This window comes from Nelumbo nucifera, chromosome 7, assembly GCF_055504915.1.
Source record: "Nelumbo nucifera cultivar China Antique chromosome 7, China Antique-T2T, whole genome shotgun sequence".
NCBI lineage: Eukaryota > Viridiplantae > Streptophyta > Magnoliopsida > Proteales > Nelumbonaceae > Nelumbo > Nelumbo nucifera.
The window spans coordinates 22,816,528-22,888,010 of record NC_142655.1 but is presented as its reverse complement, the minus strand read 5'-3'; the positions used below and the strand labels follow the sequence as shown (position 1 = coordinate 22,888,010).

The 71,483-nt window shown below is 38.2% G+C and overlaps 4 protein-coding genes and 1 long non-coding RNA gene across 13 annotated transcripts; 3 read left to right on the top strand and 2 right to left on the bottom strand.

Annotated features, from left to right (window-relative positions):
• Positions 1-9,152: 9,152 nt before the first annotated feature.
• LOC130494225 (calmodulin) lies at positions 9,153-13,112 on the top strand. 2 transcript variants are annotated; one of them, XM_088890902.1, is made up of 3 exons: positions 9,197-9,409; positions 11,040-11,409; positions 12,744-13,112. In XM_088890902.1, exons 1-3 carry the CDS (start codon positions 9,334-9,336, stop codon positions 12,841-12,843), a joined length of 546 nt encoding a protein of 181 aa, XP_088747028.1. In that variant the 5' UTR covers positions 9,197-9,333; the 3' UTR covers positions 12,844-13,112. The 2 variants fall into 2 exon arrangements, with proteins under 2 accessions (NP_001409261.1, XP_088747028.1); NM_001422332.1 differs by lacking the exon at positions 12,744-13,112 and having other exon boundaries at positions 9,153-9,409; positions 11,040-11,773.
• Positions 13,113-13,431: 319 nt separating this feature from the next.
• Positions 13,432-19,367, bottom strand: UBC22 (ubiquitin-conjugating enzyme 22). 2 transcript variants are annotated; one of them, XM_010253441.2, is made up of 7 exons: positions 19,228-19,367; positions 15,986-16,139; positions 15,677-15,821; positions 15,507-15,584; positions 15,169-15,281; positions 14,827-14,930; positions 13,432-14,127 (listed from the first exon to the last, which is right to left on the bottom strand). In XM_010253441.2, exons 2-7 carry the CDS (start codon positions 15,986-15,988, stop codon positions 13,764-13,766), a joined length of 807 nt encoding a protein of 268 aa, XP_010251743.1. In that variant the 5' UTR covers positions 15,989-16,139; positions 19,228-19,367; the 3' UTR covers positions 13,432-13,763. The 2 variants fall into 2 exon arrangements, with proteins under 2 accessions (XP_010251743.1, XP_019052623.1); XM_019197078.2 differs by having other exon boundaries at positions 19,122-19,236.
• Positions 19,368-28,011: 8,644 nt separating this feature from the next.
• On the top strand, positions 28,012-32,537 carry LOC104593543 (dihydrofolate reductase). The gene is made up of 6 exons (NM_001422333.1): positions 28,012-28,177; positions 28,882-28,974; positions 29,281-29,379; positions 30,052-30,093; positions 30,761-30,992; positions 32,021-32,537. The coding sequence occupies exons 1-6, from the start codon at positions 28,055-28,057 to the stop codon at positions 32,302-32,304; spliced, it is 873 nt and encodes a 290-aa protein (NP_001409262.1). The 5' UTR covers positions 28,012-28,054; the 3' UTR covers positions 32,305-32,537.
• A 2,261-nt stretch (positions 32,538-34,798) lies between these two features.
• Positions 34,799-62,879, bottom strand: CIPK3 (CBL-interacting protein kinase 3). 7 transcript variants are annotated; one of them, XR_016078898.1, is made up of 17 exons: positions 62,369-62,877; positions 60,853-61,132; positions 58,460-58,522; positions 49,487-49,558; positions 49,086-49,193; positions 48,886-48,966; positions 48,360-48,413; positions 48,130-48,255; positions 47,959-48,048; positions 46,164-46,286; positions 45,924-46,037; positions 37,940-38,053; positions 37,778-37,834; positions 37,609-37,683; positions 36,712-36,925; positions 36,508-36,620; positions 34,923-35,281 (listed from the first exon to the last, which is right to left on the bottom strand). XR_016078898.1 is itself a non-coding variant. In XM_010253446.3 (15 exons), the coding sequence occupies exons 2-15, from the start codon at positions 61,021-61,023 to the stop codon at positions 35,201-35,203; spliced, it is 1,329 nt and encodes a 442-aa protein (XP_010251748.1). In that variant the 5' UTR covers positions 61,024-61,132; positions 62,369-62,879; the 3' UTR covers positions 34,799-35,200. The 7 variants fall into 7 exon arrangements, 2 of the variants coding, with proteins under 2 accessions (XP_010251748.1, XP_010251746.1); XR_016078897.1 differs by having other exon boundaries at positions 36,712-36,929; positions 60,853-61,028; positions 62,369-62,794; XM_010253446.3 differs by lacking the exons at positions 36,508-36,620; positions 36,712-36,925 and having other exon boundaries at positions 34,799-35,281; positions 62,369-62,879.
• LOC148790266 (uncharacterized) lies at positions 37,588-44,498 on the top strand. The gene is made up of 2 exons (XR_016078902.1): positions 37,588-37,703; positions 39,208-44,498. It is a non-coding gene; the product is annotated as an uncharacterized LOC148790266 (long non-coding RNA).
• Positions 62,880-71,483: the final 8,604 nt, after the last annotated feature.

Genomic DNA, 71,483 nt, shown 5'->3' with positions numbered 1-71,483 from the left:
GGGTAAGTGCAGTTACCCATGTTTTTTTTAATTTTCAGGTAAATAAGAAAATGCCTATTTTATCCATAAAAATCTATTATTAAAAGAAAAAAATTTGTCCCGTCCAAGTGTTGGCAACTTTCCCCTCTAGGTGGAAAACTTATTTTACCGACTTGAGAGATGGGTATTACTTACCATATCACTTACCCAGGTAATTAATACTTGGGGAAAATAAATTTTCTATGAACTCAACATAAATCTGAAAAAAGAATATGGGTATCTTGTTCAATGAGAATCAAAATCTCATCAACTAACTTTCCCCACTCTCAAAATCCAAAAAAAAAAAGAACGGGCCCTAAAAGGGAATGGTGAGCTTAAGAAGAAGAGAAAAACATTGATTCAATCAGAGGTACAAATGGATAGAACTGAATTCAAATTGGGATATATCCGAATCCATTCCATGTGAAATATAGTTGATTCAAATCCGTCAGAATTTTAGGCATTCTAATTTGATGTGTTATTAGATAATTTGTTCAAAATTGATTTGGTTTATATTAGTGGATCCAATTGAGGATATTAAAAATTGATTTGATAACCAATTGCATTGCATTTCTTTGATTTGATTTTCAATCCACTAAGCTATAAATGGATATTCAAATAAGGCACAATTGGAGGAAATTTGAATTCGAATCAGGTCGATCCAATTCATTTGCATCCCTAAATCCAATGAGAAGCCCCTACCATGAGCAAGCATCGTTTTGCCATCAATTGGAATTCACTTAACTATGATTCTTTTTTACCAGAATTTCTAACTAGTGCCATTGAATTGTCTACATTAACTCTATGTGAAGGAAAACAAAAGGGGAAAAAAAGGAGAAATAAAACATGAACTAAACTTGGTGATGTGTAGCTTAGCTTGATAGGTAATTAAAGTAGAGTTGTGCCAAAATGGTGGCAAAGAAGCCAAAATAATATAAAATTTAATCAATTTATACCCTAGATCTCACCATCAAATTAAGATTGTACAATTGCATCACAAAATTCCCAATTCGTACCATGTACTTTGGGCCTAATGCCACTTTGGTCCCTCAACTTTAAAATGTGACAATTCAGTATCCAAACATTCAAAACGTGTCAATCCAGTACCTGCCGTTAACCAGCTGTTAAGTGGCATTTGAAAAGATACAAAAGCCCTTCGAGTGTCATCTAATTCTCTTTATCAGCCATCCAAATGTTGACAGAAAATGAACAATCCCAAATATTTGCCTCTTCTATTCAAGAAAGTTGGGGTCACATCTCAATAGGCGTTCTGGTGACCCCAACTTTCTTGAATAGAAGAGGCAAGGATTTGAGACTGTTCATTTTTTTATCAATGTTTGGATGGTTGATAAAAAAATTTGATGACACTTGAAGGACATTTGTGTCTTTTCAAACACCACTTAATGGCTGATTAACAGCTGGTTAATGGTAGATACTAAACTGATACACTTTGAATGTTCGAATACTGAATTGTTGCATTTTAAAGTTAGGGGATCAAAGTGGCACTAGGCCCAAAGTACAGGATAATAATTGGGAATTTCCCTAATTTTTACTCAATATAATATTAACTTCTCCTATCATCTTGAGATATTAGTGGCATTTAATTAGACAATGAAGATATAAATACAAGTAGATCTTTCATATAACACTTTGACCAATATGCCAAAAGCCTTTAGAATGTTAGAGTGCATCAAATCAACCTATTTAACCTTTGTAATCTACAATCATGTTTCATAGACATCATATTGGTGGCTATGATAAATAGTCATTTTTGTGATGGCTCTTATTTTTGTGGCAAGTAGCTTTTTTCTTTTTGGCAACTTTCACTCTTTTGAAAGTACCCCTTTCCATGGTGGCTCTCACTCTAGTCTAAGTAATTTTTTTAGTGACATCTTTCGATATATTCTAGGAGTTCACATCTGTGCCTCACAAAGGGGCGCCCCACAATGCCCCATAGCACATCCCCACCTTGTATTGGGAACATCTCCCGATAACAAGTATTGGAGATGATGAGACATCACTAGGAGATGTTCCCAATACAAGGTGAGGATGTGCTGTGGGGCATTGTGGGGTGCGGGCGCAGATATGAACTCATATTCTAGGTAACCCTTCTCTTAAATAGGGGGCAGGCGGGTTAGGCTGAGTTTATGGTCAACCCAGGCCTGGCCCTAAAATTTGGGCTTAAGGCCCGAGCTCAAGGTCAAGGATGATTTTCCCAATTCGAGCTCAGTTCGCCCTGAAATTTGATGCATTCAGATTCGTCAATGAACCCACTCTAAAATTATAGATATATAAATGTATTTATATAAATATATATACATATATTTATATATGTATGTGTGTATATATATGAGTATAAATGTAAGTGTATTTATATATATATATATATGTGTGTGTGTGTGTGCAAAGATATATAAATGTATTTATACAAATATATACATATATTTATGCATGTATGTATGTATGTATAAATGTATATAACTAGGCTGAACTCGGGTCAAGTTTGATCTACCTAAGGGTTAGGCCCGAGCCTGGCCTGAAAAATAAAAAACCCCTCGAACCCAGCCCGAAGACCAAAAATCCAAGCCCAACCTGTATAAAATTCCGGATTGGGCCTGAGCTCAGGCTAAGCCCGCCCAAGTTGCACCCCTACTCTTAAATGGCCTTTCTTTTGTGATTTGAACTTAAAATTGGTGGTAGCATTTGGTGCCAATTGTTGCGTATTTGACCAATATGTCAGAAATCTTAATATTATTGGAATATGTCAAGTCATCAGAATTATACTAAATCATATATAAGAAACAAAAATAGGAAATTGTCTCTTGTAAATCCTTGATCATATGCATATCTTCATCTCAACAAGGATGCATATATAACCCAAACTAAACTTTATGGGTTGGAATAGGGAAAAATTGAATTGACCAATTCTACAAATTAAATTTTCTAGATTCTATTTCTTGGATGCTTGATATCATAAAATTCAAGAAACCTAGGAAAAAAAACCCATGAATATAACATTCTATTAGAATTCGGAATTTCATTTGCACATATCCTTTCCACTCCCAAGATCCAAATGCATCCTTAGAATATATTATCACCATTGTAAGCACAAAAAATAAAGCTAGATTTTCAATTATTTATAACCAATCTATATTTAATTCAGGGCCAGAATAAATTTCGTCGGAAATAATTTTCAATTGAACTCTCTTCTTGATTGCAGTGCACAGTAACGTGGACGGCCTATTTTGTCAACCTCAGCTGTCACCTTTGTTTTTGACAACCACTCCATTCTTGTCTTATTATTGGGTAGGGGAACTATTTTAACCATTGAGTCCATTAATTATAGAAGCCCTACACCTTGACTAAATACATTAATTAGACAGTTAGACGTGCCTTGGATTAACTATAGCAAATTCCATTTGCCAAGGCCTTTATCGAAGTATAGTACATATTGTTTTTTTTTTTTTTTTGTTGTTATCGAAAGACCATTCTCAATTTTAAATAATAATAAATCTAAACTAATGTTAAATTAATCTATGGTTAAAGGAACTCAATCCTTTGAACCATGCATGCTTAGAGAGTTAGAAACATGTACTTTAGAATGATATTTGGGTATGGGGTTAAATGATCCCTCCCAAAATTTCTAATATGATTTATATTATAAATCAAGGTTTTTAAAATTGGATTGAACAGGATCCGTTTCGGGTCTGGTTTCTAGGTCGAACGGTTCGACTATCTGGTTGGAATGGACAGCCCATTTTGACAAAAAATAAAAAAATAAAAAATTTAAAGAAACCCAAAAAACGGCCAAAAACCATTCTTTGAAGGGGGAGAGTAAAGAAAGAATAAGTGCCACAAGTAAACCCTAGAATCGACCTCAAAATTGCTAATGCCAGAATCGACCTTCACAAGATAGGTTCTGGTTCCAAAAGCCTGCCATGAAACCGAATTGAACCAACCCATGGTCACTCCTAATTTAAGGTTTTATGTACAAGAGTTTCAATTCTATAGTGTCAATAGGTCAGGTTCAACAGAGGCTGCCCCCAATTTACCAATTAACCCAGTCGACTGATGTCCCTATTTTGAATAGTGCTTAAGAGCATGTTTTATATTATGGCCATTTAAACCCGAACTTGCCCCTTTATGATCCTTTGGCCATGATTAATGATTGAAATCCAAGAACCGATGATATCTCAACAAAAACAAGGAGATGCAATAGCTCAATGGCAACTATTTTCCCAAGATATTTGTTCCTTGTAGTGAAAATTTTGGGTTTAAAGATTTTGCTTTTGGATCTTGTAACCATAGGATGGGTATTGGTTGGTTTGAACCATGCATGCTTAGAAACTTAGAAACATGTACTTTAGAATGATATTTGGGTATGGGGTTAAATGATTCCTCCCAAAATTTCCAATATGATTTATATTATACCAAGGTTTGTGTCTTTTTTAAATGTCACTTAACGGCTGGTTAACGATATATACCAGATTGATATGTTTTAAAAGTTCAAACACTAAATTATTGCATTTTAAAGTTTGGGGACCGAAGTGACACTAAGCCCAAAGTATACGGTATTAATCGGGAATTCCCCGCCCCACCCTCCCCCCTCCCAAAAAAAAAACCCACCATTTGGGGTTGTGATTATCCACACCGAATGCAAACATGTTCTTTCTATGGAGTTGAAAAAAAAAAGATTAAAAATGATTTTTAAAATAAAAGCTAAAAAGATTAAAATGCCAAATAAAAAAAAAATTGTTGTTTTAGGGTGAAAAAGCTCATCAATACTTATTGTAATTGCGACAAAGAATATTACTTGGAAACTGACATTACACATAAAGTACTTGTTGATAACCATATTTGGCCTAGTCAGTAGTCAATGTTTGATGAGGTCGGACCCACACAGTCGTTGTACATGAGACATGCGCCTAGTGGTTGAGATGCTCATATGGCGTGCACATTTCCCTTTTGTGGAGACATTGATTTTTTGAGCTCAAATTCAATACTAAGCTCAAGAGAATTGATAACCAATGTTGTCACACTCACACTCACACTCAACCAAACATAAAAGAAAGAAAATGCACACTAGGTCTGACCGGTTAGACCATTCTAACTTGTAAAAACCAATGTTTGAAACAAACGTTGAATAATTTGTTTTTACGGCTAAGTTTGGAAGAAGTACAAATGAAAATATATATAGTATAAATATAAATAAAATAACAAATTCAAGGTGTAAAAGTACACCGATGACGTTTAATGTGAAAGTGATCGTTGCTTTTTGAAAAATGCAATGGGTGAATAATGTAAAGTTTTACATCGATAAAATTGATATAGTATTTACATTGATAATCGATGTAAAACTTCACGTTTGATAGGTTTTACATCGACTATCGACGTAAAATTCCACTTCATCCAAACATACGCAAAATTGAACCGAATTGGAGTTTTACGTCGATAATGATTACACTCTCTTTCCAAACGCTGACAAAATTGAATCGATGTAAAACTTTACACCATTCTTTATTTACACCGATTCCAAACACAACCTTAAGGATTAATAGGTCAACGGTTCAACCACCGAAGTTGATGGATCAACCTATGGCATTGTGTTAAAAAAACAGTAACTAGTTGAATGCGTCAAATTGATCAACGGTTGAATAAAAATTGTTCAAAGTATTGATACATTCGATTCTCAATAATGTTTCATCGGATGAATACTTTTCTCAAAAATATTTTCAATTCTAAGTTGAAGTTTTTTACTTAAAACATATGTATACCCATTCTCAGAAAAAAAAATGAGAATAGTGTTAACTTTTTCAAATACGTGAGTACCTATCAAAACAACATACCCACTTCAAAAGACATGGGACCCATATTAATAATGTGTTTTGATTCAATTTCCTAATTCAAATAAAAGTTTCATATAAAACTTTCAATGGTGTGTCCTATTCTTTTAGATGAAATAGATAGTCAGATACACATTAAACATAATTTATTTACTTTTTCTAATTAAGTTTAACTAAGAAACTAAAATTAAATATCATATAAATAGTAAATCTCAAACACGTACAAAATGATACATGGGTGTAGTTGCCATGTACTTAATATAGAGGCCATTCATTAGTATTTATATTAAATGGGTAAATTGTAGATTGGTACCCTATACCTTGAAGGGTGGCCTCACTTTCGAGCTTGAACCTTTAAATGTAGCACTTTAGTATTTCAATTTACATAAATGTGCATTTAAGCACAATTCCATTAAACAAATGTTACTGAGGGGCAAAATTACAAAAGTGCCCATATTATGATTCTCATTTTCCACAATTCATCTTTCTTCTAACTTTGGCACTTCAGACACAAACTAACAATGGCAAAGTAAGCATCTAAAGATGTGAGACTACCCCCTATGAACAGATTAGGATGAAGTTATTTTGCCGTTGCTAGTTTGCATCTGAAGTGCAAAGGTGGGGGAAAGATGAACAGTAAAAAATGAGAGTTAGGACATGGACGTTTTTGTAATTTTACCCATAACTGTAATGTCAGTTTAATGGAGTTGGAATTATACGTATATTTCTGAAAATTCGAATACTAAAGTAACACATTTGAAACTTCAAGCCCTAAAGTGAGACTACCCCCAAAGTATAGTGTACCTTTATGTACTTTATTCATATTAAAACAAAGCCCTTACACTAGAAAACTTTTCCTTCACACAAGTGGCATTTTATTTTCTCAAGAAACAACATCTAAGAAACGGATTGCTCCTACTCTAAAAAGATGTGGGACCTATACTAATGTATTTGATTCAATTTTGTAGTTCAAATAAAAGATTCATTACAAAGATTTCCATTGGTGTGTCCCATTCTTTTAGATGAAATGAATTATCAATTACGAATTAAAAGCTCATTTACTTTTTTAGATAAGAACTCAAATTAAATGTACCATATAAATAATAAATCTCAAACACAAAATGATATATAAGTGTAATTGCTCTATATTTAGTACAAGGTCCCATTCTATGAATTAAAGGAAAGTCCTAAGATTAGAGAGTTTATCTTTCACACACGTGGCATTCTATTTTTTTAAGAAACATTATTAAGAAATGGGTATTCTCTATTCTCAAATAGAAGCTTTCTTCTTCAAACAACTGTCTATCCACCTTGAAAAAAAGTGAAATTTGTTAATTTCACTCTTAGAAAAAAGGTTCTAATTTTAGATACATGGCTACTTACATAAAAAAAATCCACTCTAAACTAACCTTGGACATATGGCTACCCATAAAAAGTGCCCACTCTAAAAAGTGCAAAACCCATATTAATCTTTGTAACTTAATTTCCTAATTGAAACAAAAGACCTTTAAATTATAAATTAAACCTGATTTAATTATTTTAATTTAATAATAAATTCAAATTAGATATAATTACCAAATAAATAGTGAATTTCAAACAAAATAATATTATTACAAAAAAAAAATAAAAACATAAACAAGCAAAATGATATATATATATATATAGATATAGATATAGATATAGATATAGATGTGTGTGTGTGTAGTTGCCCCATACTTGATAATTTGAACCTTGAGTTCAACAATCTAGGTTAATGAATCATTGGTTAAGACAAGTCGATGGGCTTTTGTAGGTGGCATTTAGCAAGTCTTTCCATGTGGTCTTTTGAGATTTGACAGGCTTGGAAGACTAAAAATTGATCATTTTCTGTTTGATAACCAAAAGCTAGTAAGACCAAAAGACGTGTGCACAAAAAGATGCAAAAGACCAAAAACATTGAATTTTTGAAAGTTTTAAATGGAAGCTTTCTGGCCTTTCCAGGTGATAAATAGCCTCTAAACATGTTTTTAAAAGCTTGGTAGACCGAGCCACTTTCCAAACAGTATTAGCCTTTAAAATCAAGACTCCAAAAAGCTCAATACATCTTTTAGCCATATTGACTATTAGAAGAACTTTTTAAAAAGACTTGCCAAACAATACTGTAATATAGAGGGTGTTTGGTTCTATGGGTGTTTATTCAATAAACACCACCACATAGGCGCCACTTCAGCAGTTCCCCTCCCTTGCTCTTATGTACGCATTGAGAATGGCAAAAGTGGACTTCGGTTTTTGTACACGCTTATCGTTTGGGGAAATTATCTTTTAAAGCTTTCACAAACGGTTAGTGGTCCCTAATGGCGCCTAGTTGTCATAAACAGTTGTAATTATTACCTTTCTTGGTTTTGCAAGCAAATAAAGTACAAACGTTGAATGAAAAACATAAACAAAACCAAACACATACATAATGAATTCGAGGTTGACCCAAAGGTCATCGGTCTGGCCAGCCTAGCCCACTAACCAAGAGTTGGAAAGCTAGGTAGGCCATCAGGTCACTGGTTCAACCATCTGGTGCAATCGAAGTCTAATAAAGCTATTATTGTGCCAATGGGTTGAGTGCCCGTTCAGGTCTCATTTGGGAGGATTGGAGGTTTAAACTGAACTGCTTTCATTAAGTCACTTTCGAGAAGCCACTAAACAAACTTCATGGGAAAGCCAATTTTTAGGATGAATCGCATCATGTTTAAGCTAGCTTTTGGGTGTTTCACCAGGGCCCACTTTTGTAAAGCCACAAAAGCTGCTTTGTGAAAGCCCTCCCAAATGGACTCTCAATTAAAAGCTTAAGCCCTCCCAAACAGACCCTAAACCTTGCAAGAAGCCAAGAAGAAGGGCTTCATGGAATCATGCTACAGCTGAAGTGGCTGAAAGCCATTCAATTCAACCACTTCAGCTGTTATGAAACGGCCCCGGAGTGTTGGGCGCTGCACCCTTCATCTGCTTCCGGGTTGCTCTCCCTTCCGCTCTTTTTTTTCAAACCTAAAAATTGGGTCCCTCTGAACTAAACAAAGCCTAAAATTAGAATATGGTTATCAAAATAGAGCTAAGATTAGTAGCTGATAATTATAGAAACCACTCATGGATCAAAGGCGGAGGCCATAAGGACATTATTGTCATTGTAACAAATTCAGTTATTCCAAAAATTGGGGAAATTATTATATATTAAAAGCGCCAGTTTCATAAAAGGAAAGGATAAATTAGTAACTTCACAATTTTATATTTGAGAAAGTGAATTCCCCGGATAGGTCGAGCATTCGATGCCCTTGATGCCTCCGCCCATATAAAACCCTAATTGTCCGGAGAGGAGACAGGCTGAGCCAGCGATTTGGTCTTCTCTCGCTCTGGTTTTTTTGTAGATCTCTCTCCCCGACTCCCCCCCTCTCTCTTTCCCCCTGTTTGATCACCTCTGCTCTTCAATCTCGAAACCGAAACCGAAACCATGGCGGATCAGCTCACAGACGATCAGATCTCCGAGTTCAAGGAGGCTTTCAGCTTGTTCGACAAGGATGGAGACGGTCAGATTCCTTCTATCTCCGCTGTTTCTTTTTTTTTTTTTTTTTTATTTTCCCTTCTCTTGATTCCTGCGGATGTTCTTTTACCGGTTTCGTGTTTTGCTCGGATGATTTGGACTGCTGGTTGGTTTTATCAGATCTGGGTGTCGGATTCGCAACCCCTGAATGTCCACAGGGTTCCTTTGCTCTTCATGGGTTTTGGGATTAACTGGGTTTTTTTCGTTCTTTTCTTGTTTTGCTGTGTTTTGAATTACTTTTGCTGATCCTGAAATGTTTCTGGAAGGAATTATTCGGATCAATTTGTTTGTATTCGTTTTTCCTGATCATGCTGACTGATTCTACTATGCCTTTGAATAATGTCGGAGTCTGGATCGCGATCAGATGCATCCCTTGATTTTGGTGGTGGTTCTATTTCTTCCCTGCTGTTATTATATGGTTGCCCTTAGTTCAGACTTGTTTGATTATTTTGAATTAAGTATCTTGCTGGATTGCCCTTTTTCTTTCTTTGATTCCATGAGGATTTCGATGCTTTGATTTGTTTTGTCAAAGCATGATTAAGTAATTCAGCTCTAACCTTTATTGTTTTCTGAAGTGAGACTCGTTGAAGGGTTATCTTCACATGCCAGCGTATCTGAAAAAAGAAAACAACCTCGTGGTTGAGGTTGGCTTTTGGTGCCCACCTGTGCATTTGCTTCCCTGGAAAGTGGAAAGCACGCTAACAGGGTGACCCGCATTAAGCAGAACTGTTACCAAGTTCTGCATGAATTGGAAGCCTACTACCTGGAAAAGGATGCTCGTTAGACTGTTTATTTTCATAATGGGTTAGGATCCAATTTTATGCTCCTGCCAGCTGTTTGCTATTCAGCCTAAATGATCCAGTGCCATCTTGTCATGTCTGAATTGGTTTGGTTGTTGTGCTAACGGTGCCCCTTTAGATTCGTCTTATGAGATCATTATGTTTAGCTATGGGGGTTAATCTGGATGTTCGGTCTAGCAAGTCAGAATGCTTGCTATTTATCTTATCTTGTTTCCGTGTCTTGTGTCATTCTTGTCACAAGCTTCGAAATTGGCATGGCAGCTTGGTTCATGCTTTGTAATATTTGCAGTTGCATCTCATTCTGTTTCTAATTGTGCTGGGATTTTGTGCACATGCACCCATATTGTGCAAGGACAGAGGATGATTTGGAAAATTTAATTTATATATACCCACATTGCTGGAGTAGCAGAGATCAATTCTTGGTAGCTGATTCCAAATGGTTTGGGCGTTGGGTATGCATATTGTTTGTTGAGAGGTTCTGGTGGAGTATGGTAGTAGCCCAGATTAAACCCTTCTGCCATGCAGAGGAATGGGGTAGAAAATTCTAACCATTCACAAGCTATGCCATCATTTAGCTTTGATAATGTGTTTAATCCCTTGTTCATCTTTAATGGTAACTGGATTATATACCCAGTAGCAGCGAGTTCTCATTTTTAATTTTCCCCTAGATAAATCCCCCAAATGGAGATTCTGTTTGCATTTAATTATATCTGCTATGTTGCTTGCTTCAAATGTGCATATGGTGGTTGTGCACTCTTATGTTGAAGGGATGGGTGATCTTGCCAATTGAATGTCTAATAAAATCGTATGTTGCAGGTTGCATTACCACCAAGGAATTGGGGACAGTGATGCGATCACTTGGGCAGAACCCAACAGAGGCAGAGCTCCAGGACATGATCAACGAGGTCGATGCTGATGGAAATGGAACCATCGACTTCCCTGAGTTCCTCAACCTCATGGCCCGGAAGATGAAGGACACCGACTCTGAGGAGGAGCTCAAGGAGGCTTTCAGGGTGTTCGACAAGGACCAGAATGGTTTCATTTCTGCAGCTGAGCTCCGCCATGTCATGACCAACCTTGGTGAAAAGCTCACAGACGAGGAGGTTGACGAGATGATTCGCGAGGCCGATGTCGACGGTGATGGACAGATCAACTACGAGGAGTTTGTGAAGGTCATGATGGCCAAGTGAGGACCTTCGCCACCATAACCATAAGAAAGAAAATTGAAAAAAAAAAACAAAAAAAGGGGAACCGAGAAGATAAGTATAATGCGATAACTATTTTCCTTTTAGAAATAGTTCTAGAAAGGAAAAAATACCAGAGGACGATGGGTGCTAGCTTCTGCGGTTCAGTGTTGGTTTTCTCTCACTCCCTCTGCTTATCTCAGTTGTGTAATTGTGCTTTTCTTTTTTTTTTTTTTCTCATCTCGGCTTGTTTTCTTTCTCACTCCTGTTCCTAGTAGTTTGAATTCTTAGTTTTTCATCTTGTTTGAACTGCGAACCTGGAAACATTGGGTTTGTCCGATATTCTCTCTCATTTTGGTTGACTGAAATTTTATTACAAACCTATTTTTTTACTATCGTCTTAATTGTCTGTGTAATCGTAGAGCTCAGGGCCCTCGTTTCTTTGCTTCTCTCTATAAACAAACAAAAACTCTAATTAGCGATTCTATTCCGTCTTGCCTTTGCTTGGTTCGAAGGGTACGATTTGATTGTACGAAGGCCGTACGCAAAATAAACTTAGCGCCTAACCGATAAACTAAACTTTTTAAGTAGTTAGATTACCGAACGTACGACTCCTCGTGTTCCCCTTACCCTTACATGACTTTGTGGGAAGGTGTGCCGGAATGGGACTTGTTTGGGCCACTGGTATTAATTTTGCCGAGCGGAACTAGTCTGATGGTCAAAAAACAAACGGTAAATAGCAACGCGATGTTTCTCGTAGGAGTAGTGAGGGAGTTGAGTTATAGAGATGTGCTCTCACCGTCGTCTTATTTTGGACTAGTGTGATACAAGAACAAATAAAAGGTGCTTTCTTTTTTTTTTTTTCTTTTCTAATATGAAATGGGAAAGGATAGATAGATAGATAGATACGAGGGAGGGAATGGTTTCTGTACATATTTATTTTGTTACGTGGCACACACTAGTACTTAGGAAGTTGGAACCTTGTAAAGAAAATTTGGGAGAATATATCCTTGTCGAATCTATCTGAGTTTTGGCTTTCAATCTGCCTTGTATCCACGCGGGCTGGGACGGGTGTGGGTTAAAACTTAAAACTTTAAAAGGTACTGAGCAAGGAAAAGATGCCTATTTCATTTGGGTGGGCGTGGGCCATTTATGATAAATAAATATAAAAAGGGATCTGATACTGAAACGTGATAATGGAAAGAGGTAATGAGACCCAATATTGTGATTCCAACTCCTTTTTTGCCACATTGGACACCAACCACTGCACTGACCACTCCAGAGGTATCTGATGCGTGGTTTGGGGGGTTTTTAGCTAATGACCTTTTCTATGCAGACGAAGGAAACGAAGGATCGAGGAGAAGAGAGGATCTGGATCGTCGCCAAAGAAGCTCCGGAAGAGAGACAAAATCCAGTCAGTCTGTGTGCTGCTTTAATTAAAGTATGGCTTTTATCTTTTTTGACTGTAATGTGCACCCACCCTTCCAAGTATGTTGAGATGGGAAATAAAAAATAATGGTAGTAGTAGTACTAGTAGTTAATGATAATTATAAATAATGGTAGCAATTGGTTGTTAACTGGAATTTAACACTGCTAAGTGCTAAGGACGTCCAAGTTTGTAACTTCGGGTAACCCGAGAATAAGAAGAGTTTGGATTGCTTGCTTTTGTCACATTCTTTTAAATGAAAAAGGTATTATTATATTATGTGCAAGAATTTTTTGACGTGATGAAGTGCAACCTCCGCAAATCAATCTTAGTATTATTCATTGGACTTCGTTTTTTTCTAATTTAAATTATAAGCTAGCTCCATACGAAATGATTCTATTGCACCTGGCGTCAAAACAAAACTAATAATGATAAATGAACCGGACTCCGGAAGACCCAATAAGTCTCAAGAAGAGAACCATCAATCCTGCGAATCTAATTCTGAGTTATTTGTTTTGATGGCTGATCTGCACCTTGGATGCAAACAACACTGCAAGGGACGACGACTGGGTTTAAAAGAAAATGAGCAACTCCTAACTGCAACATGAACTGCTTGAACTGCTTTTGCTTTCACGACAGCCATATCTTACACAACAGTGTCTTCCAAAATGAAGGAAAAGAAAATGTCAATATATATATATATATATAGCACATAGAACAAGGTTAATGTTATAACATAATCTAATCATCCATCATCATTTTCCCATTTTGAGAACAATCTCCCCCCTTCTGGTTCCAACTTTGTTTTTCCATGTTATTTCTGTTACCGTCCATATCCCCTCCCCCCTCCTCAAAGGATATAAAATGTCAGCAGCCACAACGAAGTTCTGTAGAGATGTTTTACTCTTTTCTTTTTCCCTTGCATTCCTCCTATAATCTCTTCAAGCTTTTCTTTCTTGCATCCATCTTCTTCTTGTCCGCCTGGACTTTTACCACTCCAGATTCCTTCTTCTGTACTCCTGCTGTTGATCCACCTACAGCAGTAGTTCCATTTGTCTCTGAAGCACCAACTGTTTGCTGATCCTGTAAGTTTGTTGTTACCCCTTTGATGGCTGCCGTAGAAGAAGGCAACGAGGGAGACAGTGACACTGTAGTAGTGCTGGATACTGCGCTCTTTTGGTCAATGTTCATTGTTGTGTTTGTTTGGTCAACATTCAAGGCTGTTGTGGACTCAGAGATGGCTCCTGTCTTGGATTTGAGTTTTGGTTTGATTGCGTGAATTCCAGTGTAGAGCCTGGTAACAGAGACAACTTTTTCATCAATACCTATTTGTTGTACAGATCTGAAAGAAATAAATTCATACTTGAAGAAGAATGGTTTCCAGTTCCCCGTGGGACCAGGAACCACCACTCTCATGAAGCTTCAGGAAAACTATATGGTTGTTTTCATTGGAAAGTCCAAAAGGGGCCAGTTGGATAATCTATGCCTTAGTGCAATATAAGCCAATTGGGTGAATAATTGACTCTATATATCTATTTGACATTTAGCAGTCCTAAAAAGGTGCTGACTAACTGATGGGTCCTAGTATGCATATGGCTGTTTTCATTGGACTTAACCCAATTAGAAAATCACAGACCAAACCAGTAATACAGTTTGGTTTATAATACGGTTTGGGCCATTCCATTGGACTTAAACCCAATTAGAAAGCCCAAATAGCATACATACCTGCATAATTAATATATAATTCGGTTTATGGTTTGGTCTGGTTTCTGAAATTCAGAAAACCGAACCAAAATCATAAGCTGAAATATAATTTTCCCAAACCAAAACCAGACCATTCTTAAGTCCAGAACAGACCAAACCACCAATTTCAGTTTGGTTTGGTCCGGTTTGGCAGTCTGGACCATATATCCTACTCTTAAAGGCAGGGTCTGCCCTGGGAACCAGAAAAATGTACCACATGCATTTCCCATGTGAATTATAGATCAGTTACCTGGCATGCCGGGCATACTCCTCATAATTTTCAAGTAGCATCTTGCCAGCCTGTTCATTCAGGGCTGATTCTGGAAATGGTTCTATCAGTAGACACCTGACCACCTGTTTATCGTTAACAATGACATCAAACTCAGACAAAATGAGTCAACAGTTGTTCATGAAACCGATCAGCATTGGAACTCAACCGTTTAGGAACTTGAAAAGATTAAAAAAGGGAATGGCTAGTACTAAAAGGTTTATGCTAGGGGGATGACTTATTTTGAAACTCTGACCCAGATGTGCACAGTGCACAGGAAGAACTGGTACTACAAGGGAGAAACATATAAAAAATGTAGCTTACAAGGAGAACATGTCGCAATCCAAGACTTGGATTCCAATCCTTTTTCAGTGTGTTGACACAAATCTCACCATTGGTCGCAATATTTGGATGGAATATTTTTGTCAGAAAATAACCTGCAGAATAACAATTTGGAAATCTGAACTCATATCTTGTGCATAATGTACTAAACCAAAACAAGCATCATGCAGGAAATTGAAGCCACCATTTCTTCCTTGTGGAAGTTCAACCTATATTGTAGTTAAACAAACAAATTCGAGTGAAAACAGCAGAGACCATACCCTTGGATCATGCTGATCAAAGACATTACTGGAAACAAGATGAAGAGACACTGGATATACCTTTGGGAGGGGAGTGTGGGAAATCATGAGATAAAATCAGCTTCATGCGGAAAATACCATTTTCGTATGGAGTCCCAGCTACAAAGGTTAATGCACACCTCAGTAAAACTACATAGTATTTTAAACTATATGGCTTGAAACGAAAAAAAAACAATGACAGCCCTACATACCTGGACCTTCAATATCAGCAAATATGGTTGAAAAGTCATCATCGTTTACACCTACCTTGATGCCCTCAGGTGGGGTTTCATCAAGATTCTTCAACTCCTTTGCAAGTTGCTTTATTACGTTAGGAGGAAGATTTTCATTAGTTGCCTGCCACAATAAAAAACGAATGGAAGAAAAAAGACACATTTTGATATCAGCAATAAAATATATCCTCAGGGACAAAGGCCACACTTATAACCAGACATGGTTCATATTCTTAGGCTCTATTGACTGTTTACAAATGTGCAAGATCAAACAGAGATAGAATATACCATAATGAAAAAATTAGGGGGAGTTGAAAGATCTCTCTATTCCCTGTATGGATGAGCACTTGGAACTACCACAAGTATAACAGAATCTTCTTTTAACTTTCCTGAGAATTTGGTTGTAAACACTGGAAACAAACTGCTTTAATACCAGAATGGCCTGCAAAATGTTCAAATAAGCATTCATTTAAACATTTCATGGATGATTGCAGCTGTTAATGAATCTATTCAGTCATACATGATGCAGGTGCAGGTAAAAGATTGCATTTACTTATTGTTGAGAAGGTCAAACTGGATTATGCTGAAAACCAAACATTGCATTTTCTTTTTTAAGGCTAACATATGAAAATTGCATCTAGGACTGATAGAGATGGTTAGGTGCATCTAATGCATGAGCTGGACATACATACCCAAGGGGTAGGGAGAAGAGATTTTCTATCACATACAAACATGCAGTTGACATTTGCTGTTTTACAAGTTCCTAGAAGCACAAGTTCAGTTGTTAAAAAGACAAATAGTGTTTCCTTGGATCAAAAAAAGAAAAACAGCAGCAAAAGGCTTCCAAACATGGTTTTGAAAGACTTAAGCCATGATGCATATATGCCTTGAGGCGAGGTGCTCAGGTTTAGGCTTAAGCCTCATAATTTTGAATGAGGCTTAGGCCCTTGTCAGAAGAGGCATATGCCTCTAGCCTCAAGGTGTGAGGTGTGATAAGCCTCAAGAACCAATGCCTATTGAGTATATGAGAGGGCCACTTGAGTAATCATGGGCCAAATAAAGAAGGATAAAATTAAAAACCTATAGGGAAAATCAAGTTCTTAATTTCTATTAATGTTTTAAGGGAGTTCAATGCAAGAAGGGCCAAGAAGAACTTTTGGTAACCCATAAATCTAGCACCCCAAGTTTGTTATTTTTCTCATTTCTCTTCCTAGTGGATTTATTTATTTATTTTTTGTATGGATCAAATATATGGATGACCAGAAATCTTCAATTTATATGGATAAATCATCATATGATCCAATTAGTGAAAACAATTTTGAAGATTATTAGCTCATCTAAAAACATTATGACAGGTCACTTGAATAATTTGAGGACTTTGAATTTTGAAATTTGAAATTGAAATTTGAAATCATCAATTTATATGGATAAATCATCATATGATCCAATTAGTGAAAACAATTTTGAAGATTATTAGCTCATCTAAAAACATTATGACTGGTCACTTGAATAATTTGAGGACTTTGAATTTTGAAATTTGAAATTGAAATTTGAAATCATCAATTTATATGGATAAATCATCATATGATCCAATTAGTGAAAACAATTTTGAAGATTATTAGCTCATCTAAAAACATTATGACTGGTCACTTGAATAATTTGAGGACTTTGAATTTTGAAATTTGAAATATAAAAAGTCTTATATTGCTAATTAGTTATTATTTTGTTGAACACTAAAAGCCTAGAATTTATTGCTTACGAACTCATATTTTATGGATATTTGTACTTTCTATCATTTATATAAACTCAATAAATCAACTTTTATTTTTAAACTTTATTTATTTTTCTTAATTTTTGATGAAAACAATTTTGAAGATTATTAGCTCATCTAAAAACATTATGACTGGTCACTTGAATAATTTGAGGACTTTGAATTTTGAAATTTGAAATATAAAAAGTCTTATATTATTAGCTAATTAGTTATTATTTTGTTGAACACTAAAAGCCTAGAATTTATTGCTTACGAACTCATATTTTATGGATATTTGTACTTTCTATCATTTATATAAACTCAATAAATCAACTTTTTTTTTAAACTTTTTTTTTTCTTAATTTTTGAGTCTTACACCTCACCTTTTAGGATGCCATTATGCCCCAATTACGACTGTAGCCTTTTAAAACCTTGCTTCCAAAAACTTAGATAAAAAAATCATCTAAGCTGCATGCTTAATTCATACAGTTCAGATGATGGAAAAACTGAGTAAACTAAATTCTTCTTCCAAAGGTCCGAATTTCCAAGGAAAGATGGAAAAAATTTAGGAATTCAAGAGCATTCCCTAAAGATCCTAAAAATATTGTGAGGTTTTGGAAGAATGGTCATCATATCAGAAAATGGATGCCACAATCCCAGAATACTGGAAAAAGGCTTCAGTGAATATGAAAGTCAAACACAATGCGCAGTTAAATACACACAAAGACCTACTAGACTAAGCATACTGATCCAACATGTTGTCAACCGCATATCAGTTTGTTCTAGATACAAACATTGAATATTAAAGAGCACAACAACAACAAACAACTGGATTAACATTAAGAAAACATAAGAAAGCACATAAATAAAAATGTTGCTCCAGAGCATTCTAGGACATCCAGACAAATTAATTGTCATAAAGAATAGTTCAAAACACTCAATCATCAAAATGAATCAAGAAAGTCATATCAGAAGTCTTCAATAAAAGATGAAGGGCATAGAGTACAAAGGCAACAATATCAAGATAAAATTTTCACTCCAAAAGTACAAAGGCAACAATAAAAGATGAAGGGCATAGAGTAAAGTCAAGTAAGAGAATCAGAAACCAACGTCGATCCATTATTACTGGTAGGTAATCAGTACAAATTCATTTTAATGAGCTAAAAATATCAATACCTATTATTTTGTCAAGAGATAATCCAATCAAATCAGCAACATTGACTACACAAGTAAGAATAGATATCAAATCAACGAAAACAGATCAAACTGTTTTTTTTTTTGTTCACTTAATCGTTCTTCAGAACAAGCACAACATTAAACAAGACCAGATCTTTCCAAACCAAACAAGAGCACGACACCTCTTTTATTTCTAATCCAGAAACTATCAACCAAGTCCGAAAAATCTTACATCAAGGAATGCAAAAAAAAAATTGCATGCTAAGTTTGATCTTTTTCATCACAAAAACATTAAAATAGAAGAAAATCACTAAAAGATCGCGGTTAATAAAAATAAAATATTCTAAAAAATTAAACCCTAAATCCCCCTTCAGAAACAAAGAATCTACAACTCAAGAAGATAAAAGAGAAGAATCTAAACCCAAGAAAAGCATCATCAATGGAGTGAGGAAGAAGATGAACAAACACCAAACAAATCAACAGAGAAATAGATCGCACATCAAAGACCGTTGTACCCATTAAACCCAGAAAGGTTCTGCATTTGATCTCGAGAGCGAGCGAGAGAGAGAGAGAGAGAGAGAGAGAGAGAGTAGCAAGCGCCAACCTGAACAGGAGAGACGAGTTCGAGATTGAGATTCGTTGTGCTTCTTCTTCGTCGTTGTGATCCAGAAAGAGATCTTGCCTGATTGGCGTTAGATATATATTAAATAAATATTGAATCAAATCAAAATTAAATTTATTTAATCAAGAAAATATATAGAAATTTAGAAACTACTCCTAATTTTGACGTGTATTATAATGTTTCGATAATTATTGTCACTCACGGAAAATATTAAATATCCTTTCTTTTAGCTGGAATGACGAAGCTAGCCCTGTTTTGAAACCAAATCACGGAAGTGGACCTTCCTAACCGTATGTAAATCCTGGTCCAGATATGATTCTTGGACCCTATCTGTGAAATCAATAAAGTGGTGTTTGGTTTTGTTGTCGTTTTTTTTTTTTTTACAATGCAATGGTTTGGAATGGACTGTTTTTTAAATCAGGTCAATGCGTTTTTTTTTCTACTTTTGAAAATGTCTGATGTGATTCCAACATGGTGCTATTTTCCGAGAAAAACCAAACACCTCCTAAATTAGTAAACCGGACCAACTTAACCCATAAAGTAACATGCGCCAACTAATTATGCTGTTTAAACCAGATTGACCCGGACCAGTTCTCTCTTAGTCCATAATAATTCTGACGTTCAGCCAGAAATGTAATAAAAGGGCAATTTCTGTAATTTTAGGGACAGAAGCAAGGATAGTTTGGTCATAGGGAAGGGTAGAGGAGAGAGATGGGAGCAAAGGCAATCTATGAAATAGAATTTAATTAGGTAGGGCTGAGGTCCGGAGTTTTGTCGGGTTGTTGGGTCAGAGATGGAGTGGGGTTCATTTTAACTCAACCAGAGTTTAGAGAGAGAGGTGGGTGGGGGAGTTTTGCCGACGCTGCTTCCTGCTGGTGACCGTTGGAGGCTCGTCAAACTGGCTGTCCCCAGGTAGCCGTTAGCACTGCCAGCTGGCAAGTTAAACGGACGGCCCCGATGTGATCAAGGCCCATTTAGATGAAGATTCCAAATTTTAAAACAGAAACGGAATAAAAGAAACAAGTGAACGTTTGAATTTTGAAATCCCACTTTTATACTGTATGGTAGGCAAGATTATTCACACTAACCTATCTTTCTCTCTCTCTCTTCTATAATTAGGATTATAAAATAAATGCCTATTAAATATTAAAAATGGATTTTTCTTTTATGACCCAACTTTTCTCTCATGGAATTGGAGCTGTTCCTCACAATGTTCCTTACACCGACCTCACGGTTACATCCCACACCGATCTCACGATTACATCCCACCGTGTATTGTGAATATCTCTCCATAAATAATAAATACAAGCATGGAAGATGTTTTGCTGCAAATAGCTTAGGGATTACTTGTTTGTTGATTCTAAGGAAGCATGAGGTTTGTTTTATTAGCTTTTCATTAGGGGTGCAATTTGGATGAGTTTTTTTGGGAATATGGTAAAATTTGAACAAGCACAACCTGATCCAATGCTATATAAATTCTTCAAATTGGGTATCTAACAAGTTTGCATGCCCCACACCGACCTCATAGCACGTTTTGCCCATGCATCTGAACATTTCTGTGCTCGTAAATTTTTATTCATGGAAAAATGTTCAAAATGCATGGTTGAAACATGCTGTGAGGCCAGTGTGAGGCACGCTCTATGAGGAGCCAGATCTGAACTTGGATCTGAACTTGTATCTTACTTGTAAATTGGGACTTGCTTTTAGTAGGGCAATCGGTCCCCACATAGGGAACCTCTTCTCATGAATAAGAAAGGAGATGTTCCTAATGTATGACGAATTGGGATCTGTTCCTGACAGCCACATCCCACCGTGTACTGGGAATATCTCCGATGAATAAAAAAATACAAGTACAAGAAATGTTTCCCATGTATAACAAATACATGTTATGAGGTCGGTGTGAGGAGCGCTAGAACAGATCCGGTCTCATGTGTGACTGGATTGCCATGTTAACTTAAAAGCAAGTTGACACGCTTTTTATGGCATTAAATCCAGGCTTCCGCACCCCTATTTTCATGGAAACCTTATGACTAGCAAAAATTTTGTGTCACAACTCATTATAAATGAAATTAAAGAAGAAGAAAAAAAAGGAAGCTGTGATGTTATAACCTGGAAAGAAACCTGTAATCTTAATGAATGTGATGCTTTCATGCATGGTTTTTAAAAACGAACTAGTGACCGAATCAGTCAGGGGTCCGGTTACCAGTTCAAACGGTCAGTGGTTTGCTGACCAAAATCAATGGTTTTGAGGGAAAAAGCAGTTTTGGAGGAAAACGAATCAGCCTGACCGGTTTCTGATTTTTCTGGTCTGACCATCTGGTCCGATCCGGTTTTAAAAATAGTGCTTTCATGTTCTCTAGTGTTGGTAGATTTATGAGCATCTTTTTTATGGAATGTCTTAATTAATGAATTAATGGATAAAGTGGTATTCTAATGATCTCTTCTTTTTCCTTCTTTTTCTCTTTTGTCTGTTTGTTTGGTTCTTTTATATAAAAAAGGCCATTACTCAATGTTGGTCCTAATTATTTGGTGTTTAAAAAGAATGAATTGTATGATTCAGACAGTTTCTTTTTTGGAAAATGATGATTTAGCCCAGGATCAGAATTTTTAAGTCCAAAATACAATTGAGGTAGGTGTTAATTCGGAATTGATGCCAATTCATGGATAGGCATTGGTGTATAGAATAGAAGTATTTGACATTTTAAATGTTTATAGATCTGCAATGAAATTCAGAAATTTGCATTGAGGCTATCCATACTTTTCCATTTTTTTTGCACAAAGTGATTATTCTTAAATAAACTCGTATTCTCACGCTTAACAGCTCAGAATTTTACCATTACACCAAGTAATGGCCGCTTGATTAATATTAAATCTTGTTCATGAATGAAAAGCTTAAAAAAAAGAAGAAAAAGAAGAACTAAGAAAATAAAACCACGTACATGACTTTCATGCTATGATAGCATCCACTTGACTAAAGGGGAGATTAGAGACAAGGGGAAATTTGAAAATTTAATTTTGATTGAATGGATTTTGACCATTTGTCATTTCGACATTTCCATGAACAGTTGGAAGCAGCAAGGGAAGATCAATTGATATTATATACAGAACAATAATAAAATTTTCACAGGGATTAGCAAGAAAAAAAAAACCGAAGAAATTGAATCGAAAATTCCAGTTAACCGAATTGATCGGATCAATTTCTATTTCTAGTCTTTTTATCATATAATATAATATTTTATATAATATTATGAAAATTAAAAGACTAAAAAACCAATAAATTGATTGGCTTCAATTCGATTTTGGTTATTGGTTTTCTAAAAATTCAATTTGAACAAAAGACCCACAATTAATCGAATCGCGAGCACCCCAACTTCAAATCACAAAAGGCCTGCCGTTTGTGTGAATACCATGGTTTTTATGGTTAACACCATGGTTGGAAAGCCATGTTCTCGACTTGATCTCATATAAGAAATTGATTCAGTTGAATGACAGTGGCAAGCCAACCCACAAGCACTACAGCCACGGATGAACATTTCAATTGTCATTCATGGAGAAATGCTTCCAATGTGTCTTGTAGCAGATCTGAAATCTTAATTACATATGAGTTTATTTTTGATTTATTGTCAAGATGTCAGTCAATTTAATTCAAGGTGGGGCCATATCTATAAATCAAACTCTTTGATTTTATTATTTCAGCCCATTTCTGCGGCAGTGTCGTAGCAAATGTGGTTGTTACCTTAGATATAGGCCGGTCCCCCATACCATTCCCCCAACTTTAACAACCGCAAAAACAGGAATCAATCCCAAGTCACTGTTATAACCAGCCAAAGACCTTACCAAATCAATTGGCGCTTTTGTGAGCCAACCCAAGTTGCTGACTGGAATTTGTTTTCGTTCCAGTGTACTTAATATCTGGACACGTGGAAATGACTTGCTAACTGGATGATGATTCGGTGTTTTCTGCCACTTCAGTGAGTCAAGTTAGTTTGGATGCCTCAGGCACTTTGGCCAAGACCGAGGTCTCGTGATGGCTCGACCTGCTGAGGTGACACGTAACCATTTCTAGAAGCTAGTCAGTTGTCTCCAATCTCTTCGAAATCATGCCACATGTCCGCAAGCCTTATCTTTATTCCGACTAGTTCAGACGGACTCGATAAGCCTTATCAATTCACAAGAAGCCCATCTCTGAGTGCATAACGGATTCCTAGTAGCATGGGCTGGGGATCTCGGAGGTGTTTTATAAAACCTACGGCAACTCACCTATATAAGGGCGCCAACCCCAAGATCACAAGGTATGCACAATTATTTGCTCACTAACTTTCTAACATATAAGTTTTCAGCTTGCATATCAATTACTAACTTAATCATCGGAGCACCCACACTAGATAAACCACTCCGGGTCCTCTAAGCATCCTTATCTCATAATTCAACCGGCCAACTAAACGAACCGACATCTGAACTGCCCTCTAACTAGGAGCATTCAAATCATGCACCATCAAGAGGTGTGACTATAATCACTTCCACTCTAAATGTAGATGCCCCATTCAACGAATTCATTGCTGCAAGAGGACTTTTCCTGTTGTTTGTAAGTTTAGATCAGAGATTCTTCTTATATGACAATGTCTTTGATCTAGTTCATGCAATGAATGGATTCGGTGATGGCGGTTGTTTTTGATGTGTCGCTGCAGCTCCATTAGCATTTGTAGCAGCATACTCATCATATTCAGCTTCCAGGAAAATGACGTTCAACTGCAGTCATTGCCAGTAGTGGAGGGTCATACAAATCCAAAGGAGCAGTCCAGCCACTACTGATATCAATTGTCATTTCTAAAGGCTGAGATCGTTGGGACGTGATGAAAGAGCACAATCTGTATATGTAATGGATTTCCACGCCTTCCTTTCTTCTAAACCGATTCCTTGGGTGCCTTATTTTTTTTCTTCTCCATATTTTTCAGTCTCTTCTTCAATCAACTCGACAATCTTAATGGCTTACGTTTTCTCTCTCCCTGAACCAGACAAAGAGGTGAAGAGTTCTCCTCGTGTCATCTCCCAAATTTCAGAAGAAGGGTTTCGAAGAACTTGAGGTCATCAACGCTTAGGAGTTGATGAAATATTTCGAAGAGGAAATACCCATTTCAGTATATAAGTGAAGAAAAGCCCCAAACCACAAGGCTTTCTACGAAAAGTTGCAGGGATAGATATTAAGATTCCTTCGAAATTCTTCAATGAGATAAGCTCTCCAAAGAAGCAGTAGAAATTCGCAGGGAAGGAGAACAAGCACCGATGGCGACGTAGCAAGGTTAGAGCGGATCCAATGGAGGTATGTTGTCGTTCATTGTGCCAATGGTGATGCAATTCCTATGTGGCCAGGGGTTTTGATGATAGGGAGAAGTACTGACAGGCCTAATGCAGAATTTTGAATTCTGCTGCAAATCTATAGATATTCAAAAGTTCAAAAACCCACACCCTATGCACTTATATTCGTCTGTGAATTGACTTCAATTCTGAACTGGTCAGGGCTTTGATAGTACGGAGAAGTACGGACATGCCTAATGCAGAATTCTGAATTCTGCTACAAATCTATAAACATTCAAAAGTTCAAAAACCTATACCGTACTTTGGGCCTTTGAATTCTGGCCCTGAGCTGAATGATCATTCTCCCTTGATGATATCTGGGTTGGCTCCATACAACTCGACTTTTCCAATCGAGGTGGACTGGATCCTGATTGAGTGGATCCAATGGATGAGACCAAATTAGCCCCCCACAACGTCCCACAGTACATCCCCGTCATGTATTAAGAACATTTCCCGATGATAATATTATAATTCCTGGTATTATCATCGGGAGATATTCCCAATATACAGCGGGGATGTGCTGTGGGATGTTGTGGGGATTGATTTGAACTCCCCATGGAGGTATGCCGTCGTCATTCGTTGCATCAATCGTGATACGATTCCGGTGTGACTAGGGCTTTGATGATAGCTGGGTTGGCGTCGTACAACCTGACTTTTCCAATGGAGGTGGACTGCAACAGTTTTGCTATCGCTGCCGGTGGTGGAAGGTTGTTTCAGCATAGAGGTTCCAACTTCCAACTTGATTATTCGTTCAAGTCGGTGCATCGAACCGAAGCCTTTCAAACCCATTCTAGAATGATGACATGATGCTCATCGTTCCTGAGCTGTTGGAAGATTATCTGATGGTCTCTGGAAATGTCATTGCCATTGGAAGATCTTGGAATCTCATCTCAACTCACTGCTATTAGAAGCTCGGGTTCAGTTTGGTCAGCATAGTTTAAATTCACAACAGCCTTTTTTTTTAAGGTATAAAGAAAAGAATAATATTGAGTTTTAAAAAAAATTATAGGTGGTGATGTCACATATGCACGGATTATGGTGGAATATTAAGGGATGTTAATAATAGGGATAGCACTAGTCAATTGTTAAAAAACTTAGAAATACTCTTAAGTTAATATATAAACAATAAGAGTAAAGTTAGACAATTAACTAAATTATAAATATGAAAATTTTGAACCTGGGTTGTAGCCCCAACTGGGTAATGTTTTTTTGTCTACTAATAATAATTGGAAGTTAACCCCATCTGTCCAAAGGGGAAACTATTGTTAAACAGGGTACTTACTCCTGTCAAAGAACAAACATTTATAATAGTACTGACAACGGAGAAGGTGGAAGTACTTAACAATTATAAGTAATAAAATGTACTCTATTATCATAATCAGAATAGGAATGGCAAGGGAGTGGGGTTGGGGCCAGGTTTTGCATGCCCCGTTATTAACTCCGAATTCAGATACCCTATACCGTCTCTGCCCCGAACCCCATTAGGGTTAGAAATCCCAACCCCATCTCCGTTCCCATAGGAAAGGAGGATCCACAAATTTGTCAAACCCCGCACCAGTTATTTTTACTTGCAAATTTATTTTTTAGTTCTTTGAAAGTTACCTAAAACTATATAATATAATACAATATAATATAATAATTATGAACTTAGGATAGGTTCAGGGCTGAGGCTGGGGCAGGATGGATAAATACCATCCCTGCCCCATCCCTGGTACCCAACCCACCTTGAGCCCTGATCAGTGGTCAAGAAACATGCCCCCAACCGGGGTGGGGACGGGGCATAACCCCAAGTGGACGGATCAAATTGGCATCTTTAAATCAAATGGTCTCTAATTTCAAAATACTCTATCTAAACTCTTTGAAAGAGTACTCCTTTAAATTAGAGAACTTCTGACCATCAGTCAAAATAAGTTTTCTTTTAAGGCTATGTTTGGTTTGAAAGAAAAGGTAGGAAAACCTATACAAAATTTATAAAAATTTCCCTATCAATCTTTCCTTTTCCTACTTTTTTCTTCAAACCAAACACAGCCTAAAGTCCTCATTTTGGATAATAACTTATGCTGATTTTTAATCCCATCGATCTTCAAAGTGGGTGGGGCCTACTGAATGGTAAGTCTTGAACATGGTTATCTAAAGACAGGTAGCAGAACCCCAGATCAACTATTGATCCTTAGGCCTAATTAATCTTCAAGCTGGGACCTATTAATGAATAATCTCGATCATGTTAATCTAAGGTTGAGTTCTTTAGGTTGTATTTGGTGCAATGCAATTTTATTTATATTAATACAAATGCATGGGAGTGCAAATGAAAAAATGTAAATTCTTGTTTAATTTTGTTCTGTTTTTTACTTTATTCTGTTTCATGTTTTAATATATTTTATTTGTATTGAAATCAAACAAAATAAGCTAAAATTTGAAATAGAAACAAGTGGAATTTACACTCAAATCATTTGCACTGTCATGGTTTTGTATTAGTACAAATTTATTTGCATTACAACCAACTACAGCCCTAGGGACTGAAAATGAAGTTGGGTAGATCATTACATCCTTGAAAATTCTTATTATTTAATTATATTAATAACTAAGAAACAAAATAATAACTCTCTTGGTTCAGTAAATTTAGTTATTATCAAACACCCCTATGATACTATAGGCAGATGGCAAGGGTTCTTTTTTTTAGGCTGCGTTTGGAAACGATGCAAATGGAGTGTAACTCCCGGTTCAGGGTAAATTTGCACTCTGATTCATTTCTGCCTATATTTATGCATTGATAAATGAGAGACCAATGCATATTTACATTGATAGTAAGATGTAAAAGTACATCAATAAAAAAAGTAAATTTGCATTCAAGTGGGCTTTTGATAAAAAAGAAAACATATGCATTATTGGAATTCGTGTTTGTATCCATTATAGCTAAAAATCTGTTTGATAAGAAGATAAATTTATCAGTGCAAAATTAATCCAACTTTACAATTTATATGAACCGTTTTACACTCTACAAATTTGCATTAACACTAATTTACATCATTTCCAAACGCAGCCTTAGTATTTAGTGTTTGGTGATATACGAACCACACTCATAACCTTCTCTCCAAAGTCAATGGTTGTAGGAATCGAATCCATGTCTATGCTAGAGTGAACCAGCTAACATGCCAACTGAGCCACCCTTCAGTTGGAAGACAGGTGGCAAGTTATGGAACCCCAGATCAATTATGTGTCCTTAAGCTTTGGCCTAAGGAAAAATGCTGATTTCAGTGTCAACCTCCCACACGTGTACTTACTAAGTTGAAACGATATTGCACGTGCCAGACCAACTACCCAAGGCGGGTAGCTGGAGAGGGAGAGCTTGGAGGTAGGTGAATTAATGTTGCCTTTATAAAAAATCTCTGCTTTTTACATTTGCTCAATCCAAAACAAAGCTTCTCTTGGATTCAGTTTGTAGAGTTAGTGAAGGATGGAAGGTGGACAAGAGAAGAGAATGAAGATACTCTGCCTCCATGGATTCCGGACCAGCGGGAAATTTTTGCAGAAGCAAATCAGCAAATGGGATCCTTCTATCTTCTCTGAATTTGACATGGTAAATCATACATCTTCCCCCTTTGTAGGTTTATTTCATCGATATCCTTGTCAAAGCAAATTCCCAAGATTTGTAATTCCATCCTCGGCGTCTGATGAATAATTTATTTAGTATATAGGTGGCGCTGCGTTTTCCAATGCGAATGGTTTTTTAGTTGTCAGCTCCAAAAATAAATTGAAAACAGATTATTTCTCAAAACAACGACTTAGAAACATGTTCTTGGTTATATATGTCTCTTCTTTTTAAACCGAAACATGTCCTTTAAATCATATAGAATTTGTACATAAGTTCTAAATTATAATCTAATGGATATTATTTTTCCCTTTCTGTTTTTCTTCTTAAATGGGCTTATGCCTAGTCTAGCCCATGTTGATAGGGTATATTATTGGGCTACAGACTCATCCAACCCCATGTTGATAGTCTAGCCCATGTTGAAGAGTGAAAATCTGTTTTTGTTGTAGAAAACATAGTTTTCGTTTTTTCAAAAACATAATTTGTTTTTAAAAGAAAAACCATCTAATTTTCACTTCTCATAACAATAACAAAGTTAGATAACATGTTTTTGTTTTTGTTTTTGTCCTTTACCCTAACAATTTTGAAAACAAGTGAAAAAAAAAACTCTCCATCCAATTTAGCATTTATTTATCAAGTTTACTTCTTATTGTGTGGTGAATAAAAAGAATAACCTTTTCCAACCATGATAGGTCTTCCCTGATGGCATATTTCCAGCAGGAGGTAAATCAGAAATTGAGGGCATCTTCCCACCACCTTATTGCGAGTGGTTCCAGTTCAACCCGGTAAAGGCTTCTTTTTATTTCCATGGTTTAAAGTATCGATATGCTCGATATGTGCGTATAGGCGTATCAGGTATATCAGGTGTTTCGGTGTTTTATAATTGTTTTTTTTTTTCCAAAAATATTTCAGGGGTCGGTTTCAGGCTTGCCTACCCCCTGAAAGTGCCAAAATTCCAAAACACCCCTTATTTAAGCTTTCAGAAAACTAATGATACAATACGATACGCCCCATCGAAATTTTGAACCGTGGGTATTTTTTTCTATTCATGTTCATTTATTCCAATTATTAAGTTTGATTCAATTGTTCAGGATTTTACTGAGTACACCAATCTGGATGAGTGCATCTCCTACCTTTGTGATTTCATAATGAAAAATGGTCCCTTTGATGGACTGCTTGGCTTCTCTCAGGTATGCCTCTTCTACTATTATAATTTATAATCGGACAGTATGGTCCACCCATTATATGATCGGACATTATCATCGTTGAATCATGATAAATAGGTCCAATCAAATTTTCGCAAAAGCTCAACTGACCTGGCTATGTATAAGGCTGTAATAGTATCCAGTTGTCTGAATTCGAATTTAGTTCATTTATAATTAGATCAAATATGGATTCACCTCTATATGATCTGATATAATTCGATTCGATTCAATTTAAATATATATATGTTCATGCATACTTAAGAATGTTGTTGTGTTTTGATTAAATTGATGTAAATTCAAGTATCAAGTAATTTCCAATTCATTTTGTTCATGAAATATAATGTCGAAGTCATTTTTATTTCATTTTGTTAGTAATATATAATATTTTGACCATTTTTAGTTTAATTTATTTATAATATTCAATACTCAATTACAATCCGAATTCGATTTAAATCTGATGGATATGATCTAATTTAAATTTGAATATAAACGAATCAAATTCGGATTTACCAATATCCAATTCGATTTGATCCGTCTGCAACGCTTGTTTGTTATATGAAAAACTTGCTTCTTGCATGTTTTAGTCATTACAGAAAACAATGGACCCTTGATTGAATTTGCTCAGTTTGGTGACTTGACTGACTGGTTCATTCTCAGGGTGCAACACTGTCAGCGCTTCTTTTGGGCTACCAAGCTCAGGTGAGATATCATCATCAATCTATGATTGAGTTTTGCTTTCAAGGGCCTCAGAATGGAATGGTGAAAAGTCTACATGCTTGAGAATCAATATCATCTAATTGACGAGCCAGGGGCCACTTTTTGATTTGGCCATGCTTAAGTCTCAAATGTTGGCCTGTGAGATGATCCTCATTCATTGTCAAATATGCATTGACAGTGGTCTGACTGAGAAGAGAGGTGTCATTTGTAGGTAGACCTGTTCATAAGCCGGGCTTAGGGCCAGACCCATTCAAATTTTGATAAAAGTCAAGCTCGAGCCAAGGGGCCCATTTGATAACAGCCGAAATGGTTAAACTGAATGACTTATCGCTTTGTCTTTTTGTCTTTGGGGGGGTAATCGATCCCCCTCCCTTAGCCCCCCAACCCTGGTGGCAGTGGGGTTTGACCCCAGGTCTCTAATACAAGGAGTGAGAGAACCTACTAACTGAGCCACCATCAGTTGGTGAAGCTGAAGCTGGTTGATTACTATATCTTTGTTTATTTCATTATTCAATTATTTTGTCTATGAAAAGACAAAACAAGTCATTTAATTCAGCCACTTCAGCTATTATCAAATGGTGGTTAAGTCACCTTCGTAAAGAATAGAAGTTTTATTCAGAACTAAACCTGTGAAGAATGATTGTAACAGGGAAAGCTGTTGAAGGAGCATCCCCCCATGAAACTATTTGTATCAATTTCTGGGAGCAAGTTCAGGGATCCAAGCATATGTGATGTCGCTTATAAAGACCCAATCAGGGTGAGATCAGTTCACTTCATAGGAGCCAAGGACTGGTTGAGAGTGCCCTCTGAAGAACTTGCAACTGCCTTTGATAAACCCCTGATCATAAGGCATCTCCAAGGTCACACAGTCCCCAGATTAGGTGGGTAACATGTCCTTCACCTTCCAAAGTTTCCAATGCTTAAATAACTTAGTATATGTTTGGCATCGATGCTGCAGATACTCTCAGAAAATGGTGCTTCTAACTCATACATCAGTAGCACGGTTTTCTGTTTTTTCTTTTTTTCTTTTTTTTTTCTGTTTGGAAACGTTGCTGCCAGGTAGGAAGTTTCCTGGAGCAGTAGCAACACTTTTTGTTTGGTACCACCGTACCAGTGCTCCATATCTGTTTTCAGCACTGGCACCCATTATAGAAAGTCCACGTCACTGTTACATCATGTCCTTATTGGCAGCAACGAACTGCAATCTGAGAAAACATCAAATTTGGCGTTGCTCCAAACCACACCTTCTCCATTTCCAAGATGTGGCTTGAAGCACCATTTTTTATGGAAAAATGATTCCAAACATATTGACATTTCCTGAAGCACCGTTTTTTTTTTCAACGTGGCACTGATGTATCACCATTTTCTGGAGCAACGACATCGATGTCAAACAGACGCATAATCCACTGCATCAATTAGCATCACAACCATGTGACAGCAGGGGTTCAGCCCCTGGGACTTGACAATTGAAGCAAGTGAAATATTCCCAATTTGGAGTCCTTAAACAATAGAAGTTTAAGCTCATTAGTATGACATGAGTCCTTATGACACTGTGGAAACCCTAGTGCTAGGCAATTTATGCTTGAGATAGCACTCACAGAACTCCTCTTTATCATTACATCAATCATGTAGAGAACCCTAGCTCATAATTTACCCTTTGACTGCACCTTAATCACAACTTCACAAGGGTGAATTATGCCCTAGTTCATAATGACCACATTGCCCAAACATGTCCTAAGATTTAATGTGATATGCTACTAGTGTAGTACTGTTTCCCTGAGAGCATATCTTGCTAGTTTTTTCCCTCTCTAAATGCTTAATTTAGTGATTGAGTTAGTGCATCAAAGTCAGGTCCTTCATCAACACTATAGCACTACTGAAATTCTATTGACAAATGATCGACTGACAGATGAAGCGGCCACTGAGCAGTTAAGAGGGTGGACCAGTGAAATCATCCAAGGTATTGATGTTTCAGACAACATACATGGGCTACAACTACAAAATGGGGAAGCAAAGGCTACAGAGAATGGCATGCCAGAAGCAGTTCAAGAAACTGATAAAACTGAGAAAAATCCATCAGACCCCAAAATTGAGAATAAGAAATCTGAGCTAGAAGATGCCCTTGAGAACAAGAAGACTGAGAACGACCTTGTGGAACTGAAGACCAATGAAGAAATCAAGGTAGAAGCATAAGGTGGCTTTGCCATTCCAGAAGGCTATTAGAAATAAAAAAAATAAAAAATAAAAAACAAGGCGGTGTTTATGACTCTACTGTTTGGGTATAATTATAAATCACCTATATGAAGTAATTAGTTAATAATCCTCTAGTGAGAAAGGGGCATTTGTATCCAACTATCTATTTTGTTTAGGATCCACCATCCATTGATGAGTCTTCAAGTTATTTAAGTTGGGTTTTTTGTTTGATTTAGGGGATTGGATAGGCTTTGGTTTGTAATTAAATAACACATTATTATTATTATTATTATTATTATTGTTATTATCTTTTAATGAAAGACAAATTCTATTATCATTTTCTTTTCTCTTTTTCCACTGTGAGCAATCCTGTTCTTCAAACTGTTGAAAACCATCGGGGTTTTAGTAGCCCAGCTCGTTGCCTGCATCATTGCTTTATCATACATGTTGTAAGCAAGGCTGATTCTCATGTGGGCATATGGGCTGATTCACATATATGCTGTTTATGGGCTTTAGTTATTGGGCCCAATAGTGTTTTATGTCTTTAGTTACCGCCCCATTCTGTTTATTCTCTTCTCTTCTTCTCCAAACCTTTCTCATTCTTTCTAGGTCTGAAAACAACTGATATTGTTGTTACTAGATTTTGCAATGGGGTAAATAAGGAATTAGTAGAGTTAGAGTATGGTTGAGGGTCCCATCCACAAGCACAAAAGATGTTGGAGGCCCTGGGTGTGGTCCCATGAGCAAGGACTCTAACGGTTAAGTTAGCCAACGTAATTGGGAAGCTGAGGTGATAAACTAGTGCAAGAGCAAAGGATACCAGTGTTTCCTGGCCTACTTATATGCAGAGAGCTATTGAATAACAGATTGATGAGGCGATGTTAGTAGTCCAGCCCCAATAGTAGAGAGAGGTGGGTCCTAAAGCAGTCGAACTTATTGCACTGAAGGGGCTAAGCCGTCTAAGTTGGAGGGCATCCTTAGGCTTGTAAACGTGGAGAGGATATGCCAATAGTATAATATTTTCGATAGTACATGATTAGGCTCCCTGAGCATCAGCCAGGCCAGGTTGAGACTACCCTTCCACCCCTTAATCTCCAAGGTCATGAACCATTATGGGATCACCATCAGTCAATTGTCCCTAAACGCCATTAGAGACAAGAAGCTCGGGACCTTTAGAGAAACAGCATAGAGGCCCTACAAGAAGCAGGCAGAATGACCTAGGGAGGAGAGGATGGTCTAATCGGGCAAAACTACCGCCTAGGTAGGTAGGAAGATCATCTACGTCCACTCCAAAGTATACTCCCTAAGGACCCTAACCTATTTCTTCACCCTTGGATTTCGTCAATGTCACCTTTCAACCCGAGGCCGCCTCTTATCTAGTTTGGTAGCAAAAGTCACCTCCTAGCCATTTGATTTATTGCCCCGAGAAGTTGATCAAGATCACTGATACCATCAACAATCAAAAGATCACTCGGGAGCTAACTCATCAAGGTTGCATCCTTCCCAGTGATAGGAAATCCTCGACCGAGGGGCGAGGAGCAATGAGCAGATTGAAGTTTGATGAACATGACTTGGGAAAGAGGTGCCGAGGTATGGGTTGTCTACACTTTAAATCTTGTTTTTTGAAGTTAGGCAATGCTAACCATGGTGTTGTGTAGGCTCTTTTGGCAATCATCGGTCTCTACAATCGGGTTACAACCTCAGGACAAGCCCTCAAAGAGTTAAAACACGTAGAGGGATTAACTCATTAAAGAGAGGGACCAGGCCAAGGCTGAAACTCACAGCTTGGAGGCCCTCAAGGTGGAGCACCGGGAAGAGAACACTTAGCTTCAAGAGTGGTTGAAAAAGGTAGGTGAGGAGATGCACACCAAAGTTAAGAGGAAAGCATCACCATGGTTGAGATGAAGCTCGCTAATGTCAAGGCTAGGATGGAGACTATTGAGGGGTACGCCGACTAGGTAAAGGAAGAGATAGCTGAGGCCAAGGCCATTGGGGTGGTTGGGTACATGGCCTTTGAGCATTACAAGCAAGACATTTTGACTATGACAGTAAATCATACCTCAATGGGTTCTATGTTTGCCAGGAGTAGGTGCTGTCTAGCGATCCTTCCCAATTGGACAAGAACAAGCTTGACCCCTTTCTCGATGCTGAGGACAAGGTTATAGGTAAGAACAGGACCGGGGGCAGCGGTGAAGGGATAGCCAAGGCCCAAAGTTATATAGGCAACGCCAGCTCTGGTGGGGGCGTGGCCAAGGAGAGGTCTGGCACAACTGTTCATCTATTTTGTTTCAATAAGTTTATTTACCATCCAAAAATAAAAATTTTTCATGGATCACTCAACTCTTGTTGGTAGATGATGGTAAAAAATAGGGTTTCTCAAGAGTGATATATTGCAACTTGCAAAATCTGGTTTCTCATCTTTAATTGTTACCTTTGCTTCACCTCTCTCTCTCTCTCTGCTTGCTAAAGAATCAATATGAACACTTAGAACTTGATCAAATTCTAGTTGCAATCCATTTTCAGCCTCTGAACGATTTATATACTGTCTGAATTTTCCAAGCATTACTATTGTATGTTTTGTAGTACATAATCATAATCTAATAACTGTCAGGAAATCCTTTTACAAAGAACCTTTCTTTATTCATGTTTCATCATGAAATTCACACATTCAAGCTTCTTGACAAATACAAGCAGAACTTCTGGAGGAACTAACCTATGTTTTCCAGCAATAATAATACGGAAAACAAAGGTAAAGCCATGCCCACACCGATTTCTAAGGGGAAAATACAAAAAAGAAGAAATAATATACTAAAAGATTAAAAAATTGTAGCAGGCATGAGTACAATATCTAACAAGGTATCTTGCCGAAGAGATGATCATCATAGCTTCTCTAACATTAACCTCCATTCACATCTTGCATATCATCTTCAGTTTTCCAAACCACATCCTTTAGGCAGGTTGAAAGATTTTTATAGAACTGCAAGGAGGCATAGGTTAAAATATTTTTAGGAGAACCAGAAGCAATTTTTAGCAGGGATATTATGCAATGACAAATATACCTCTTTCGGTCTTTCCTACTGAATATAAGGGCATAGATGAATGATTTCAAATGCTTGTTGGTCTTTTATCCTTATGGTAAACCAAGGATATATTTAGAATAATCTAAGCTCAGAAATATTAACTACATGACTGAGCCAGAAAGGGGCCACTCAGGAGCCAAGGTATATATAACACACATCATTCCCTTTCCAAATTACCACTAATAGTCACAGTAGACGTGCATAAAATATTAATGATGGTTCATGAAACACAAGAAACAATGAATTGACCATCTCATCAATTGCTGACCCAATTCCTCATTTTCATCCAATGAATCAAGCAAATGGATATGGTTGTCGGGTGTCCATTTTGAACCTTTTTTATTTAGATTCTTTTTTACTGAATAAGGACAATTGCTTGGTGCAGTGGTAAAAATCTCAGGTTGACAAACATAAAGACATTGGTTCAAGTCTGAGATTGGATACTTTGTGCAGAAAGAAGAAAAAGAAAGAGAAAATGTCAAAGGTTAGGTCCATATCCAGTCTACCCCTCCCAAGACCCCAGATAGCTAGGAGCCTAGGACCAACATTGGGAAATTACCTTTTTCTCTAATGAAAGAGTTTTCTAAGGTAAAGTATTCTAGGATACCAATTTTAGGATGATTCTTGGGACCACCATTTTATTAATTCAAAGAGAACTGCTGTAAAACCGACTTGTGTTACTCATGACCCAGAAAGGGTTCAAATAGATTACAACCAAAGCACCAAAACTAAAACTAAATAAGCAGACAACTATGCCAGATCTATGTATGATTGTAATGCCAATTCAACGAGTTGGGATCTCCTACCAACAAAACACGTTCCAAGCCCCTACCAACTCCATCTAACACCGCATATCTCACCATTAGTCTGGGACCCACCATAAAAGTGGGATCTGACATGAATGAGATGTGTGGTATCAGATCATGTTGGTAGGGAGTTCAGAGTTGGAACGTGTTTTGTTGATAGGAGATTTGGACTCCAATTCAACATACCTCAAGATATCTTCCCAAAGTTGGAAAATGCCATTCTACCAAGTCTTACAAAAAATACAGAACACCCAATACCCATATTTCTCAACATATTTTAAGCTGCTATGTAGAATTTTAAGACGTCCGAGTTTCACCTTGAGATGGGTACACCAAAGATTCCAATCCAATATCGAGGCAATCTTTGGATGGCTTAGATCCTAGGGACAATCACCAAATTAATGACCTTCAGGATTGTCCTAATATTTACCTACAAAGAATAAGGAAACTCTGGATGTCAAGCGTTAAATGGCATAACTATTCAAGGTTAGGAAAGTGAAAGAATTAGAATTTGAGATCACCTTGTCCATCCGGTTCCTCAACATTGTTTCACAACTTGGTATCAAGATCTGATTAGAATTTGCAGTGGATGATTGCCTCTTGCTATCTACCCACTAGACATGAAGCTTTGTTCCTGGGGTGTTTATTTTAGGTGGTTCTAAAGGTGTTGAAAAGGTGATTTCAGAAACCAGATGAACACAGACACAAGAATCAGAATCTGACACGTCCAGGAGTCTGTCTTGGCAAGATGAAAAAAAGGACTTGTTGACATGTCTATAAACATATATAAACTGCAAAAATATTCCATATTTTGTTGAATTTTAACATTAATGCTAACCGTTCATTTATGACAAATAAGCAATAAGAGAAAGGAAAATGTCACATAGAAATGTACAACAATCCATGAAGTGTCTAGCAGACACTTCATGTACTTAAGAGAGTCCATGCAACACTGGCTATAACTAGACAATGTTTAACAGATTTTAAGAGAAGCAATTATTTCTTTTGAGTGCTTTTCCCTTGATGTTTTAGAGGTATTTGAGATGGATTAATAATCCACAAAGGATTTCCAAGAAAGAAAAAAAGAATCTATAATTTTTTTTGGGTAGAACTATTTTCACAAAAACAAAGTAGTCTCCATGAAATCAGAAACGTGAAGGTATACCACTTGTGACAAATGACAATGAAGGACTTAAGCTTATTAGTAACAATAGGTTATGACACACTGCACATCAAGAATTCTTCTCAAACTAAACTGGTATGACAGCAAACTCATACTATATCTCTAATGGAAGGAACTACTTAAATATCCAAAAATTACCATATACAATATGAAAACACAACTTACAACTGTATGCCATGTGATTAACTTCTCTATGTATCATGTATTTTTCTCCAAAACCAGAGGAAGAGGGTACCTTGTGGAACTCCAAAGTGTCTCCTTTCGCTTTTCGTACCTCAACCATATGAAGAGAAGGTGCCACCTGGAATACCTGAGCAAATGGAGGATATTGTAAGTATGTTTTTGTAATTGAAACAAATTTTGTAACTTCATTTTTATCCAGTATCTCTGTTTCAAATAAATACCTCTGTAGCGACATTCAAGTTTCCCTTCCTACCTGCTTTTATATTTTCCAGCCTCATCTGAAACAAAGCATATACTTTTTAATGACACAGATTGGGTCTATGAATATTATCTTACAGGAAGTTCCAACTGGGCATGTAATATATGGCATACACTTTCCTTACCTTGTAGTTTTTCTTGTGAACATCAAATCCAAGAGGTTTTGCAGCTTCTTCAATCTTATTGATAATTTCATCTGCAGGAGATTTTGATGTAAATCTTGTTTCCCTCTTGAATTCCTGTCCAGATGAAATAAATCTTAAATAGTAACCCAAGCATAAGAAATAAAAATGAAATACTGTTAACAACTTTCTGGAAAAAATAGAATCTTAAAAGTTTGTCTTTGAACATGGTTAAAATTCAATCAATGAGCAGAGATCATGTAAAGATGTCAAATATCATGGGTACAGCTTCATATATTAGAACACAAATGATTCATCTGATAAGCTAACCAAAAAATAATCAATATATTTGATTGTCTCCAACTAAAGACATTTGGACTTTCTTTTTCACTGTTCATAAGCCGTTGCATTAAACAAAAGTCACCCCAACGAAATTAAAATGAAGATAATGATAGATATAAATCCCCCATTCCTTCAGATTCATCTGAAAATTTACATAAAATCCCCTATAGGCAGGACCAGTTTTCAAAGCTCCACATTGCTGAAAAAATTGACACGGGAAAATGAGGATATCTCAAGGATATATCATACTTGAAATAATGGAAAATATGAATAAATAGGGAAAACATTAATAGGAAATTGACAAACTAGTAGATGTGCATAACTAGTGACATAAAGATAAGATCCATCAAAACCCAAAATATAGCTATCTAAATTTTTTGTTTTTCATTTTTACAAGGTATAAAGTGTATTAAACAGAAAGGGCCAATTACATTACTAGAAACCATGGGCTGCTTATTTTCTTCTCTTTTACAATTTTCTTGGATTAGCAACAGAAAAACATTTTATTGTTAGATAAATCTAAACTCTAAAAGAACGTAAGTAAATACCCTAAAGATTTGCAATAGAAAGATGATCATAGGCATTGTATTTGTGTCATTTTTAAGAATGCCTCTCTAAGGGAAAACATAGAAATACAGAGAAAAACTACATATTAAATTTTTACATCATGACTAATGTTGCTTTACAAACCAAATTTTACAAAGGCCAGAAGAAACCCTAATTTATCTGCAGATATCTTCCTCTCCTTCCCATTGTGGGATCTCTAATAGCCACTCTCCCTCTACCTCACTAGTTTAGAAGAATATGTGCAATTATGGGATTGTCTTAATTTTATGTACTTATTTGTATTTTAGAATAGTGGAGTTGCCTTAGTTATTTCACATGTTAGCATTTGTAATGGTCTTAGGGATGTTTTGGTCATTTTGCAGGTTCCTTGTAGGATCATGTACACGAGTGATTCTTCTAGTCATATGTTGGGACCCAAACACTCCCTCCGAACCCAACTATAGGAGTGGAGCAGGCCACCACCGAGCAGCATTTCACTAGAAGACAGAGAGGCTAGCATGACACGCGGCAAAGCCTCCCGGAGTTAGTTACACTGCCACCAGAAGATATTCTCTCCATGATTGCATACATGTAGGCCAACTATATAAGGCCCTGATCATGTAATAAGTGGCGTGAATGAGTATCCCTTTCATCTCTCTCTCTGAGTCATTTTCTTCCTACCTTTCCCCTTTCCCTCCCATCTTCTGTTTCAGGAGGTTAAGCCACCCTTGAAGGGGCTTCCGAGGTGAATGGTAACTCATCAAATTAGTATCAGAGCCAGGCTATTCAAATCCCAGGCTTTCACGATGCCACAAACACGTTCCACTACCGTGGATGAAAGGGTCGACCAACTTGAGGTTGGATTTCACCAGGTGTTGAACGAACTCAAGGAACTCAAAGTGGTCGTCTCCAGCTTCGTCTCTCAACAATAGTTTGGCGAGACCAGTCACCTAGCAGGAGCGGAAGCCTCTGCTTCTAGTAGCCAAAGAACAGGGGATTACCCCACTGGAAAAGTCACTAAGATCAACTTTCCCAACTATTCCGGTGGAGATCCCATTCCTTGGATCTTCTGAGCAGAAAGATATTTCGAATACCACGAAACTCCCGCACACCAACATGTCTCCATCACCTCCATTCATCTAGAAGGAGACGCAATTCTATGGCTCCAGTGGTATCGCCGGAATCATCCCCAAGTAACTTGGGCGGAGTTCACCGAAGCTTTGTGCATCCGCTTTGGGCCGACGGTGTTCGTGGACTACAACGAGCTGATCACCCGGTTGAAGCAGACTGGAACGGTAGCAGAGTACCAGCTCGAGTTCGAGTGGATGGCAACCAGGGTACACAGTTGGCCGAAGAAAGCCTTAGTAGGATGTTTTATGGGAGGTCTCAGAGAGGATATCCGTCTGGAGGTGAGGACTCTCCGTCCGGCGACTGTCATGGCTGCGGTGGGATTGGCTTGCCTGCAAGAAGAAAGAATTGACAACCTTCGTAAAGCTACCAAACCGACCTGCCTGAATTTGAGGACTCCTCCACGGGTCGATCAGCAGTCCATGAAACCGGCTAGGGATCATCAGAAGCCCATATTGCCCCAGCCCACTATGCCCTTCAAACGTCTCTCATGGGCTGAGATGCAAACCCGATGCGAGAAAGGCCTTTGTTATAACTATGATGATAAGTTTGGACCGGGCCATAAATGCCGGGTCCAGCGGGTGTTTCTCCTACACACAGAGGAAGAGCCGAAAGAGACAGACCCAAAGCACTTAAATGATTGTGAACTAATTCCAAACGGACCAGAACTTGACGGGGCCGAGATCTCGTTACACACCCTCATGGGCCTCAACTCTCTTCAATCCATGCACGTAGAAGGAAGATTGGTGGGCCAGACCGTGATGGTTTTGATTGATAGTGACTCTACCTTGAATTTCATCACTTGCCGTTTGGCTAAGCAGCTAGGTATGACCATACAACCCACTCCTCTCTTTTCAATCAATGTGGCTAATGGGAGTCAGATGTCGTGTAATGGTGTATGTAAGAAGGAAAAAATCCTCATACAGGGCCATAATTTTGTGGTGGATCTCCACCCATTAGATTTCTCGGGGGCTGATATTATTTTGGGGGTTCATTGGTTGCGTGGCCTGGGCCCTGCTCTATGTGATTGGGCCAAAATGACAATGGATTTTCACTAGGACGGCCAATCTTGTCATTTACAAGGGGTGCGGCCCCCTAGTCCACAAAGTGACACTTTAGCCTCCACGGTACGGGCCTCCAAGGGTGTTGGCCAACCCATATTTAGGCACTTAGGCCTTCGGCCCATAGTCCCAATTTTAGACAACCAGCGCTGTGTTCACCCCATAGAAGCCCAACACAAGGCCTTATGATCGATACTCGATCAGTTTGGCGATGTATTCAAGGAGCCGAACCAATTACCTCCACCCCGGGCTCGTGATCATCAGATACCTCTCTTACCCGGTTCTAATCCGACCAATGTGAGGCCATATAGATACCCTTACTTTCAGAAGCTGGAAATTGAGAAGGCAGTGAGAGAACTATTGGAAAAAAGGCATATATAGACCAGCACCAGCCCTTTTTCATCTCCTATACTCTTAGTAAAGAAGAAGGATGGTAGTTGGCGCTTTTGCGTAGATTACCGGGCCTTGAATCAGATTACTGTGAAGGACAAGTTTCCTATACCCCTCATTGACGAACTACTGGATGAGTTAGGAGAGGCACGAGTGTTCTCCAAATTAGACCTACGGTCCAGGTATCATCAGATTCGGGTCCACCAGGCTAACATCCACAAGACGACCTTTAGGACCCACGATGACCATTATGAGTTTTTGGTTATGCCTTTTGGACTCACAAACGCCCCCTCCACCTTTCAGGCCCTCATGATTGACATCTTCAGGCCATTTCTAAGGCGATTTATTCTGGTGTTTTTCGATGATATTCTGGTGTACAACAGGGATTGGGACACACATATGGAACATCTGAAACTCACCCTCACAACTCTAAAGGGGCTAATGTTACATGCCAAAATGACAAAGTGTTCCTTTGGACAAGGACAAATTCAGTACTTAGGCCATGTGGTTGCAGCAGGTCGGGTCATGGAAGACACAGAAAAGGTAGACGCCATCCAGAAGTGGCCCAAGCCCACTACTGTAAAGGCTCTGCGGGGCTTTCTTGGGCTTACCGGATATTATAGGCGCTTCATTAAGGGGTATGGGCTTATGGTTGCCCCTCTAACGCGTCTATTAAAGAAGGATTCCTTCAGTTGGACTGATAAAGCCCAACAGGCTTTTGAAGACTTGAAGACAACAGTTTCCAACCCTCCAATCCTCACTCTTCCAGACTTCTCTCAGCCCTTTGAAATAGAATGTGATGCGTCGGGTGTAGGAGTAGAGGCTGTCTTGATGCAAAAAGGGCAGCCCATTGCTTATTTCAGCAAGGTTCTCTCAGCAGCTCACCAAAGTCAGTCCACTTATGTCAAAGAAATGATGGTTGTGGTCATGGCAGTGCAAAAGTGGTGTGCATACCTATCGGGATGCCAATTTGTTATTAGGACAGACCAACGAAGTTTGAAGTACATAGCAGAGCAAAGGGTGCACACCCCGGAGTAGCAAAAATGGCTTAGTAAACTGATGGGCTTTGACTACCTCATAGAATATAAGCCGGGGCCCGCAAACAGAGTAGCTGATGCCTTGTCACGAGTAGAAGAGTTAGCCCATCTGACTTGCTCTTAGCCCAGCTTCCCTTTGTTTGAAGCTATACAGCAAGAAGCCAGGTCTGATCCACAGTTGCAGGTCATTAGAGATAAGTGGAGGCGAGACCCTTCACAAGTTGCTGATTACCAAGTTGTGGGGCTTGATCTTTTCTTTAGGGGTCAGTTTGTTGTTGCCCAGAATTCGGCCCACAAAGCTAAACTGCTAAGTTTGTTTCATGACTTCGCCTTAGAAGGGCACTCAAGGGTGCTACAGACCCTAAAGAGGCTCAGCAGCCACTATCATTGGGTAGGAATGCATAAGGATGTATTACAATATGTATCCGAATGCCAAACCTGCCAACAGCAGAAATACTCGTCACAGTCTCCCGCTGGCCTTCTACAACCTCTCAAGATTCCAGATCAAGTGTGGGAAGACCTTTCCATGGACTTCATCATGGGTCTTCCTCGTTCTGCAGGAAAGGAGGTTATCATGGTAGTGGTTGACCGTCTCACCAAGTATAACCATTTCTCTGCATTACCTCACCCTTACACCGCAGCAATGGCGGCTAACATCTTCATCCGGGACGTCGCCAAGCTGCATGGAACCCCAAGATCCATTGTCTCAGATCGGGACCCTGCTTTCCTAAGTTCATTCTAGAAGGAATATTTTCAGTTGCAAGGAACCCAACTGCATCCCTCCACGAGTTATCACCCGTAGACTGATGGGCAAACTGAAGTTCTTAATCATTGCTTGGAAGCCTACCTTAGATGTTTCATAGGGGAAAAGCCTCAACAGTGGGTTCACTGGCTTCCGTGGACAGAATACTGGTACAATTCAACTTATCATCCGGCTATTGGAATGACACCCTTCAAAGCTCTTCATGGCAGAGAACCTCCTCCCATATTACCTTACGAATATGGGTCATCCAAGGTGGCAGAAGTAGAGACCCGTCTAATTGCGAGAGACGAGATTCTTAGATTGCTTAAGTCCAACTTGACAAAAGCCCAATAGCGAATGAAGGCCCGCTATGACACTCACCACCGCCCGTTAGAATTTCAGGTGGGTGACTTCGTTTACCTTAAGCTCCAACCTTACCGCCAGATCTCAGTAGTAAGACGGGCTTGGCACAAGCTAGCACTCAGGTATTATGGGCCTTATAAGGTACTGGAGACAGTGGGCCTTGTTGTTTATCGGTTGGACCTCCCTGCAACCTCAAAGCTTCATCCAGTGTTTCACATCTCACTTCTTAAGAAGGCGGTGGGAAATCATACACCTATCTCACCCAACTTACCCCAATTCACTGAAGAAGGGGACATTGACACGGAGCCTATCAGAATTGTGGATTTCCGTTGGGTTCGACGAGGTGGTCAGGTTGTGCCAGAAGCTAAGGTAGAATGGGCTTGGCTTCCTCCAAATGATGCCACTTGGGAACCTTATCTTAGGCTGAATGAGAGGTTTCCAAACCTAGACCTTGAGGGCAAGGTCAATGCTAAGGGGGGAGGAATTGTTGGGACCTAAACACTCCCTCCAAACCCAACCATAGGAGTGGAGCAGGCCACCACCGAGCAACATTTCACTAGACGACAGAGAGGCTAGCGTGACACGCGGCAGAGCCTCCCAGAGTTAGTTACACTGCCACCAAAAGATATTCTCTCCATGATTGCATACATGTAGGCCAGCTATACAAGGCCCTGATCATGTAATAAGTGGCATGAATGAATATCCCTTTCATCTCTCTCTGAGTCATTTTCTTCATACCTTTCCCCTTTCCCTCCCATCTTCTGTTTCAGGAGGTTAAGCCACCCTTGAAGGGGCTTCCGAGGTGAGCAGTAACTCATCATCATATCAGTTATGTTTAACTTTAAAAAGGGAATTTTGCTGATCCTATATGTGTGTGTATGTTTTGAATTAAAAACATGGATAATGATATTCTATGTGAAAGTTTCCTTATTGTTGCAATGGTAAGTGATTCCTATAAACCTTCGAGTGATTCTAGGTGCTTGTTGAAACACTTTGGGTTTCAATTATTCTTTCATTCTCTTACTTCCTCTACAAGTTTACTATTCTAGCATCAATCGGCCATCAAAGACCTGGTGAAAAGACTTACCAAGCATTCATCAACAATTCAACATTCATAAATTGATAAAAAATTAATTCAACATTCATAAAGGTTTAATATTGATCCCAAATACATTTTTTCATCAATTTTCTCAATGTGTAAAATTTCCCATCTCATTGGTTTCATCTTTGTAACAAACCACCTACTGGTCCTACCAAACTTCATCCCAAAACTCTACCTAGAACCCTAGTTTCCATAATCTTTCAGCTTTTCTTTACAAAGAATATTTTATAATTATGTACAAAATCTACTCAGGACTTCCAAAACTAGTTGCCCTTGCAAAATTTCATTGAAAAAAGTTTAACCATAAACCTATTTTTCTCAACTTGAGCTTTTCATAGTTTTGGGGCAAACTTGCAATTGGTGATTAAACCTTAAGACCCTTCCTATGTATCCCACCTATTCTAATGACTGCACTAATGGAATGAACCTAGTGTAAGAAGAAGTCTCTAACAAAGTATGTGGAAAACCAAAGAAACATGAGTTTAATTGGTAAAAAATGAAGGAAACATGGCTCTTGATAGAGTAAAATGGCATAACTGCATTCATAAGCTGACCCCAAATAGTTTGGATCAGTACATTTAAAACCAACCTGGAAACAAAGCCTCTTTTCCGTCCAGGTGGCAGGTCAATGGTTCAACCTCTGACATCATAAATTAAATAAAAAATATATAAAAACGGATAAAAATGCAGAAAACATAGAAAATTACAGAAAAATGGGCATGCCTCTAATATTATATATTCATCATATTAAACAAAAATAAGTGTGATAAATGAGAATAATTGTCATTAATGATGGAAATGGATAAAAATAAAAAGAGGAAAAATAGAATAAATATCTAACCCATGAGGCCATGACTCACTCAGTGGGTCAAAGGTTCAATGGTTCAACCATCCACGTCACTGGGTCATTACCGAGTCAACAACTTTTTTTTTGCAAGTGAAGGGTTCAGGGGTGAAACAGACCCAAAAATCTGGCCGGTGATCAGTCAACCAGTCCAAAACTTGATGGTTCGACTGCAGGTTGTAAACATTGGTTGGTATTAGGGCTGAGTCAGTTGTGTTCAGCTTAATTGAAGTGAATAATTGCACGGTCTTCAAACAACAACCACATTACTAACATAGACTCAAGAATTTACTTGTATATTAGGAAGGGGACTTTTTTTGGATCAACACAAACAGCACCCTATTCCATGTAAGAAAAAGAACACTTTTGTATGTATACAGCTTTTTGGAACGCGATCAGCTAACCATATAGAAATACTCGAAGCATGCAAACCTGTTCTATCTCAAACAAATTTCCGAGATTAAGCCCCTTTGACATAGAAATAAGTTCAAATGCATTCATAGCAGTTGGCTTTTCTTCTTCCTTCTTCTCTGTCACATGATGTTCCTGGTAGAGTGCAAGAAAAGTATATGTTACAAAGAATATCTACTTCAAAGTACCTAAGATAATTTATTTTTCATAACACCATTGTAACTTCTAATAGAAATTTGTCAAGGCACATATTAGACTCACTTCTGAGTCCTTGAAAACAGCTTCTACATCATCCAAGTTTGTATCATCTTTCTCCTCAAACACTGGGGGCTTAAAATCTTTCTTAAACCATTCATCCTCCAATATTTCTGGTACAGTAATGCGCTGTAAATGGTAAACTTAATTAATATTTCTAGTCTAGAAAGGTAAAACAACTAAAAAAATATTTCCCACACATAAAATGACAGACAGGGTGTCTTGCATGATATAAAGGAAAATCGTGTGACACTCCTAGATATACACACAAAGCTGGGATATCTCTATATTATGAAAATTAAATTTAATACATTACCCAAGATGTTGATTACTTGCAAGACATTCGAATGAATTTTTAATTAACAAACATCAAAAGGTAAAGTATAATGATTAATTTTCTTTTCTTTTATAGCAAAGTAAACTTTGGTAAAAAAGAAAACAAAATCTACCAAAAAAAAGGTGTTTAGAGACGAAAACATAGAAATTCCAAAAGTGTCTCACTATGAGACTACACAAAAATCATGTATATGGCTATACATAATCAACTATGATATCCAAATAATTACAAAAGTTCTGACCAAAAGAGCATCTCACTCTAATCTCCCTCAATTCTATTACTCCTTCATTGATTTCATAATTTTTTGATCAATTTGGTTGATTCCATAGTCGATACCTTAGAGCCTCTTGTTTCATTTTATTCATGATTGCTTTGTTTGTATACTATTTGGAGTAATGTCCTGTTATTAAATTTTAGGGACTGTGTTCCCTATTTTTTCTCCTCTAGACACACAAAACTTGTGGTTACAGACGACTACTACACTTAAAAGTGTGTACATATGAATCATCACATATGCATAAATAGATGGAACTGAGAAAACTCAAATTGACGCCTCTGAAGGAGGAATTCTGTCTAGAAACCTATTCAGTACTTAGGTAGGGCAAAAAGTCTGCATAAATTGCATGCAAAATCTTGAAAGATTAATGCAGGTAAAGTGGCATTGCTACTTGAATATAAAATCTAATGTGATAAATATGGCAACAGTAGTAATGCCTTTGATAGTAATGCAGTGAGAAGATTGATCTTCAACTGGACATTACATGGAGCAGATGGTAATTTTGACCAAAAAAGTGGATACTACAAAATTTTTACACAAGCTCACTAGCCTAAAAGAATTATTCTCTTATACAGCTAGAATTGTTAATTTTGATTTTTGCATGTATTTTGAAATTCATGCACCTAACTTGACATGAGGTTGGAAGAAAACTTTTTTTTTTTTTGATAGATAAAAAATTCAATTGATTTCATTAGAAGCAAATGATAAATAGTCCATTACAAGCATCCCAAGGTTGGAAGAAAACTTTTGTTAAATATATTATATAATAAAACTAATTTTTATTACAAAACATAGAGAACAGAGATGGATTTATAAAATCGTTATGAAGAACAAGTGAAGGGGTAAACTGAAATTTCTTCTTATTAGCCCATGCCATCAGGTTCTAGCCCAACATCAGAGATGCCAAAATAAAACTTTTAGGTGGAGTGTATTTTTACAATGCTCAAGTGGTTGCATGCACAAAAATACCAACTATGAGAAATCAACAGGTTCACATATGATATCTGAACATAGAATTAATCAAAGTTGGTATCTATAAATGGGAGTGGAAGATAGAGTGATCCAAAGAAATGGCAAAAGATCCCAATGTAGCACATTTAAGAGATAAACGTGCATATAACACCAGTAAGCTAGCTACATTCTCAACATTATAATTAAAAAAAAAATAATTAAGTGGAACTCCTTACAGTCATAGGGTTGGGGTCCAAGATTCGAGATATTAATTTCATTGCACTTAAAGAGAGCCAAGGTGGACAAGTAAATTCAGCAGCTGAAATCTGCATGGACAGAAAACAGATCTAATAAACAGGAGTGGAAGCAGAACAAGAGATGGACCATAAAATTCGTAAAATGCTCACTTTTTTATATAGGGTCATAAGATTAGAATCATCAAAAGGCAAGTAACCTGCAAGCAATACAAATAGGATGACCCCACATGACCACAAGTCTGCAGTTGCACCATCATAGCCTCTATCATTAAGGACCTAATCAGTGGATGAGGGAAAATTATTCTAATGGCTTTTAAATTAAAGAGAAGCAAATGACTTCATAGTAGCATAAGATTATATAGAAAAAAGTCTGGTAAAACCTCTGGGGCAACATAGTTTGGCGTTCCACAGGTGGTGTGAAGCAGGCCATCATCCTGTCAAAAACAAGCTTGTCAAATAGGATAAGTATTGCCCAGTAAGCACATGTAAAAGAGAACTAAAATAAAAAAACTTACAAGAATTAGTGAACAAGAATTCAATTTAGAAAATTATTGACGTGCATGAGGAATTCTAGTGAGTTGAGATTATCAAGAAGAGAGAAGGATCAAAAATAAATTATCAAGAAAAAATGGTTAATAGTTATTTACATTAAGAGATGTAGTAGTAGTAGTAGTAGTAGTAGTAGTAGTAATAAGCTATCTATCAAAATAAATTATTAGCCACTATGACTGGAAACAATTCTTCTATTTATTATCATATTTTGACACATTATACCTTATATGATGATCTAGTGTTTTATAGCAGAGGAGGTCAAACACACAGACCAACATAGGAACAAAAGTGGAATTGAATTCATCTATAAGAAAATAATGGAAACACAGAAAGAATCATATAACCTATAATTACCCTGACTTGTTGGGATAATGCACTTAATCCAAAATCAGAAACTTTAAGATTACCATATGCATCAAGTAGTAAATTTTCTGGCTGCAAGAAATATGAAAAGGTAAAAGAAATGAATATCTGTTTCTGCCAAGATAATTGGACCATCAAATAAGTAAATTTCTAAAGATGCTTTGAAGTATGCAGAAAGTAAAGCAACTTACCTTCAAGTCTCTATGATAAACACCTCTACTATGGCAATAATCAACAGCATTAATGAGCTGCTGGAAATACCTTCTTGCTTCGTCCTCCCTCATCCGTCCATGGTTGACCTTGACAAATGCAAAAAAGGATCCGCATGTTAGTTATATATTATATGTAGTACAAGAATTGATTGACATAAGCAAAAAATAAAAATAAAAATGCATTTCTTGCATAAGAATAGCTTAAATATCACGGGTTATACATGGAATTGGAATGAGCAAGTGATAAAATAGATTATGAGGTACCTCTTTAGCTGGGTTAGGACAGTCTCCTCAAGGACCCAAGACATAGAACCCCAAAAAAGTAGCCACAATGATAAAAACACAAATAAAAATAAATAGAAAAGAAGTTCAAAACTTACAATCTTGTCAAAGAGCTCTCCCCCAGTAACAAATTCTAGAACAATAAAAATCTTTGTCTTGCTTCCCATTACCTGAGAAAATGCCATTTATTAGAGAAAGCACCAAAAGGCATAACAGTTAACGCATTGTCCTGTTTCATATTGCTTACATTATTCCCTTAGGCTCAGTTTGGAAAGAGTACAAATGCAAATATGTACAGTGCAAATACATATAAAATAGTACAAAATATAAGGTTTTGCACTCTGTTGAGCAAGAGCAAGTGAAGAGAGGAGAGGAGAAGAGAGAAGAGAGGTGAGTCGAGTGACTGAAAGCCCTCCAGAACTTAGGGGGCAAAAGAATGATTTTATTATTTATACTAGTACAATCGAACAATATAAACAGAGGAGAAATTACAACAGTACCCTTATGGTACTAAACCTGAATACATACACAACTGTCAACACTCCCCCTCAAGTTGGAGCATAGATATCAATCATGCCCAACTTGTCACAAAGATCATGGTGTCTGGAAAGGTTTAAACCCTTTGTAAAGATGTCTGCAAGCTGGTTCTCAAAAGTGACATAGGGGGTACACACTTCGCCTGTGATAACTTTCTCTCTGATAAAATGCTTGTCAACTTCGATGTGCTTTGTTCTATCATGTAGCACCGGATTGGTAGCAATGCTTATAGCTGCTTTGTTATCACAAAATAGAGTTATAGGTTTGGTCACTGGGAAACCCAACTCCCTCAACAAATTCTTTATCCACATGCCTTCAGCAACCCCGTGGGCCATAGCACGATATTCATCTTCAACACTGGATCTAGCCACCACATTTTGCTTTTTACTCCTCCATGTAACAAGGTTCCCTCCTATAAAGGTGCAGTAGCCACTAGTAGACTTTCTGTCACTTTGGGATCCAACCCAATCTGCATCTGTACAAACTTCAACTTTCAAATGTCCGTGCTTTTGAAATAACAAACCAGTACCTGGATACTTCTTTAGATATCAGAGGATTCTCTCTGCTGCTTCAAGATGAGAAGACCTAGGAGCATGCATCAACTGACTGAGGACACCAACAGCATATGCAATGTCTGGGCGAGTCATAGAAAGGTATAACAATCTCCCTACAAGCCTCTGAAACTGTTTCACATCCTTGAGCGATTCACCACAGTTGTCACCTAATTTATGGTTGGGGTCAATGGGAGAGTCAACTGGCTTCACCCCCATCTTTCCAGTGTCCTGAAGTAAATCTAGGACATATTTCCTTTGGGAAATGAAGATACCCTTCTTTGATCGGGCAACTTCAATTCCAAGGAAGTATCTGGCAGGTCCTAGATCCTTCACTTCAAACTGAGTGGCAAGAAAAAGTTTCAATTTCTGAATTTCATCCTCCCAATCACCAGTAACAATTATGTCATCCACATATACAATTAGAGCAGCAATTTTACCTTCTCCTTTTTTCACAAACAGTGTGTGATCTGATTGACATTGTCTGTATCCTTTCTGTTGAACTGCCACATGGAATCTGCTGAACCAAGCTCTTGGTGATTGTTTCAGCCCGTATAAGGACTTCTTCAACTTGCACACTTTCTGTTCATTGCCTTGGGCTAGAAAACTAGGAGGTTGAATCATGTACACTTCCTCTTCAAGAATACATTCTTGATGTCCAGTTGGTGTAAAACCCAATCCAGATTAGCCGCAAGAGAGAAAATGACTCTAATGGAATTCATCCTGGCAACGGGGGCAAAAGTTTCTGCATAATCAACTCCATACACTTAAGTAAATCCCTTTGCCACTAAGCGAGCTTTATACCTTTCCACTATTCCATTAGCCTTATGCTTGACTGTGAACACCCATTTACATCCAACTGGAACCTTTCCCTTAGGAAGATCAACAAGTTCCCATGTGCCATTTTTGTGAAGGGCATTAATTTCTTCCCTCATGGCATTTGTCCATTCAGGAACTGAAAGAGCTTCTGCCACATTCTTAGGGATAGGGACACTGTCAATAGAGGTAAGGAAGGCACGGAATGAGGATGAAATGTTCTCATAGGAGACAAAGTTGGAAATGGGATGTTTAGTGGTGCACAACCTAACACCCTTCCTGTGAGCAATAGGACGGTCAAGATCATTAGCAGTAGAGGAATCATTTTCAATAGATTCAAGGACATCATTGGGAGCCAAAATACCTAAGTGAGTATGATCCTCCCCCAAGGAGTCTGGTGGCACTGGAGGTACAGCTTCTGGATTCTCTACAGCTCTCGAATTTGGTTGGCCTTTGCGACGACGAGAAAAAACACGAAAAGGTGGAGGGTCAAGGAGAGAGGGAATCTGAACCAGTTTCTCCTCATGCCTACACTCCCCCTGAGGAGAAACAGGATAGAAGGCTCATCTTCAAAGAAAGAAACATCCCTTTTGAGTGAAGGAGTAACCAAGAAATATGCAAGGGATAGCACGAGAATCCAATTTCCCATGGGTGGGAGACAGATTTTGAACAAAACACCGGCAACCAAAGACACGAGGAGGAATAGAAAGAAGGGGAGCCTTAGGAAAGAGAAGTTGATGTGGGGCTTTGTACTCTAACCGACGAGAGGGCATACGGTTTATAAGGGAAGTGGAACAAAGAACTGCTTCAAGCCAAAACCATTTGGGAACATTCATATGTAGTAAACCTCGAACCACTTCAAGGAGATGTTGGTTCTTCCGTTCGGCCACACCATTTTGTTGTGGTGTGCGGGCACAAGAGCTACAGCGAAGGGAACCATGCGAAGCAAAAAATTCCGTGAGGTCACTATGAACAAATTCTTTTGCATTGTCTGATTGGAAAATTTGGATTTCAGTTTGAAATTGAGTGAAAACCATCCGCTGGAAATCTTGAATGATTTTTGGTACTTCTTCCCTAGTTCGCATCGGGTATACCCAAGTATATCTAGAATAATCATCAATGAGGGTAATGAAATACTTGTAGCCACTCTCAGATGTTTAAGTAACAGGGCCCCACACATCAAAATGAACAATGTGAAATGGAGATTCAGATTTACTATTTCTTTGAAGAAAATGAGTTCTACAATGCTTACTCAACTGACACGTTTGACAAGAAAAATCAGAAACAGACATTGACTTAAACAGTTCTGGGAATACAACTTTCAAAGACTCAAAAGACAAATGACCAAGACGACAATGCCATAAATAGACTTTTTTCTTACAGGACTGACTCATAGACTCTGTAACATGAAGACCAGCCTTATTCTCCAGCATGTAAAGTCCATCAGCCATACGACCCCTACCAATCGTCCTCCCCAAGGCCAGATCCTGAATCACACAATGAGAAGGGAAAAAAGTCACTGAGCAATTCAAGGAATTAGTAACACTACTAACAGAGAACAAATTAATGGGAAAATTTGGAACATGAAGAACATCAGAAAGGGTAAGGCCAAGAGGAAGAGAGAGAGTTCCTTGACCAGCTATGGAAGAGTATGATCCATCGGCTAGTCTCACCTTGTCTCTTCCAGAAAGTGGGTGATAGGTTTGAAAGTAAGAGGACGTACCAGTCATATGTTTTGATGCTCCAGAATCAATGATCCATGGAGAGTCAGGGGTGTGAGAAGCAACATGGAAAGCAGTGGCAGGGTTACCTGACGTAGATGCAAATGAGGTTGAGGGAGGAGCATCCATTTGACGAATTGCTCTACCATAGAGCTCTAAATGGTCACGGAAGGAATTCATAATGTCCTCCCTCGGGTCAAGTCTAGTGAGATGTGTCTGAGTCACAGTAGAAATGGGGGGCTGATTCTCCCGAGTAGCCATGTTGGCCATGTGATGTTTCTTTGTACTTTGTTGTCCGTACTTCTTATTCACCTCTGAACCTTGCTTCTTAAGTCAGATCTTGAGCCCATTTTGGTTTCCCATGAAGATTCCAACAGGTATCTTTGGTGTGTCGAGGTTTCTGGCAATGAGTGCACCACAATTTTTCCTTATCTTCTGTTTTTTTCTGGAGATCCCCTTTCCGGGAAGAAGATCCCACACCAGTAGATACACCCCCTTTTGCAACTAACACAACAACATCCCCACCAGGGCTGTTCATCAAATTTCTCCTGCTTTCTTCAAACTGTACAAGAGCATAGACTTCCTGAACAGAAGGGAGATCCTTAGAGCTGAGAATCTGAACCCTGATAGATTCATACATAGGATTCAGACCATGTAAGAATGCAAACACCCTTTGCTGGGAGACAAGCTGTTTGTACTTAGCATCCTCATCACACTTCCAATCCACACTCTGGTAGTGATCCAACTCCTTCCAAACAGATGTTAAGTCAGAGTAATAGACCGATAAACACCTCTCCCCCTGTCTACAAGTAGAAGATGCTGCCTGCAGTTGATAAATTTTGGCATAGTGTTGCAATTCTGAATATGTAGACTTTGCTTGTTCCCAGATTTCATTCGCAGTTTCAGCCCACGTGAAATTCTTCCTGATTTGAGGTTGCATGGAAACCAAGAGCCAGGACATAACAATACTGTTCTCCTGATTCCATCTATCATATTCAGCACTCCCGGAGGATGGTTCTTTTATCCTCCCATTAATATAGCCCATCTTCCCCCTTGCAGTGATGTGTAATTTGATCCCTCTTGACCACTCCAGGTAGTTTAAACCATCAAGAGGGACAACAGCCATAGGAAAGGATAGGTCACCCCCACCCATTCCATTCAGCATTGAGGAAACTCCAGATGTGGCTGAATCTTCACTGCCCATGATATCTGAATAAAAAGTTGAAACAGCAACCAAAAAAGTACAGCCATACAAGACTATTTCAGAGATAGGTCCTTCTGACCACCGGTTTCACTGAGAACAAAAGAAAGAGCACTGCTGTTGCAGTACAAGAACAGGTCCTTCTGACCTACAGTTTCACTGAGAACAAATAACAAACTGAACACTACTGTTGCAGTACAAGAACAGGTCCTTCTGACCTACAGTTTCACTGAGAACAAATAACAAACTGAACACTACTGTTGCAGTACAAGAACAGGTCCTTCTGACCTACAGTTTCACTGAGAACAAACAACAAACTGAACACTGCTGTTGCAGTACTGAAACAGGTCCTTCTGACCTACGGTTTCACTGAAACAAGTCTGCACACTGTTGTTGCAGTACAAGAACAGGTCTGAATGACCTACTTAGTAAGGCCGATAGCTAACCAGTCAAAGAGATCAATAGGGTAGCCGAACAGTCAATTAATAAGATTAATATTGAGCAGACAATTAGTCGGCTAAAACATACCATCAACAGTCCACAATACCAACAAAAAAAGGTTTGAATACAGTTACTGTGTTAAGGAATACAGTCACTTAACAGTAGGGCAGCCGAACAGTTCATCAGTCGAACAGACAACAGTAGGGTAGCCGAACAGTCATCAAACAGTTCAGCAAACAATAGGCATCCGGACAGACAAGGATGATAGTACCTCTTTTAGTTTCAGATGATAGTCTCCCTTATGGTAAACCAGAACTCCTTGACTGTAAACCAGAGCTCCTTCTACGAATCCTCAAACAATAGGCAGTCGAACAAAAGATGAACAATACTTCTTTTAGTTTCAGATGATAGCCTTTCTGAAGACGGAACACCCTCTACGAACTGCAAGCAATAGTCTCTCTACAGTCGAGCAGATGGATGCAACAGTAGTTCGATTGGAGACAAAAAACTCTAATGCAACAGTAGTTTCTGGGCTGGAATACGAAAAGACTTTGTAACTTCTGGGTCAAACTGATTTCACCAGATTAGGAGTTCTATTGGAGACAGCACTGGATGCAACAGTAGTTAGCTTGACACCACCCTTCAGGCTTGGACGACTTGCTCTGATACCATGTTGAGCAAGAGCAAGTGAAGAGAGGAGAGGAGAAGAGAGAAGAGAGGTGAGTCAAGTGACTGAAAGCCCTCCAGAACTTAGGGGGCGAAAGAATGATTTTATTATTTATACTAGTACAGTCGAACAATATAAACAGAGGAGAAATTACAACAATACCCTTATGGTACTAAACCTGAATACATACACAACTGTCAACACACTCTACATATTTGCATTTGTACTCCTTCCAAACTAAGCCTTATTTGTGACCCATGATGATAAAAGAAATCATGCTTATTTTTACAAGTATCCTCAAATCTAACTTAACTTTAATCATTCATTAAAATGCCATTGCAACTATGAAAGAACATAGAATGCATCTAGTATCAATAGGATTACTTCAAACATAGACATGTATACAAGCTGTTAGTTTCATCTCAAACAAATCCGAACTGACTTTGCTCAACCAGGTCTCTACATAGGCTAATCCAAGAAACTTTTTCCCTTCTTTTATCATTAAAAAGACATTATTAAGCATAAGAGGAAAAGGGAATATAAAAACACCTAACATCCAATAATAAAAGGGAGCCCTGAATCTATGCCTCAAAGAAGAAAACTGTAAAATACAATAAGGCAATATATATATATATACTAGTAAACATGTACGTGCATTTGCACATGACAGTATCTCCAAGACAAAACTATTTACAATTCATGGGCAGTTTTTGAACAGTTATAAGTGGACAGTTTCTTAACTATTATAAGTGGGCAGTTTTTGGAGTGAGAGTAAAGGACATATACACCCTCCTTATCCTCTTTATGCCCGTTGTATGCTGCTTAGATAAGGGGTAGAAAATGTCCAATGAAAATTCCAGAAAAAAGGGGCATTCACACTTTTATAAGTAATATATATATATATATATATATATATATATATATTATTCATAGGTGACACACTACAATTCAAAATCCCAATTCCAAACCCCAGTCCAACTAGACTATCCACCAAGGAGTTGGCTGATCTAGGTATTCATCTGGATGCGATGATCAATCTGGAAGGCCCAACTAAAAGGTATGATCAAACTAACCATAACCTGAGAGTTGCCGGCCACCTAGCAGTCCCAATCCCCAAAGGATGCATCAGTTTTAGCCCCTGTAATATGCATCATCTCTGCCCTAATAGTCTTTGAGGTGGACGACAAGATGGTACTAGAATCAATCTTAGGAGTATTTTGGATTTCTTTGAGTAACTTTCTGTTCTAGACAAGCTTGATCGAATCATTAATCATACGGAGGACCTGCGAGTGACCATTCAGAAAATTCAAGGGAGATAACTTAGGTTTACCATACTTAACAATAGGGTATCTTTTCTCTTCTCTTTTAGGTCCAATCAGACTTCCATTGTTATTCTGAGATGAGTGGCCTCTTCTATAGCTTCTCTCGAGGGGTAAGTTATTTATGTAGCCCCCCCCCCCCCCCCCCCCCCTCTTAGGTTTCATTTTTGAGAATTCATTAATACAATCCAGCAGTAACCACCCCTCCACATGGAGTAACTTTGGGGTAAAAAAAACATGTTTTAAGGAGAGAATGAATTGAAAATAGTTTTCTGAAGTGGTGCAAGTTTTCCTTATCCTTTTATTCTCAACATGTACCATTATTCTCACTTTTGTCTCTTTCTTCCCTTCTATGTTCTCTCTTGAATTCTAATTCTTTCTATTGCTAGCTTAATTAAGATTTTCTGTTTAGCATTTCTTTCAGATATCAATAAGGCTTCAAATCACTCCTTGGGACCCTCCACACAACCTAAGCCTCTGCCTTCACTTTTTCAATTTCCTTACTCTTAACTTTTGTAGATCCTTTTATCCTTGGAAATTGTTGCCCCTCGGTTAAGATCAGTTCAAATCCCTCTCAAATTTAGTCATTCTTCATTATTCTCCATGGCTATTCACCCTACCAAGCTTCAATACAAAGTTTCAACTAAAACCCTAAGTTTCAGAAGTTTTAGATTTTTTTCTTGCAAAGTAGGATTTTCAACCCTTTGTTCCCAAACTACTTAGAACCTCTTCATATTAAGTCACCCCATACATCTCAATGTTCCAAGTCTGCATACAAAATTTTCATAGAAAAACTGTATTCCTAGACCTATTTTATTGGTTCTTACAAATTTCATCATCCCAGGGAAAGATCAATGAATTATTGAATCTGACCCAGAAACTTTTTTAGGTCAACTTGCATCAGTTCATCCAACTTAGCTCCCATAGGAGTAGGACTACCTGTATTATATCAGACTCCATCATTTATTGGCCCTAAGTAACCAGATCTACTATTCTATCACCTATCTTCTAAAAACAGAAACATTTTGAAAGTAATATCTAATTTTTTATACAATAGCAGGCACACTTGACACTCCTGATTATGGTTTTTTGTTTTTTTTTTTTTTTTTTGAGTGCATACCATATTTCAAAACCTTCGAGATTCTGTGCAACTTGCCACTGCTTCCACCCTATTCACTACAAAATAATTGCAGGCATGTTGCCTGAACCGCTTAAACTGTTATTAGACTGTCATGCTAATAGAGCTTACATAAATCTACAGCTGCATAGATGCTAGGTTAGCTCAATGGTTTTCAAGCCCAGCTGGTTCTCAGAAAAGCATGAACTATACATGCCACTGCCAATCCATGAGTCAACTAAGTCTTGTCCACACCTTTGGCTACAAAGTGGAGCATGAGACTAACATTAGAAATATTTGAGCTTAAGATCAACCCATAACATCATTAAGCTTAAAAATAAAACGATTTTAGTTCTTCAGGCCTAACATAAAGCTTATTTTTCCTCTCATTTCAATATTTGAGAACTTCAGTTAGAATCTAATAATTTCTTCATCTAGAATTTTCACTTATAGAAAAATAAATTTTATTCTGAGAAAATGGTTCACAAAAAGACCATTAAAATCCACCATTTTCTGACTTCTTTTATCTGCAAACAGTGGAATAACATCCTGCCATAATCATCAACCAAAAAGGATACTATATTGTGTATGTGAAGGAGATAATTATGTTTCTTGATTTTATCCACATCAATATAATCCCTTAACATGAAGGAAAACATTTTGGATTTTGTTTTAAAAGTGAAAGGTCAAAGTAGAAGTACCTCATACAAGCGCACAACATTTGGATGTTTTATTAACTTCATTGTCGCTATTTCACGCTTTATCTGTATGTATATAAACAAATCATATCAGAAATGTAATATTATCATGAAACAATTTCCTTTGAAGCTAGCATAAGATATTAATCCTCCAAGATTCAGTGAAACCATTAAGGCAAGTCAATAAAGAGGTATCGGAACATAATGCAAGTAAACCATTAAACCTAAGGTTCATTACCCAATGTTCGTCCTCACCATCTGGGGTCTCAGATGGGGCTAACTGGATCAGACCTAGCCTTCAGCATTTTCCTGCATGAAGTGACCTCTCTCAAACTTGAACTGGCATTCTCAACTTGTCAGCATAAGATTTTACTACTGCACCAAGAAATGGTCCCTAGGTGATTTGGCCTAGGAGTTGCAATATCTTTGCAACTAACTCAAATGTCCAACAACAATCATTCACCAGGAGGTCCAGGACAACTAGGGACAATTTGTTTTGGGGACTCGTTATTTAAAGGCGGCTTTTTGGTTATGTAATTTCTGTACCTATTGTGGCTAGCTGAGGCTATCCACAATTTGAACTTGATGTACACCTCTGTTTCCCATTAATAAAATTTTTCTCTGTTTATTGCTGATCAAAAAAAAAAAACCATTCACCAGATGGATGTGAAGTAAACAGATATACTGGCTTAAGGTTCAGGGTTCAATCCCTACTTCCTATAAAGCTAATAAATGTGAAATGTCGATGAAAAATAGTATCCAGAAAGAAAGGAAGAAAGATAGAAATGAACCACCTGTAATTCGCTGTAGATAAATGTAAATAACTTAAGGGAGAGATTGTTAGATGGCATCAGGTAGCTAGATCGGAGTTTGAAAGTACACACGCAAATTTGCACATGCATTTTAAGAAGATTTTGAAAGAATGAATGGAGGTCATATCATCTTTTGCATTGTTTTTCTAGCATTATATAGATATGATGTAGGGGAAAGGTGTTGAACAGTCCAGAAGCGTGTCAAAAAAATGAATATGGCAGAAATATGAATTAAGATGGATGAATATGAAAACTATAAATGATAGGATCATAATTGAACTTATTTGAAGGAACCTAAGAATAGCTCCAATATGTGATAAAATGAAGAAAGTAGACTAAGATAGTTTGCCCACTCGCAAAGACCATCTACAACACCAGTAAGAAGTGATCTGTTACAAATTGAAGAGCTAGAAGAGCTAGAGCAAAACCAAAAAGGACTTGGGTTGAAATAGTTAGAAATGATTTAAGGGCCCATCATTAACAATCAATATGACACTGAACAGAATGAAATAACAGAATAGGAGTCATGCACTCAAACCCATATAGTTGGGAAAAGGGTTAGATGATTATGACCATAATGATATAGGATATCATCCATCAAAGATACATCTCTTCAACAATAAAGCTACCAATTAAATTGTTTGGAATTGTCACTTCATACATAGTCCAAACAATTGTAAGGAAGTGGCTCTCAACCTCTTTAGCAAACTAGAAAATAGTTCTCCATTTATCAGTTGAGGATTCTCAAGTATGGATAGGGATGACCCATGAACTTTCTGTATTGTCCTTTTTCAGGGAATAGAGCCATGTTCCTTTCAACCTCTAATGGAATCACCAATGCCAACAAAAGCAGAATCTTTCACGTGGAGGGTCTACAATGACATAATAACGAGGCATGGATCATCTGATTTCTTGAAAATAAACATCGCTAATATTTGTTTCCTGCTGGTGAGAGAGGTCAATTTTTTTTTAGTCAATTGGTGGCACAACAAAGCATGGGCTTTTCATAAGATTTTTCAGCAGGAGTTTGTCTCTTCCTAAAAGTACAAAACAGTTCATAACAGATTGGTAGTCATAGTCATAGGCCTCTGGAACCAAAGGCAACAGTTTGTGGAATCCAATTCTAATGGTTTTGATAAGTTACTAGATAAGATAGTATAAGTTGAAATTTTCATGTACAGTTATTCCTTTTAATCTGGTTTGCCCTGTATGTATCAATGGCATGCCATACCTTACTAAAAAAATAGAAAATAGTTTTGGATAAAGGCAGCTTTAAATAAGTGGTTTCCACAAATCATTTTGGGGGTCCGTAAGGAGATTGTATACCCTTAGAAATTTCAACCACTCAAACCGAGCCAATCAGTAAGAAGTACCATCACAGGCACATAATATAACACCATAAATATATTTATCGAAGAAAATAAGTGGAAAAAACTAATGAATGAGCTTCTTTATGTTCAAAACAAAATGAACTACATTAAAAACTGAATAATAATAATAATAATAATAATTCAATATACAGAAGTTGAAATTAAATAGAGAGAAAAGAATAATTCAATAATTATATAGTGATCCAAGACGGACCTGTTCCGCCATCTTGTGTTTAAGAACCTTCTCCTTGTCAAGGATCTTGATAGCCACGGGCTCCCCAGTCTCAGAATTTCTTGCAAACTTCACCTTTGCAAATGTTCCCTCACCAATGGTCCTTCCCACCTCATATTTACCAACTCGACGCTTTACTTTAGGTTGACTCATCTTCCCTTTAAAAACAAATTGCACAAGATTCTTGGAATTAATTGGCAATTGATTGTGCACTGACAAAATCTCCCTTGAAATGCAAATGACACCTTTTAACAAATGCCTCCTAAGAATGAAATTAAGAATGTGAAATTCATCAGTATTAAAGCATTTATAATTGTGACCTTGCTTCAAACTTGTAAAACTGAAAACCAACATGACTATCTGAAATCATGTGGCAAAAGCCATGAAAAGGTATGATTAGCATAAAACCATCAAACTCATTCAGAAGTTTCCAACACTAAAGGGATTAATTTATAATTGTACGTATTACAATTACAGCCACTCCAACCATTAAATTTTACACCTCCTACCCAATCTCAGAGACAGCAACTAAAAAATCTGACAGTTCAATCTCAGAATTCTTTCTACCTTAAAATTTTAACAATTCTTCTTATAACAAAACCATGGAAATCCTATAGTTCAAAGGTGAAACAGGAGAATCATGCTGAATCATGCTACAGGCCCTATTTCCAACAAACAACAGATAATGAACCTGAGGCAACATATTAAAACAGAAAGCCTAAAAGCACATTCTGTAGAGTAAGAGTGAAGATCATCTGAGAATAACTGGCCTTCTTCCCAATGAACAATGAATAGAGTTTTGTTCAAAACTAAAATACAATAAGCACTACATTCAGAAACAAAAATAGATCCAGAATTTAAAAAAAGTAAAAATTAAATCAAAGAGGAGTCAAGATCAACAACCAAAATGCCTTCAATCATTGAAAATAACAATTAGTCATTCACTTTTTCAGGAGTAAGCACGAGCATCGTGCATTAGATTCAAATTACTTTGAATGCCAGATTTAGAATACAACAGCAAACCAATCAACACCAACAATTCAAAAACAAATTCAGAAGATGTGAACCAAGCTCTCTGTACCCTCCCCTACACGAAAAAAATCATCAATTTACATTGAAAATAAAAAGATACCAACATTTTATAATTCAAACCATCACAAAAGAGTAAACACAGTAAAGTTCAACATCCCGGTTTCAAAATCAGACACAACAACTCGGAAGCCACTAACCCCACTAAAAATCTCCCAACAGAAAAAACATAACTTCACTAAATTCCAGTTCCTCACGCCTACCAAAAAAAATCTCCAGTGCCTTGCCTTATAATTTGATAACGTAAAAGACCCAAAAGAACTAAAAATAAGTTCATCACCAGCCTAAACCCAGCTACAGGATGATCTTCCAATAAAACCCATACAAAAAATTCTGATATTTTTATCTAATTAAAATAAAAAAGAACCAATTAAAAACAGACGGAAAAGGAGGAAAGTAAGAAACAAACCGGAGATAATTCCTTGCAGATCAGCTTCAACGGGCGACAAAGCTCAAATCCAACCAAATCCCAGCACAGAAAGCTTTTATCTCACAAAGCCCCTTGAAAGTTACTATCTTTTCTTGCAGAAACCAATTAAAGAATACAGAACCAAGAGCACAGAAGCTTCAAGTCAAGAAAAAAACAATCTATCTATGTACGAGAAAACTGAATTAAATGGTGAGAAAAAAAGAGAAGATGATATCCTTTAAGCTCTACAGAAATGATGACAATTGTACCCCCAAAACAAAAGAAATGATGATAAGAAGCAGAGCTGGTAATTATCAATTATGTTGGCTTAAGGAGTTGGGTTCGGTCAAGAATCAAGATGACAGGAGTATTTACTCTTGAGTCTTGAGACTACAAAGGACAAGCATGACTCTGTTTCTACTGAACAGAGAAATGAATGACTGGAATTGCCTACTTTGAGTGCATATGGTCCATGTGTTGTTGTTTTTCTCTCTCCTCGCCCCTCTCTCTCTCTCTCTCTCTGTACGGTTGTTGTTGTAATTATGATACTGCCACCCTACATGGAAAGCGACAACAGACCTTTCCCCTCGTAATCCACAAGTATCCCATATATTTAAACTACATGGAACATGATGTACATCCGGTCCCGATGCCATACGCATGGCCCACCTCTTCCACCAATCGAATGGTCAAGCGTAAAGCATCGTAGAGATGGGTGAAATCGCAAGCCACCGAGAAGGAACAAGGCGGAAATGAGGAGGAAATTTCTCAACGATATCTCCTCTTTGTGGCATTTGATATCTGCCTTCGGTAGTGCCAAGGAGACCAACCTATTTCCACGTAACTCTCACGAACGCATCCTGCGCCAATGATCAGGAATACTGTGTGGGGCCGCCTATTATAGATGTGCGGTCCCTGATGCATGCAATATATTAATAGATACTACTATAGCCGGATATATTGTTTCAATGATTGAGAGTGATAGAAAGGTAGGACCGGCCGACTAAGAAAGTGAGAAGAACCTTTAATTTGACTAACGATGGATTCACCAGCGGGTGAGTCATTTGCTGTCTGTATGTGACCACGTGGCAAATTAAAATCACTCCTATTAAAGTAGGCTACGTTTGGTTTGAAGGAAAAGGTAGGAAAAGGAAGGGAAAGTGAAAAATTATATTTCCCTACTTTTTCCTTCAAACCAAACACATCCTTAAAACTGGTTTTGTATAGAGAAATTGGACCTACTGTGAGGTTGACCTGTCACTCAAGCTGGTGGGTATCTCCTGTAAATTGAAGGGAGGGATATTTGGGACCTGATCTTGCAGGAATTCATTTGGTTATGTTGGACCACAGGTGACTTTGTCACTCATGAATTTGCAATTCATGTGGTTATGATGGAAGAGAGACGACTATGTGGCTCTTTCTGTGATTTTTTATATATATTTTGAATTTGCATGTGAGAGAATAGGCGTGTCTTCTTTATCATTTTTGTCAGAAAGTATAATATCGGAAAAAACTTATAACCAATCAACTAGTATCATAAAAGAGGTGATTAATGAGGTAGTATTTATCACAATTTACCAGGGGTGCTTTGATTGGTCAATTTACTTCTAGGTCGTTCGTTATTCGGTAAGTTACTTACCCAGGTACATTTAGCCATGTTCTTTTATTTCCCATATAAATAAGGCAAAGACTATTTAGTCATAAAAATCCATTATTAGAAGGGGCATTTTTGTCTCATTCAAGTGTCGGTAACTTTCCCCCAACAGGAAAATAAACTTTCCCTATTCCCCATATAAATCTGAAAAAAGAACATGTGATTCTTGATCAATGGGAATCAAAATCCCATTGACCAATTTTCCCCCCTCTCCAAATCCAGAAAAAAAAAATGCCCCCCCTAGTACCATGTCTTTCTGGTATCATAGATTTTTCCCTCTTTTTTATATTTTAGTGTTTTTTTCTCTTTTATCTTGTTTTCTATTAAAAGATACAAGTGCGATGCATGATGTGGTGTTAAAAGATGCCCATGTTTTATAGGGAGTTGTTTGGTTTAAAGGAAAAAGTAGGGAAAGTAAAGAAAAGGTAGGGAAACCTTTACAATTTCCCTTCCTTTCCCTACCTTTTCCTGCAAACCAAACACAACCTTAGGGAATTCTAACTTCACAATTACTCTCATAGAAGTTCTAGGATTGGGTTCTGGATATAGTTTCCTCTCAGGACTTGGACTCTTCTATTCGTAAGGAAATTTTGAATTTGTTTCTTACTACTATAACAATGCTGTTCATGGTGCTAACACTGTTCATGCCTCATCTGTAACTTGGAATGCACACAGATTATGCTAGGAGAGGAAGGAAGTGAAGAACTTGGTGTCATCTCCCCAAAGAGTCAGTAGGCTGGCTCCATTGACAACATATGTCCCAATCAGAGATCATGTGCTCCAAGATCCTTTAGCCAAGATATTTGTAGATGGTGTTTTTAAACGCAATGAAAGGTCCAACTATGGAGCAGTTTTTGTTGACATTCAAGCAAAGTTTTATAGCGATTTGTCATTAAAACATTGCATCAGACATTCCAACTCTTGTTTGTGACATTCAAGCAAAGTTTTATAATGATTTGAGGATTCAATGGTTTCAAATTCCCTGGAACTGGAATCGAGTGGCCCATTTTTTGGAAAGTAGTTATTGCATACATTCTAGTCTATGCGCCAATTCTAGTGCCTTACTGAGCTTTTATCTTCTTTATCTATGTTGTGTAATTCGAACATGTTTGATGGTTTTCTATTAATTTAAAGTTTCGCTTACCAAAAAATAGTTCTGCCTCTCTCTTTCTCTCTCTCTCTTGTCTCTTCCTCCTCTTCTGACTTGAGCATTAGAGAATTTTTCCCAAGGAATAACTTTAGGCTATGTTTGGTTTGAAGGAAAAAGTAGGGAAAGGAAAGGAAAAGTAAGGAAAGTTTTACAAATCATGTATAGGTTTTCCTACCTTTCCCTTCTTTCCCTACCTTTTCCTTCAAACCAAACATAGCCTTAGGGCCTCTGATAATTTCAGGATTTGTAGGTTCTCATGGGCCTAGATTTTCCATTATTTTCCTTTGTTGCATATTTGAATAAACACAACTGATGTCATCTGTGGAAACAACCAATCTAGGGCTTATGGTGTAGAAAACGTAGAACACCCAACCTCAATGATAGAAGGAGAAGTCAATGTTCAAAATTTTGACACATATTGATCTGTATCAATATGTATCGTACCATGGGCTTCCCAATATACCCCTTGTGAACGTCGATAAAATACCGGTCATTCACTTCCTGGAAAAATGTTTAGAATCACCACCCACCAAAATCACAAAGTAGGGAGTGATGGGTCTCCCAAATCATTGCAAATAAACCACAAAAAAATTACTCTCGGCCTTGTCACCATAGAGAAAGAGAGAGAGGGGGGGGGAAGGGTTAGGCACTCCTTTGCACAAGTACTACTTCCATTCCCTGAAATCACACAAGAAGAAGGTGGTAAAAGAAGAAATTTGTCTTCCACCTACAATGGAAGGGCACTTCTGTAACCGAGCATCTCTTCCTTCCCATTTAATCCCCTTTTAGGAGAAGGGGCCTGAGCAAAGGGTGAGACAACATCCCACCCCATTTCTATTAGAACCCCTACAATCGTATTTAGTTGATCAGCTGGAAATGGGAGAGAACCCTCGAATTGCTTCCTCCAATTGCAAGAAGACACTCTTATCTTCAAGAAAACCCAAGAAAAGCAATAAAAATAAAAGACAAAAACTGCAAAGGAGATGAGGTATGAACCTTACCTCTTGTAGCCTTCAAAGAAATAAATTGATGCAACTATTCCCCTCCATTGTGCCTCCCTCTCTTTCTACTCACTCAACCTTTCTCCCCTCTTGTGTCTCCCTTGCTTCTCTCGGCTCAGATCTACCCAGTCTTCCCTCACATGTTTCACACTTCTGAAAGAATGGTAGGATCCATCTAATGGACGCCAAGAAGGTTGCGGAATGGGTGGGCGAATTTTAAAAATTTTCCTACCTTCTTCTAACTGGGAATCATATTCCCTAAATTTAGAATTCAATATTCAAGGATCTTACTTGAACCATAATCGAACCAGATCTGAACCAAAAGCAAAAGGGAGGAATGTACTTGATCCGGAGAAGCAGTATCTCCCAAAATTGGTGTTCACGCCCAAAGAATAAACCAAGATCCGCTCCTGCTGAAGATGACACAGCTGTGGGTGGAATGGAACCAGCAAAGTGCGTCCTACACATTGGTTCCTTCGCAAGAATCCTCTGGAAACTCTGAACACCGAATCTTCTTCAGTCTTTTCTGCAAGACTAATGTCAAGAACTGGTTTCTTGACTTCTTTCCTCTACAAAGATCGAATCTTGTGAGAAGCAATGGCGGCGGCGGCTGGAGGAGAACTCCAAGGGCGAAGACAGAAGAATTGCTTCTCTTCTCTCTGGAGTATGAATGAGATCTAATCTCTATTCGCAGGAAGCTTTCTTGCTTTTTCGAAAACCCCTTGGTTCGAAATCTGATATTTTTCACTCTTAGGGTTTCTCCTCCTTTCTTCTTGATTAAGAAACCTCCTCCTTAGGAGTTATCCCAATCCAAATCAGTATTTGGATAGGGATTATCTTAATCCTATCTGCATATTAAGTTAGCTTACGCCTGTTCTTATCAGGAGGTTACCAGATTCAAATCTGATTTGAATTTGGTCTCCCATAGTGGATAAGGTAAAAAGGCCCTATCCTTTTGCTAACATAATCTCAGATCCGCCCCATAGATGGGTGATCACATCAGCCCAGCTCGAAATGGGCTTTCGGCCCATTAAGTGTTCAGTGCTTAATTTGTTTCCAATATGTTGCCCAGTTGGGCTTCTTTGTATGGCGTGGGACCCAAGCATTGATCTACACACCAGCCACATGGGTTCGGCTCAGCCTTTATTACAAGGCCCAGCCGAATTCACTGAAAAGCTCAATGAACCCCTGAGCCCATCACATGGACCCTATGGGCCCAACACTTACATTAAGTGGTCCCTGGGCCAAGCCATCTAATAAAAACCTAGGGACTGTGGGCAGGTGCAAGATTAGCCCATCAGGTACTATCCTAAATGGTCTTACACTTAACCTCTCAGCCCTTAATGATCAAGCACTGCCCGACAAGAGAGGACCTCTCCCTCGGCTACAAGGAACAGTGCCGCACTCTCCACTCACATGGATCTCGGGAATTAAAACCATTTGCAAACATTTCGAAACCGTACATATATATATATATATATATATTAATTTTGCAAAACAAAATTCCAACGATTGAAATCAACTGCCGGTAGTTTGGTTTCCATCAGAGAGAATGCATCCCGATCATTACCCTTTGTCCGACATAGGGGCTGATCCTGTCACTATGATCACCCACTCAGATGAGTTCTCAGACTGTCCCAACATACCCAGGTTTTGATCCCCATCTAAGGATCTCACTGATTGGTATATCAAAGACAGCCCGATCCGACACCTAGTGAAGTGTCATAATCGAGTCTAGGGGTCAGGTGTAACTTTCCAGTTTTGCCCATCTATCTCCAAGGTCCAGGGCAATACTGGAAATCTGGTTCGGTTCAAGGATTCAAGTAATCCCATACTGCATGTGCCTTGGGTCTCACCCTGGTAGCCGAGATAGGCCATCCCAACACTTGATGGCACACCAGTATCAGCCTTGGCAGGATAAATCTCCCCAGACTTATCCAATGGCTGTGAACATTTAAAACTAACACGGGTTTCTATAAGTGTCCAGTTTTAGGGTCTTACACAGAATCATACCAAACAACATGAATCAAACATGCACTTTATTTATTTACACTAAATAACAAAAGTACATCAAATCGGATTGAAGCTAAGGGCATACAAAACTGTCTAACAGCTCCCACTTGCACTTAGGTCCAATCTGGTACAAGCCGGAGTCCCATACTTTCCACGTGTTTCTCAAGCACCTTCTGTGTCAGTGGCTTAGTCAATGGGTCTGCCACATTATCCGCTGATGCTACCTTCTAAATTAGGACGTCCCCTCTACCAACGATCTCCCGTAGTATGTGGTACTTCCTCTCGATGTGCTTTGACCTCGAGTGGGCCCGAGGCTCTTTAGCCTAGGCGATCGCTCCATTGTTGTCACACAACAACGGGATGGGTGATGTGTTGGACGGTATCACTCCCAATTCGTGTATGAATTTCTTCATTCACACGGCTTCCTTGGCAGCTTCACTTGCGGCAATGTACTTGACCTCGGTTGTGGAATCTGCAGTGGACCCCTGTTTGCTGCTTTTCCAGTAAACAGCACACGATCCTATTGTGAAAACATACCTAGATGTAGACTTTCTATCATCTGGATCCGACTGGAAATCGGCATCGGTATACTCTAGAATTTGTAGTGAACTACCATCGAATACCAGACAAAACTCTTTTGTCCTTCAAAGGTATTTGAGTATGTTCTTCACAGTAGTCCAATGCTCCTGCCCTGGGTTGGCTTGGAATCTGCTTACCACACTCACCGCCTGAGCAATGCCCGGGCGAGTGCACAGCATGGCATACATGATGCTCCCCACGGCTGAGGCATAGGGAAAATCTCTCTTGCTCTCAATCTCCTCAGAAGTCTTTGGAGACATCTTCTTGGAGAGAGTGACTCCATGCCTGAAAGGAACGTTTCCTTTCTTGGAGTTCTCTATGCTGTATCTTTTGACAATTTTGTCAATGTAAGCAGCCTGGGATAATCCAATTATCCGCTTCGATTTATCTCTATAGAGTCGAAGACCCAGTATATATGAAGCTTCTCCAAGATCTTTCATGGAGAACTACTGTGATAGCCATACCTTGACCGAAGTCAACATTCCTACATCATTCCCAATGAGTAGGATATCGTCCACATACAACACCAAAAATGTGATCTTATCCCCACTGGACTTCCTGTAAACACAGGGCTCATTCGGATTCTGCTCAAAGTCAAACGTTTTGACAGCTGAATCAAAGTGGATGTTCCAACTCCTAGAAGCCTGCTTAAGTCCATATATGGATCTATTAAGTTTACATACCATGTGTTCCTGACCAGCAACAATGAAGCCTTGCAGCTGCTGCATGTAGATATCTTCACTAAGATCTCCATTCAGGAACGCAGTTTTGACATCCATTTGCCAAATCTCGTAGTCATGGTACGCTGCTACAGCTAGCAGGATCCTTATGGATTTGAGCATGGCCACGGGCGAAAATGTTTCCTCATAATCGATGCCTTCTTTCTGAGTATACCCTTTTGCCACCAAACGAGCTTTGTAGGTCTCAATCCTGCCATCGGGGCCCTTCTTCCTCTTGTAGATCCATTTGCAACCAAATGCTTTTACCCCGGAGGGCGGATCTACTAGAGTCCAGACTCCATTGGTCTCCATTGAGTCCATCTCAGCTCTCATGGCCTCCACCCACTTCTGGGAATCTATGTCTAACATAGCTTCCGCATAAGTTACGGGATCCTCCTCACTAGTCAAGGCTTCCACCAAGTAACTATCCTAGTCAAAACCATATCGGACCGATGGTCTGGATACCCGGGTGGACCTTCTAGGTTGGTCATTACCTGGAATTTGTGGGACATCTCCCACTACTCCTGAGCTCTCCTCATCAATAACTATTTCCTGACGATGGGTGTCTAGGATGTATTCGGTTTCTAAGAATTGGGCATTTCGACTACAGAACACTTTCTGCTCACTTAGGTCATAGAATAGATAACCCACCGAATCTTTTGGGTAGCCTATAAATAGGCAATGACTGGTTTTAGACACCAACTTGTCCGCACTTGTTCTTTTAACGTGTGCAGGACAACCCCAAATCTTCAAGTGTCTTACACTTGGCTTCCTTCCGGTCCAAAGTTCATATGGAGTTTTCGGAACTGATTTGATTGGAACCCGATTCAGCACGTAGATAACAGTCTCTAATGCGTATCCCCAAAAGGATGTGGGTAATTCTGAGTGTACGAGAAGTGACCGGACCATGTCCAACAAGGTCCTATTCGTCCTCTCTGAAACTCTGTTGAGTTGAGGTGTAGCAGGAGGAGCTAGTTGTGACACTATCCCATTATCCTTCAAGTAGTCCCTGAATTCGTCAGAGAGATACTCGCCACCTCGATCCAATCGAAGGGCCTTAACTTCTCTCCCTAACTATTTCTCGACTTCCTGTCTGAATTCTTTGAACTTTTCAAAGGATTCAGACTTGTGTCTCATTAGGTACACGTAACCATATCGTGAAAAATCATCTGTAAAGGTGATGAAATACATGTGTTGATTCCATGTCCTAACACTCAGGGGACCACATACATCAGTATGTATTAGGTCAAGTGTGCCTGTAGATCGTTCAGGCTTACCGTCAAATGGCCGCTTAGTCATCTTACCTTGAAGGCAAGGCTCACAAGTGGGAATATTTTCTACGGTTAGAAAATCCAAAGGACCATCCTTTACCAGCCTTGTGATTCGGTCAACACCGATATGGCCAAGTCGGTAATGCCAGAGGCACGTGGGATTTACTGTATCACGATTCCTTTTCTTGGGATTTTTTATCGACGTAGTTTCGGTTAAGTTAGTTTTCAGAGAAGGATGTAGAACATAAAAACCGTTCTCTAGTTCCCCGCATGCGATGAATTTGTTATTCCGTTTAACAGTAATCACAATACTAAAATAAACAGTATATCCATCAGCACACAGTTTAGAAACAGAAATTAAATTTCTTCTCAAGTTCTGTACATAAAGACAATCTTTAAGTACAAGTACTCCTTCTCTAAAAACTAATTCTACGGTTCCTATCGCCGCAGCTGCGACACTTGTAGTCGTTCGAAAGAATAGTGTCACTTCGCCTTCACTCAATCTTCTGCTAACTTTGAACCCCTGCAGTGAGTTACACGCATGAGTTGAAGACCCGGAGTCAACACACCAGGACACAGAAGTAACTAACATATTAGTTTCTATGACACAAGTTTCGATGTTACCTTTCTTAGATTCCAGGTAGGCAGGACAGTTCCTTTTCCAGTGGTTGGTCTACTTGCAGAAGTGACAAACATCAGATGCCTTGTTTTTCTTCTGCTTCTTAGGC

Bases quoted from the DNA above. Each gene is read 5' to 3' on its own strand.
- LOC130494225 (XM_088890902.1), top strand. From the start codon at position 9,334: ATGGCGGATCAGCTCACAGACGATCAGATCTCCGAGTTCAAGGAGGCT. The intron at 9,410-11,039 runs GTCAGATTCCTT...CGTATGTTGCAG, and splicing joins GTTCGACAAGGATGGAGACG to GTTGCATTACCACCAAGGAA. The intron at 11,410-12,743 runs GTGAGGACCTTC...TTTTCTATGCAG, and splicing joins GTGAAGGTCATGATGGCCAA to ACGAAGGAAACGAAGGATCG.
- UBC22 (XM_010253441.2), bottom strand. The intron at 15,282-15,506 runs GTATATCCAGTG...GTTATTCTGCAG, and splicing joins CCCACACTCCCCTCCCAAAG to GTTATTTTCTGACAAAAATA. The intron at 14,128-14,826 runs GTAACTGATCTA...CTCTGTTACCAG, and splicing joins GAGTATGCCCGGCATGCCAG to GCTCTACACTGGAATTCACG.
- LOC104593543 (NM_001422333.1), top strand. From the start codon at position 28,055: ATGGAAGGTGGACAAGAGAAGAGAATGAAGATACTCTGCCTCCATGGA. The intron at 28,178-28,881 runs GTAAATCATACA...CAACCATGATAG, and splicing joins TCTTCTCTGAATTTGACATG to GTCTTCCCTGATGGCATATT. The intron at 30,993-32,020 runs GTGGGTAACATG...ATCGACTGACAG, and splicing joins TCACACAGTCCCCAGATTAG to ATGAAGCGGCCACTGAGCAG.
- CIPK3 (XM_010253446.3), bottom strand. From the start codon at position 61,023: ATGAGTCAACCTAAAGTAAAGCGTCGAGTTGGTAAATATGAGGTGGGA. The intron at 49,559-58,459 runs GTACTTCTACTT...GCATTTTCTCAG, and splicing joins ATGTTGTGCGCTTGTATGAG to GTAATGGGAAGCAAGACAAA. The intron at 48,414-48,885 runs GTAATTATAGGT...TGTTTTTGACAG, and splicing joins CATTATCCCAACAAGTCAGG to GATGATGGCCTGCTTCACAC.